Source organism: Rhopalosiphum padi, chromosome 3, assembly GCF_020882245.1.
Source record: "Rhopalosiphum padi isolate XX-2018 chromosome 3, ASM2088224v1, whole genome shotgun sequence".
Taxonomy (NCBI): Eukaryota; Metazoa; Arthropoda; class Insecta; order Hemiptera; family Aphididae; genus Rhopalosiphum; species Rhopalosiphum padi.
Window position 1 is genome coordinate 69624426 of NC_083599.1, and position 72089 is coordinate 69696514.

General features: G+C 28.1%; 7 protein-coding genes and 1 pseudogene across 7 annotated transcripts; 4 read left to right on the forward strand and 4 right to left on the reverse strand.

Annotated features, from left to right (window-relative positions):
• The first annotated feature begins 13307 nt into the window (after positions 1-13307).
• On the forward strand, positions 13308-15391 carry LOC132925535 (uncharacterized). The gene is made up of 2 exons (XM_060989926.1): positions 13308-14271; positions 14406-15391. Exons 1-2 carry the CDS (start codon positions 13308-13310, stop codon positions 15389-15391), a joined length of 1950 nt encoding a protein of 649 aa, XP_060845909.1.
• An 11121-nt stretch (positions 15392-26512) lies between these two features.
• On the forward strand, positions 26513-29332 carry LOC132927725 (uncharacterized). Its single transcript, XM_060992309.1, has 6 exons — positions 26513-27180; positions 27664-28037; positions 28117-28323; positions 28386-28766; positions 28856-28988; positions 29137-29332. The coding sequence occupies exons 1-6, from the start codon at positions 26995-26997 to the stop codon at positions 29308-29310; spliced, it is 1455 nt and encodes a 484-aa protein (XP_060848292.1). The 5' UTR covers positions 26513-26994; the 3' UTR covers positions 29311-29332.
• Positions 29290-35203, reverse strand: LOC132925536 (uncharacterized; annotated as a pseudogene).
• A 705-nt stretch (positions 35204-35908) lies between these two features.
• On the reverse strand, positions 35909-36778 carry LOC132928073 (52 kDa repressor of the inhibitor of the protein kinase-like). The gene is made up of 3 exons (XM_060992640.1): positions 36727-36778; positions 36339-36617; positions 35909-36255 (listed from the first exon to the last, which is right to left on the reverse strand). Exons 1-3 carry the CDS (start codon positions 36776-36778, stop codon positions 35909-35911), a joined length of 678 nt encoding a protein of 225 aa, XP_060848623.1.
• A 267-nt stretch (positions 36779-37045) lies between these two features.
• On the reverse strand, positions 37046-38150 carry LOC132925538 (zinc finger MYM-type protein 1-like). Its single transcript, XM_060989927.1, is given in 5 exon segments — positions 37046-37139; positions 37141-37301; positions 37369-37699; positions 37787-37985; positions 38073-38150. Coding segments are annotated over 4 exon segments (771 nt in total). The 5' UTR covers positions 37972-37985; positions 38073-38150.
• A 4434-nt stretch (positions 38151-42584) lies between these two features.
• LOC132925539 (piggyBac transposable element-derived protein 3-like) lies at positions 42585-44645 on the forward strand. Its single transcript, XM_060989928.1, has 2 exons — positions 42585-43062; positions 43240-44645. The coding sequence occupies exons 1-2, from the start codon at positions 42585-42587 to the stop codon at positions 44643-44645; spliced, it is 1884 nt and encodes a 627-aa protein (XP_060845911.1).
• Positions 44646-45402: 757 nt separating this feature from the next.
• Positions 45403-47933, reverse strand: LOC132925540 (uncharacterized). Its single transcript, XM_060989929.1, has 4 exons — positions 47395-47933; positions 46919-47082; positions 46201-46725; positions 45403-45887 (listed from the first exon to the last, which is right to left on the reverse strand). Exons 1-4 carry the CDS (start codon positions 47931-47933, stop codon positions 45403-45405), a joined length of 1713 nt encoding a protein of 570 aa, XP_060845912.1.
• A 3520-nt stretch (positions 47934-51453) lies between these two features.
• LOC132925541 (insulin-like growth factor I) lies at positions 51454-51993 on the forward strand. The gene is made up of 2 exons (XM_060989931.1): positions 51454-51625; positions 51869-51993. Exons 1-2 carry the CDS (start codon positions 51454-51456, stop codon positions 51991-51993), a joined length of 297 nt encoding a protein of 98 aa, XP_060845914.1.
• Positions 51994-72089: the final 20096 nt, after the last annotated feature.

Genomic DNA, 72089 nt, shown 5'->3' on the forward strand with positions numbered 1-72089 from the left:
TTATATATTTTATTTTACATTAACTTGAAAATATAAAAATATTAAATCAAGTACTTTAGATAAGATAAATTTTCAATCTGATATAATACCATGTAGATAATATTTTAATGATGGACATTGCCTACAATCCTGGTTTTTAAATATTAAAAATTGTTAAAAAAAATAACATAAATAGGAATAACACGCAATATGATTGTTTAGAAAGTCCTCTTATCGTGTAAAAATAGTTTTGCAAAAGTACTCTAATTTCCAATAAATATGTTAAATATGGATCTTAAATATAAGGTTCATATTGTTCTAAACAACATAATTTTTTCTCATATAAATATAAATAAAATATTGTTTATAACTTACAGCGTCGGGGTTAGATAAGTAATATTTTATTTAGATAAAGATAATATATATTTATCTAGATAAAAAAAAAAGATAACTTTTTTTAATACATTAAAGTTTAGCTTTTTGAGAATATACTTTAGATATCCAGCAAGACCGACCTGCCATTTAGAGGAGTTTACACTAAGTACTTCAATAATTATTAGTTAAGTTAAGTTTAAATGAACAAAGATTTTCAACATTAAGTATAAATATTAGACATTTCACGGTAAATTGTGATTTTTGTGAACTTATATAAACTTTCAGTTTTAGAATTATTTAAATTTAGTAGACATACGATTACTTTTTGATAAAATATTGTTTTTTATCATATATTTAATATACTATGTACATTGCAGAAATATATACTATACTATACATAAAAATAAATAAAAAAAACACTATTTTTGGGAACCGCTACTAAATAATCTTTCGACTGGGGCAGATGATGAAGTGTTGTTTTATATTTTAGGAGCACTTTTTTAACAATGGGTTACGCATCTAAAATATTTAAATCTTTTATTTTTGGTATCAAAATAAGGAAGCGCTTGCACATTTGTTAGATTTGTTTTTTATTATTATTTTTTAATGGACTTAAATTTGATACAACAAAATCTGAAACCTATTGTCACATTAACAATCTCAACTTCCGCACTAGTATCATCAATCTCATCATCAGTATCACTTTTTTTCAATATTTGATGATTCATCACTTGTACCATCAAACCAATTACTATTACTTATACTATCTTTTTACTTATTATTATGGGTACCAGAAACACTGAATGCTTTTCCAAAATTTGTAGCATTGTCAGTCACAGTATGTGAAATTTTAGAATTATTTAATTTAAATGTTTGTGTACTTGTATTAAAAACTTGAGTTATATTTATATATTTATGGCTCCTTTTTATTCGTCGACAACCAAGTATGTAAGAGTGTCTATTAAAAGTATATTCATCAAAAAAATGGCATGTCTTACATAAGTAACTCTTGTTGTGATAGGAATATTTATCAGCTGTTGTGCATATGTATGTTTGTTTTGCTATAAGGTCAGTTAACATTGTAGTCTATATGTTACGCCGAATTCATGAAATTGCCGATTTCATGAAATCGGCAGAAAAATTGCCAATTTCGTGAAATCAGCAACGTTGTCGCCGAATACGTGAAATCGGCAATTTGGCTACCAAATTCACGTAATCGGCAAATTTTGATTGCCGATTTCGTGAATTAGGCAGACTTTTTTCTGCCGATTGCATGAATTCGGTAACATATTATTATGACATAATTACAAATAGTGGATTATAAATAAACAATAATTGCACGCGTGCTGATCGGCATTACCACGCCGTAATCTTTATTACCTATGATGATAGATGCTATAATACGTACAAGCATTTTATCTTGGTCATTGAGGTCTTTTTATTGCACGTACATGTCCTAAATCATGGAAAAAATAAAAAACTTAGGGTGGGGCTGGAGACACATTTCCCCAGCCCCACCAATATCATTGAAATCATATTTTCAAATTTTTCTTGAACCATCATTTAGCAGCCAATTAGCAACGTTTGTTAGGTGGTAACTGGTATCAATATTTTTTGGTTAAAATAGGATATTATTTATGGAAATTAGTATTTTCTATTTATTTGGAATTTTTTAATCAATAAAGAATATTATTTTTTATGAATATAAACTAATAATATTACATTTAACATTCAATAACTTAACAAGATTTGTTAACTTAACTTTTTTTTAACTTTTAAACTATTTTTTATATACATATAATATAATATTTATTATTACAATTTGATTTTATTATATTTCTGGCGTTTTATACATTTATTTAAATTAAATTATGTTTTATAATTTTTTAAGAAGGGTCTTGCCGATTTCACGCAATCGGCAGTATTATGCTTTTTAAGTTGCCGATTTCACGTATTCGGTGACAACGTTGCTGATTTCATGAAATCGGCAATTTCATAAATTCGGCGTAACATATATACATTGTAGTATACCTTAAATTTAATTCATTACTCATAGCTAGGGCTCGGATTTTAAAACATAATAAATAACAAAAAAAGCACAAAATTGTTTTAAAAAAGCATGACCAAAAATTAACATGAATTAGTTATAATTTTATAAAATTGAAAAATTAATTTAAATTAAAAAAAGAATTTACTACCATGTATTTGGCAAGATTTTCAGAAATGAAACTAACTCTATTGTCTGAGAGGATGTCTTTATACAACAAATTTTGAACTGGTCGATATCAGTGTTATACGAGTACTGAGCGTAAGTTCTATAGACTATATGCAATAGCCGATCTGTAGATCGATAATCTATACATTTAAGGTCGTTTCACACTAATGGTACGGTCACGATCATTATTGCAGGTTTTCACATTTCTTATTAAGTAAATAAACAATTTTTTTTATTTTTATAGCATTTTACAGACATATAAAAATTCCACAGTTAGAATAACTGAAAAAAGCAATAAAAAATCAAAAAAAAGCTAAAATAAATTCGTTTATTTGGAATCAGATTGACGTGAAACGAATTTATGCATAATAATTAGATTTCTATCTTAAATATTTAAAAAGAATCATTTCCTTTAAAATCCGAACCCCGATGAGTCATATCTCTTGCGTTGGGATATAAAAAAGCATATGTTATTCCAGCTAGACCCATGATAAGTCTTCTAAAGGATGGTTTTGGGGCTTTTGGCAGGTTATAAGTGGTCTCATCTCTTGTACTATGTACTAATTTTTTTTCTTTACTCAATTTTAATTATACTTTTAGTAATTTTATTAATTAACTAATGAGTTGGTACTTGGTACATCACTAGTATTTAATATATTTCATGTTTTCTTCAGTTTTCACAATGACCATTATTTGATAAATTAATTTATAGGTATAGTAGCTATTAAAGAAGTATTATTTCTTTCAGCTTAAATCCACCATATATTTATTAACTCAACTGTTAATTATTAAATTTTATCAAGTAGGTATTTTGTTAATTGAAAAATATCAAATATAAACTTGAAAATAAAATAATTGTGTTTTAATTTATTTTCATATCACTAAAATTGATGTATAATAAAAAATTTTGTTTATTTAAAATTCATACAATCTTATTTCGATACACTTTTTGAACAATTTAGAAACGTTATTTGTAGATTTAAATTCTGTAAATTTACCAGGTAAATTTTACCATCCTGGTGGTTGCCCAAACCAAAATGAATAGTCAAATTCTGTTGTTGTTGTTGTTGCTGTTGTGGTTGTTGCTGTTGTGGTTGTTGTTATATTTTTTGTCGTTGATGATGATGGTGGTGGAGGTGTTGTAGTGGTCATATTTATTACAACTTCGATATTCTTCTTCCTACCACTATAAAATAAATTATATTATCATAATATTGATTTTTGGACAATAAAAATAAAAATATCTATATGTTTTTTTATACTATGTGTATTCTGATGATAAAATTTCATTTATAATCATACATTTAATACATTCCTAATCATAGTAATTGTTTAATATTACAATTACTAAGACAAACCAAAGAGTCCTTCTACTATGTAAAAGGTGTAACATGTACCTCTTCATTGAGTATTTCCTAGGGACTTTAGGAGTTTGCATATTTTTCAATAATCATTCAAAACATAATATATAGTTGTATAGGAATTTGTTTCATAATACTAGAAGTTTAAATCAATCATTGTTATTTTACATTTACTGCATATCCAGTTCTTTTTACCCTATAGTTGGATATTTTGGTAGAGGTACCAAACATTTGTATTTTAAGTGAATATTTCTTATATTTTATTCATACATTTTCTAGAAATTGAAAAAAATATATTAAAATATCTCTTTGTCACCACTCAGAATAGCTTTTGTGTAAAATAATTTATTTATCATGGGATTCAATTATTAAATGCTAAATTATCATTCAACCATAAACAGTGAACTTTTGGACGCCTACTGCACAACAAAACGGTACCTACTTACCGAACTTATAAGAAAAATAATGTATAATATGTGACTAATGTAATTACTTTTTATAAATTGTTTCTTTGAATCAGTGAGTAAATATTTTATACACAATTAAAATAGTAATTTAATTATTTAGATTTAAAAATTAACATAAACCTATTTTATAAAATTACTTCTCTTTTATCTTCATTAAAATAGGTAAAAAAGACTTTCTATTTGAAATTTGTTGTGATAAGGTATAGCGTAATGTGATTCTCAATAATGAAATAAATTATACCTATCATAAAAGACCAATCATGTAACATGTAGTTTTGTATTATTTTAAGATACAGTTATGTTAAATTATACTATTTTCAAAATTAGTTATTATAAATAGAAATTAGATATACTTTTCCCTTGTTCTTGGACAGTTGGCTTTTATAAAGTCTAAGTTGCATTGTTCCTCGCAGCATTTTTTTTGTAAAAATTGCATTTTTTGGCGTCTTCTTGCTTTAGAATTTATAACAGTATCTATAACGGCTAAAACAAATAACATATAAAACTATATTAAAATCATTAATGTATTATAAAAATATTGTTCTTATAGTAGCTTCCAGCTATAACATTTCCATTTACCTCTTGTGCGCCTTATCTGCATCTCAACGCACAAAATCTCTATGGATCTCTCAAGCAATTCTCCACAGTATTTTTGGTTGTTCGTCCACGCATTAACACTACCGCGAACCACGGTAGTATTCTTCGTTGTACTTAGCCCTATATTCCATGTCAATATCACAAAGAATGCGTTCAACAAATTCCTGAAATACACAGGTGCATGCGTAAATAATAAATGTTATGTATAATATGCATTGATAATAATTTAAGGGTCGCATACGAATGGAATAGAACATCTCTTTTAAAGTTTTTATGCTATGAAGCGAAGTATAATTTCCAAAATAATTGAATACACTATCGATCTACAGCATCGAGAAACAATAAACAAAAATAATTGAACAAAAAGAAACTGTTAATGAGTTAACAACAAAATCAGTATGATATGTTGTAAATTGAGTAGGATAACGAAAACAACAGTTAGATAATTCTATTAGTATATTAATTCCTATACTTGGGAAAAAATGCTTGACAAATTAAACTAATAAATAATTATAAAGTACTTACATCGTATTCTTAAACAGTATCAGTTCTAAGCCAATTATTTACAACCTTAAAAAAATGGATAAATAATTTTCAATAAGTTTTAAAAGTAGTAAATATATAGATATATAAGGAAAAGAGTGGTAATTAATAATTTTAATAATAATAATAGTTATTTATACTACATACAATGAAGTTTTGGGTAAATGGTATATCTATTATATATTTACCCATGTAAAATGTTCGATGTGTAATTTTGTTAATTAGTTGATTACAATTTCATTAAGTTTATAAAATAAATACAGTAATTTTTAAGGAACTTCATCCTCGTTATTTGTTGAATTGAAATCATCATTTACTTACTAATTTTTATTAACTGATCGTTTATTTTTCATATAACTAATGTATTATATTTTTAAATTAATTATTTGGCGTAATGATTTAGTACATGTTTTTCGAGATTTTTGAAATTTTTTTGTTTGAAATTCAAAATAGATTAACTAAAAATCAATTATTTCATGAAATATTTAAGTTAAATCTAACTAAAGAAACATAACCGTTATATTTTATTCCTGGCATAATTTACGTAAATCGTAGTATTTTGTAAACTTGAAAAGACTTTATTAGTTAATGTATTAAACTTACAACATGCTATTCTATAGAACCTATAACGAATTATCGAATAATTAAAAAATCTTACATATTCGAGTAAAAATTAAAGGGATGATTTAAATATTGATCGAATATCGCATAATACTATAATTAGAATTAATTAATTAAATCAAATTTATCTTATTGATCAAATAGATGTATTTAATCCCACTCACTCTAAAATTATCTAGTTTTTTCTAAATTTATTAAAAATATTATTTTTCCTACCTTATAAATAAATATAATTATACTATTAAATGTTTTAGTTAGGTTATCTCAGATTAATTTTATAATAAAATGTAATTAACATCTCTACCAACTTAAATAATCATCTAAGTTATTTTCTTACAATTTAATATCTGTATTATTAAATAATGTATGTAATACAGTTATTCATAAATCTTGATTCTTGAAAAAATAAAAGAATAGTAATACATTAAAATGTAAAACAACTATATACTTAAATTTATTACTAACCTTTTCGTAAGTGTCTTATTTTAAGTCAAAAAAATTCAGCGACGATATTGACCAAGAACATTCACAATCACTGAACAATCGACAACTGTGTTCGTGTAATCCAGTTGTGTGAGCTGTTTTCATATGTGTGATATTCGTAAAGTAGAGGGGACAATATGGCGATCCCGATTCAGGGTGGACCCATCAGTAACAATAACGCGCAGGTAGCGTTTGTCCTCAACCAAACATGTATAACACACAAATATAGACCTGGAGGGGAGTGTAACGAAATATGAGTGGCAAAAATATTTTAAAGTATGTATGTGTGAGTTCATGGCTGGACTGGGATATAAAAGTAAGGGATGAATTATTTTTTGAGGCATCAATTTATGATTTTATGGGCAATTTAAAAAAAATTTAATTTTTACAACCACTCAGCTTTTTTTTACCCGTCATTATTAAAATAATCATAACTATAAGTATTAAATAAATAATCAACACTTAACAGCGCCGAATAGTAAAAGAAATAATACGTAATCACGTTGGCATCAATCATAAGTACTACGGCTCCAAACGCTTAAGTTTGTTGAGTGTTGACTAATAACTAATAAGTAATATTGTATTTTGTGAAAGAGCACGCCACACGGGATAACAAAATATCCCGTATTGCCGTATTATTATAAATACCTAACTTATATCGATTGATATAACCACAACAAATTTGGGGACTGTTATTAGGTACCTACAAAAATAATTCTCGATCGTTGATAGTTATAGTCTATATTGCTATAAATACATTGGTTGCTTAAATTTCAAACAGCATAGTACTAAATTCTATTATATAATACCTACTGTTATTAAAATAATTTTAATTATAACATTTTCATGTAAAATTAAAGGTATCTATTCATTCTTGGTTTGTTCCTAAACAATGATAACATTGTAAAAAAAAATTTAATTTAATTTTTAGAATAACATTTAAAGCAAGGGTCACCGACTAATTTCAATGGGATCCATTTTTAAGTTTGTAAAGTTCAAACTTCCTAGTTCCGCAGGCCAATACACATTTTATTACTTTTTTCAAAAATGAATGATAAATACACATTTTATTTCTGAAAACGTAAAATGTAATGTAAAAAATTATGTATTTTTATATACCTAAATAATTAATTCCGTAAAAAATATGTCTGATGACTCCTGACTTGAACAAATTTGTATGATTTTATATTTTATTTATTTTTACTTAAACAGCATCAATTAATTTCGTCATCGTACAGTAAATTATAATTGTCAAATAAAAGGAGTATAACAATAAACAAGGAATTGAATAGTGTATTGGTGTGGTCAAATCGAACAAAAACGTACTATTTCCCATGTTAATAGGTGTTTGGTTTTTAAAAATGAAGGAAAACGCACTATGTTCTATACTTTTATATTATGAATAGGTGCCTATAGTAAACGAAATAAGGTAAATACAAAATGTATTTCAGTTGTTTGAAAATACATACAAGATACAACATTTTTTGTAAATTTTTAAAGATTATTTAATTATTTACTTTGAAAAATTAATTTACATTTTATATTTATTTATTTATTTATTTATTTCTAAATCGAAAAACATTATGGTTATACAACAACTAACGAGTATTGTGAATTGTGATTATTGATAGAAATTGCGCCGAAAGTGCCAATTGTCAGTGAATGCCGAATGGATAGTGATATCCATATATATATCACCTATCATATTGATAATTCTTCTCAAAAATCTTAAACATTTGTGTTTTGTACAATAAAAAGTAGGTATGTAAAAAGAAGAATTTATTGTTGAAAAAAAATATATAAATCCAGAACAAGATCTTTTGTGCGTCAAACAAAACAGAAAGTAGGTAATAAGTATCTATAATTTGATAATTTAGTTTTATAGTTAAAGGTATAATCGTTATCTAGGTATTATACCAGACTACCATGATTTTTGACAACATCACAATCCTGTTATTTAAGACTATTAAAATGGTTTTCGCGACTACCACCCAAGACTACCTTATCGCGACTACCACAATTAGCTGTACGATATCCACGCACTGCATTCTAGCGTAGCAATTCACAATTATTATATTAATATTATATTATTATATATTTATGCAGGGTGATTCAAAATTTATGTTACAGCCGTTTTAACACATCGATATTCAAAATAGAGAACAATTTATGATACAAAAGTTTTTTGATGTAGAAACATCTAAAATGATTATACGACACTAATATTATTACATTTTTTTTTATATATAATTCGTAAATGTAGCCATTTTATTGTTTTTAGTGACCAAACGCCACATATGTAGCGTGTGTTGTGTAATAAATTACAAATGATTACTGGGTATTTAAATCCTTTTTTTATATATATAATTCGAATATAGCCATCCCAATAATACCTACTGATTAAAAAAATATCAAAGAATTAAATATGGAGGTGCACTCACTCTGTCGTAATTTTACTGTACAAATATAAATTTTAAATAAAACTAAGGTAGTCTGTGATAATAGGAAAGTGTGCAAATTTTGGTAGTCATGATAACGGGATTGTGGTGTTTCACAAAACAACCGCGGTAGTCTTTTATAACGGAGGTAGTCTTGGGAGTTAGTCGCGAAAATAGCCGTAGTCTCGTTTAACAGGAAAGTACCGTTATCTATTTTCTATCTTCTTCTAATCTAATAAAACGTGAAAAATAGTTCGTTTACTACACAAAGAATGCGCAGTGGTCGCATAGAAAAATGCTCTATGTTGTAAGGTCTATGTGTATTGTGCGCCGTGCGGTAGATTATATTAATTATTATTATTATTTTTACTATCGTGATTTTTCGAATATTTTCCAATTTTCACAAGATTTTAACTGGACTTCTCCAGAGTTTTTTCAATCCGTTCTTTTCGTATTCACGTAATGTGCGTATTTTGAAAACCGCACATGTTAGTTTTATCGCCGTTTGCGTTTGTAGCGGTCGCGATCGCGATAACGAGTACGACTGCCGACGACGGTCCTCCGAACGTTTTTCTTTGCTTTTTATTTTCTCACATAGGATCGCAAACGCCGATCGATGTACGAGTTATTTATTCTATCTTATCGCCTAAATTTACACGTAGACTGTAGAGCACTTATGTTTGATTCGAAGCCCATTTATCCATTATATCGTATTTATATTGTTTTGTTGTTCTCGGTAGCTTTAACGGGTTCAGGGTTGTGCTGTATGATATATGTGTGAAGTGTTTCTCGACGATGTTTGTGTCCGCAAAGTACTGTATTCGTGTACTTGGGTATATGACAATAATATTTTATGTTTTTGTACACCAAATAATGTAAATATTATTAAAACATTAATACTGCTGTCAACATTGGGATACTTTTCTTTTTTCAACATTTAACATCGTGGAAGGAGATATATATTAGATTGTTTATTTCACTCATAGTATTATAATTTATAATATAGACAATAAGTTCAGACAAATAAATTAAATAATACAGTGGTCGCCGCTTATAATGATCACATCCGTCCGAGAGTATTTTGATCACTATAACCGGAAAACACTATAAGCGGCGACTCAAAAAATAACGAAAATTTTTTTAAATACATATTTTATTTTGTTTTACATTAAAAATACTGTGCAAAATATCAAAATACAGTAGTATATATTAATTAAATTTAAATTTAAATTTAAAAATTAATACATATAATAAAATAATATACATACATACGAAATTTAAAACTTAGGTTCTTTTAAAAAAGTCGGTAATTTGCCCCTGTTTTTTTGGTATGGAAACCATCATAATGTGCTCTAAGTTGTTCAACGTATCAAAGTAATTTGTGCCTATGTCATGCTCTTCAATAGCTCTTCTCAGTGTATTAATTGCATTGAATACTTCACTCCTGGTTACTGGTACTCGGTCCTCTGCATATTCAACTTCGTCTTCATCATGCACTTCAACATCATTTCCCTGTTCCTTATGTGAAACTATTTCAGCAGCTATTAAGATTAGGACGGCCGTTCGTAATCGTTTTCCCCCCTTTGTGTACATAAAAATAGGTAATTTTATTATAAATTTTATTTCTGACATGATTTTTTCTGATCACTATAACCGAAAACCTGATCACAGTACGCGGCGAAAAATGCACTGAAGACGGCTGTTTGTTCCGTTCCTGACATTTTTGATCACTAAAAGCGGCTGATTCTTATAACCAGTGAACACAATAAGCGGCGACCACTGTATTTAAATTTTCCTGGGGTAAGACTTATATTAAGTAAATTAATTAGGCTTGTGGAGTGTAATAGTTATCCCAACACTCAACTAATAAAAATCAATATATAAACGTTATATTGTATTTTTGTTAATAATATGCAGTATTAAACAATAGTATACATTAGCTTACCACGTGTTTGTAAATCTTTTCTCAAGAGTAAATAAATTATTTAATAATTAATAATCATCATTTCATCAATAAGTTTTAATTTATGGTCTGAATTGTTTATAATATATTATATTTAATATTTGAGTATAATTGTAAGGTTTTAAATTTGAATAATTATATTATTATATTATTGAAAAAATAGGTACTTACCTAATGAAATCCAATATATGTATTAATATTTAAATTATACAGATCATGTTTGAGAATTAATATTTAAATCTTTGAATGAATTTGGTACATTCAAATAGTATATAAATATAATATATTAGTCACATTATGAAATATGTATGTAATAATGCACATAAATCGGTAATTGTTAACATATGCATTAAAAAGACAATTAATAAGAATATCCGAGTTTCATTACACACAATTATACGAATCGCATAAGTGAAACAGTTCTGGACGCAAAATTCATCACGGCTCAGAAACGGTTTAAGTGCTCGAGATTCGTCACTGTAAATGCATTAATACTAAACTATCAAATATCATAATACTATAATATGTACAATATGTTAAATAATCTAACAGGTCTTTGTATAGGAACCTTATACTATTCGAAGTTCGAGTTAACACAAATTTTGATTTTACTTGCTACACGCACATCATCTGCGATCTAACATAGTCGGATTGCCTACCTGGGAGGTTTAGTTTCGTTTAAATTGATTTTCCCCGATGATACCTGATTACTTAATTTAAGCTTTAACATGTAATTAAACTAACTTTTTCCCCTACAAAACAGCACCAGACTTTCGACGTTAGGAGGTATTTACAATCCGCAGCACAGGTGTCGACTTGCATCGGTTAAGGACTGATAGCTAGACACTCAATTACTATTTTTAATATTTATTTATTTTTTATTTATTCAAAAAAGAACCGGGTATGCGACATAATATATAATAGAAATACAATTTCATCCGTGCATCACCAACATCGTCCGCGATCCGACGCAGTCGGATTGCCTACCTGATAGGTTTAGAATTTAGATGCGTGTAAATTGAACTTTCCCCATGATTATGGATTACCAGGGCCGGCGAGAGGGTGGGGCAGTAGGGGCCAGAGCCGCGGGGCCCGGACTTCCGGAGGGGCCCGTTGTCAGAGGCGTATTTAGGCACAGCCGCACAGGCCCTGTAGGCCCGGGCCTAGAGCGGCGAAATTAGGAGAAGGACAAATTTTACAAATTTTTTAACTTTAGAAAAATTACTTTTATACAAATCATATATTTAATACTTATGTTATATAATTTAGAATTACAAGTTGAAGCGTAAACACTATCGTCCGTTCACTCAAAATTAAACAACTATCTTTAATAATATATTCATAATATACACGTTACACCTACTAAATTGTACACAATACGCAACACAGAACGCACATAGATAACAAAACAAACGCGCATTCAATGCGGGTTCGATCGGTATAATCGCGTAATTGGTGTGCTATTAATAATATGGTTATATAATATAGTCGTAAATTCCCAAATACGTCTCTAAAGAGCGTTATTATATTTTTCAATGGTATTTTACTATTTTATGTATAACGACCGACTGCTTATTTAATAATAGAAGCACAATATATCAGATAATAATAATATGTTCGATCAAATGTCCAGTATTAGTTCTAGTTGTAATGATGCATAATTTACATCGCGTTCCGAAATTACCGTTTTTACTATCTTTTATAATTTTGATATTACGGAATACGAATCGTGTGTAATTTTGTGTTTTGTTAGTACATATTTGAGTACTTGTTATATAATTTTATTATAATGAGTTATAAACACAAATCTGGTGCACAAAAAAGAAAAGAAAAGGATGAGAGAGACAACGAAGCAAAAAAAGGACAGCTATCACTCGGGCAATATTTTAAACCTTCCACAGCTTCGACTGAGTTATCTATACGGTCTATTGTGAAATCAAGTCAAGTATCAAATGAATTGGAAGGTAAGGGCAACAATGTAATTATTATTGATAGTAATAGCACTAATTTAAGTATGGTTATTCATACAAATGAGGATAATATAATAACTGAAACTGATAATGTTACTATTGTTACTGAAAAATCGCTTTCTTCGCCACGGCTACAGCCATTATATAAATATTTTGATATTGGTGATCCCAATTTTGACATAGATCGTGACTTGAAGTATATCCCCATATTCCAAATCCGGAAAGCTTTCCTGTGGATTCTGAAGGTTTTAGTGTGCCAATATCGATTTTTAAAAAGAAACTAACTAATAATGAAATGATTACGAGAGATTGGCTAGTTTGGAGTAAAGTAAAGCAAGCATTTTACTGTTTACCTTGTAAACTATTTAGCACGTTGCCTGAGTCACAGCGTTCCGCGTTGGCACTTCCTGAAGGGTTTTCTACAGCGAAACGTTGGAAAAAGCTGTATGATAAGGTCCCTGAACACGAAAATAGTTCAGTACATAAAAAAAGCTACGTTCAATGGAAATCAGAGATCTTTAAAATAAAAAAAGACAAATCCTTGTCAGGTATTTTATTAAAATCGATCAACAGTGATAAAGAAAAGTGGCGTGAGCTCTTAAAGCGTTTAATTAAGGTCACTTTGTTTCTGGCCGAAAGAGGGCTGGCTTTTCGAGGGGATTCTGAAAAAATCGGTGAATCATCTAATGGGAATTTCTTGGGCATCTTAGAACTACTCACTAACTATGATCCAGTTTTGAATGAACATTTAAATAAAATTCGCCACTTTCAAGAAAAGGGAGATAGAATGCAAGTGCATTACCTGTCCCATGACATTCAAAATGAATTCATAAGCTTATGTGCTGCTGAAGTAACTAAAAAAATTCTTGAAGAGAGAGAAAAAGCAAGGTACTACTCTGTAATTGTTGATGCAACACCTGATTCTGCTCATGTAGAACAGACTGTTATATTAATAAGATATGTTAATTTAACTGAACAGGTAGAAAATCAACAATACCAAGTGGAAGAACGTCTACTATGCTTAGTAGATTGTGCCAATAAAAGTGGAAAAGCTATAGCAGACCTCATTATGAGTAAATTAAAAATATTTAAAATTCCATTAGAAGACTGTAAGGGCCAAGGGTATGATAATGGTAGTAATATGAAAGGTGTATATAAAGGAGCTCAAGTTATTATACTCAGAGCTAATAACGAGGCTATATACTCAGCTTGTACTTGTCACTCTTTAAATCTATGTGGGGAACAAGCAGCAGAGAGCTGTACAGCAGCTATTACTTTTTTTGGAGCCATCCAAAAATTATATAATATCTTTAGTTCAAGCCCCCAAAGATGGGAAATCTTAAAAAAAAAATACCGTCCTCTCTTCATTCAATGTCATGAACACGATGGTCAGCAAGAGTTGATAGTGTAAAACCAGTCGCTGCACATCTTCCAGCTATATTAGAAGCCCTTGAAGATTTGAAGGTACTAAACTTGACATCAGAATGTCCTCGAGACATACAGGGATTAGAAAAGTACTTCAAAACTTTTAACTGTCTTCTCCTAGCTTCTATTTGGTTCAAGATCCTAAAGTCAATAGACATTGTAAACCGTGTATTACAATGTAAAAGTGGTACTTTGGATGTTGCCTCGAAAAATTTGAGTTCATTGATCGAAGACTTGCACAAAATACGAAATGAAGGTTATGATAATATACTTAATGAAACTCTAATAGTGGCTAAAAATATAGGTTGGCCTCAATATTTCGAAGAAGAATTAAAAAGAACTCGGAAACGAAAAAGACATATAGATGAAGATGACGAAAACGAAAATGCAGATGATCATCAAAGAACTAAATTCAAGAATGACGTTTTCAATATTATCCTAGATAGTGTTATTGGAGATATGACAGTTAGGTTGGAATCAGTGCATTCTCTTTGTGAAAGATTTTCTGTGCTATGGTTGAATAAAGAAATGACCATAGACCAGATTCAAGAAAAAACTACTAGGCTGGTAAAACAGTATCCAAAGGATTTAGGAGATGAGCTTACAGATGAACTTCAAAGTTTAAAACTTATATATTCAGCCAACTTTGGTGAAAAGACACTCTCACCTTGGGATCTTCTGAATGCTATAAAAACTTCAAATCTGGAAAATTTATTTCCTAACCTTACTGTGGCTCTCAGGATATTTATCACAATTCCTGCTACAGTAGCAAGTGCAGAACGCTCTTTCTCTGTATTAAAAAGAGTAAAAAATGTTTTACGTTCGACCATGTGTCAAAACAGGCTATCAAGCTTAGGAGTCTTGGCAGTGGAAAAAGAACTAGCTAAAAACACCAACTTGGATGCTGTTATCGATGATTTTGCTATGAAAAAGGCCAGAAAAGGAACACTTTAATTAAACCTAATAATTATTCATTATAACTACTGTTAAATAGTTGTTTAATTTTTTACATTATTTTCTTCAATTTTAATAAAAGATTTTATATACCATATATTATGTTTGTTTTATTTACAATTCATCCAACTTAAATATTAAGTATCGCTATTGCATAAAAATGCCATACAGCTTTATAAATCTCAGTAAAATAAGTATATATAAGTGAAGGGGCCCGGAAATAATCAGCCCTGGGGCCCACAAAAGCTCTCGCCGGCCCTGTGGATTACTAACACTCAAACATTGCAATCGACTTTTTCATCAACATTTTCTTCTACAAAACAGCTTTCGACGTCAGGAGTGCCGGTATCGATTTGCACCGGTTGAGGGCTGAGCTAGATCCCTAATTTATATTTTTTTTTATTCATTCAAAAAAAAACCGGACATGCGATGACACAAACTTTTACACCGAATGATAACTGATTAGTTATAAAAAAACTGTAAACTCACGGAAATCGACTTTATCACATTTTTAGTGACCAATTTTTTATACACCCGATCACCACTCCCTATCAATTTTCCGGTGAAACGATTTTCATTCAACCATCTCGAAGGCGGCTTCTATTCACCGGAATCGAGTTTCACCGGCCCCTAGTACATAATATAAATAATGATTCACATAAGTAATATTAATAACATTAAAATATGTAGATTGAAAAAAATTATAGTTGATCTAATGTATTATTAAATATGTTTCTATCAATGATATAATGCAACTTAACAATAATTAATTAATAAATTAATGTAAATTTAATAATACAATAAATTATAAAATTAATTATTCATACTGGTACACACTACATATTTTATTTCGATTTTTCCATATTGTAGAATGATTATTACATCAAATTTAGTCGCAATATTACTGTTTTTTCATTATTCTCCAAACGAAAAATGATGTGCTCTTTCTTCGATAAAAAAAATTATATCTCTTATTCATTTTAACGTTTAAATGAAACACGTTCAACGGCACTAACATAGGTAACTAAAATATCAAAACCTATATTTGTAAATTTGTGGTAATATCTCATAATATGTACTATGTGTATTATATTTCCATCTTGTTGATAGCTTAGATGCTATTTTAAAAACACATGAAAGCACCTAATATATTACATATTAACTGTGTGAAGGTACTGTTGCCGCCGCAACAGAAATATACGGTGATCATATCGTATAATAATAAAGTCAATACCAAGGCCGTGCCGCCGCTGCCGCGGCTTTCGCGAATTGTGATATAAACGGTCGGCGGCGTCGTTACGCAAGTTGCCATCGCCTTAGTCCAGTTATTATGCAAATATATTATTCGCCCCCCAGCCAGTCTATCTCCGTGCGTCGTGTGTAACGTCGTCCGTACAGGTGTCACGCGTACATGTGTGTGTGTATATGATCGCGCCGTCGCCGTACGAAAACTCATATCACACACAAATTAATATTATATACATCGATTTTTGTTAATCGTATCTTATATCATAATACTTTCGTTTGTTGGTTTTTTTTATAAGGTGGCAAGTGCCACAAGCAGTGGAAAAGAAAAAATGTTAAGATAAGATATGATTAGGGCCAAACCATCAGGCATTAGTTATGTTGAATTTTGAAATATTACCGGGTGTCGTGCTATTCACAACACCGGTGTTCTGTTCAGAAACCGAATCGACCGCGAAATACAGATACGCCACAATAGCTATTGCGACGATTATATAACGATCGACGGCGATTTTAAGTTTGGTCATCAATAGACCAAAAAGCGCTGTTATCACATAAAAAGTGACAGACATGCTGGGAAAAATGACTATCAAAACAGCAGAAGCAACAGACAGAGAAATCCCGTACTGTCTAGATGCCAAAAATGAGACTACGACAGAAACTACAATGCCGAAAAATTTCGGCACGTTAGACTCAAGCCACTCACCCAGGTGCTTTGTGGCCGCACCGGTTTTTAAATTTGCCACGGCCCTAGCAATAATAGAATCGTCTGCGTGGTAATGATGCACATACAACGCAAAGAATATGACCGCAAGTATGATCGATAGCTGCTGTTCGATTATAAGGGCATGAACTTGTTTGGCAATACGTGCCAGTGCGTCCTGCTTCCGTTTTTTACCCGTGGTGGTCGTGTCGCGAGGCCTTTGTTTGATGGCTCCGTACGTCTTCGACGTACATTTTGTCGTGCAATGGGTGTGGCAGAGCTAAACCGTTTCGGATGGCTTTTGAGTTCCTCCGTCACCTGCTTCATTATTTCAACGATGTTGTCCGTCTTTTTGTTAGGAGTGCGAGAAAACACTCGAGTATTGTAATTCGGTCTGTTGATATTAGATGACATTTCTTTTCCCCGCTAATTTTATTAGTATAAAATATGATTAAAATTTATCTGAATAATGTTAATTTATTAATTAAGTATTAAATTCGGTTTGATTTATAGTGCTATTATAGTATTATTTTACATATTTTATATTATTATTTCGTATGATAATACGTATTATTTTAGTATATATATAAGGTCCCACCCATAGCCTATCATTGTCGTAGTATTATAAGGCGGTACAATAAATTTACATCCTATTTGTCGTCATTCAATCTCGCTATTCCTCACCATCTATTTGTTCGTATCACTCGTTATCATCGGCGTAGCAGGAAACCGTGACTGGTATTAATTAGAGAGCCTAGATAATAAGAGAGTGGCCAACTAAGGGTGCGTTCGTCTTAGACGCTTTTTACGTTATAAGCGCTTATCAGTGCATCAGTGTCGTTCGGCTTGGCACATTGAAACGCTCAGACTATAACCGTGACGTCATGAATACTGTAGCTACGTCATTGTTTCGCGCTCACAAACGATTTCATAAAATAGGTAGTGCGGCCAAAACGTCAGCGCTTTGGGGTGTTGACGAACGGACTAAAGCGTTTGTTAGTGATAACGATTACGGAATAATGATAGTAACATTGAAAATGTTTTCATAAATTACTAGCTTCAAGCTTGAACGGTTAACTAATTAGAATAGCTAGATGTTAATTAGTAATAAGTTTTAACTTAAGCACTGAAGTCATTATTTATATAATTCGAAGATGAAAGTGACAATTATAGATGGTGATGATGAGTCACATTACATTGTGGATGTGACGCCTGAAGAAGCAAAGCGTTTAGAGACAGGTACCTATGTAGTTATTGAGTGGATTTTGATTCATTTATTAATTAGTCACCTGCAATTGTACCTCTGATAGATAAGACATAAAAATATTAGATACAGTTTGAAATAAGAAAGGGGTTGAAAATGAAATGTAAAAGTGCATTAACTTGTTAAAAAGTTAAATTGTTAATTTTGTTTTAACTTTTAATCTTATTCTTTATTAGTTTATTAATAATTTAGCTTAATTCTCAAAATTAAAATCATGTTTTTACATAAGTATTTATAACTATTAACTAGGTATAGTTAAAACTTATTAGTTAAATTAATATTAAATGAGATGGAATTGGGATATTGGGTTGGATACTTGAATACATTTTTGATGAAATACTAAGTTCTTATTTAAAAAAAAAAAGTTGTATTATCACTAAATTATGTGTCAGTGGCTTGCAGAAATGTCACTAATGGGACCTAGGCCACACTTGAAAATTGTAGGCAGGATATTTTGATAATTATTACTTGAAATAAACTTGAGTTGTTGAGTACCTATAATATTCATAATATATGTGTAATGTTTATGGCGTACGTGCATGTACTGTGTTCCACTCAAACCCACATGTTGAAAAAGGTCTGCACACCACTGCTATGTGTGACCCTGGTTGTAATTATTAATAAATATATAGTTTTTTTGACTAGGTTAGTTTAATATTTTTTTTTTCATATTAACTTCTAACTTTTAAGCTGGCTACACATGTATATATATATTACTTGACCAATATTAACATTACTAGTTTCTATTTAATTTTCAACTACCTGACCTATTTGGTGTCTGTTAACGACTAAAACAGGGAGCTCTTCAATATCCTCAAAAAATACTTTAGAAAAATTGAAGTACAAATTTATCTAGTTCAATAAAACTCATAGTATAATTTGTTGTAATATAAAAGGAATGCTATATATTATAGCTATTTGTCTTTTTAGATTCAGCATTTGGGCAAAAAATTTTAAATAAGGCTAAATATAGCAGATTTATGGACCAAGTTATATCTGATGAAACGTTTGAACCAAATGAAAGTGTGTCAGTTGATCAAAATGAAACTTCAATGGTAAACAATATAAATACTGAGACTGAAAATAATATTTTTAAGTGGCCTCATGAGGCAATATTGCTTCTTGTAGAAGAATATAGAAAAAGAACTGAGGATTTCTATTCGGGGCGTATATCTCAACAAAAAAATTGGCAAAATATAGCTGAAGCATTGATGAAAAAAAACCATCATGTTACTGGTCCACAATGTCAGTCAAAATTTGGTTGTTTAAAAAGAACTTACAAATCTATGAAGGACCACAATGGTAAGTCTGGGAATGGAACTCGAACATGGGCTTATTTCGATTTATTGGATAGTTTGATTGGTTCCAAGCCTTATATATCACCAGTTGCCACTGCATCATCCTCTGGAAAAAGAGTTAATTCTGAACCAGAATACTCTTCCGTTCTTACTGTTAATTCCAATACTTATGACCAACCAAGGAAAAAATTAAATCAAACGCCTTCTGTGGATAAGGTTATATTTGCTATTGAAGAAAACAGAAAAATATCAGAGGAAAGTAGAGAAAAGAGACATGTAGAAAATATAGAACAAAAATAGAGGCTCTTGGTCTTCTAGCAAGAATAGTTGCCGTTTTGGAAAAAAAAATGATATATTATTCATTATCTATTTTGATTACTTTTTTACCTTTTATAATTTAAATTGTTATTGTTTTTGAGATTAAAAATTATGTATTATTCATTGTTAACAAAATGACTTGTTAAATATATGTTATTTTATTTTTAAAAAACAAGATGTGTTGTTCATTCTGTATTTTACTTTTTTTTACCTTATAATTTGAATTGTTATTGTTTTTGAGATTAAAGACTAATTATGTATTATTCATTGTTAACAAAAAGACTTGTTAAAAGTATGTTATTTTAATGTTGATTAATAAAATTAAGTAAAAACATTAAGACAGACTGTTATGTTTTAATTTGTTCTTTTTATATGATACTAGCTGACCCACTCTCTAACCTAACTGCGCTGTTGTTCTTCATATCAAATAAAATGAATTTGTAAAAATTTGGCTTATTCATTTGGTTTTGATATCAAAGATACTATCCTATGATACAGTTGTCCTCTTATTTTAAAAGTTGGCATATTATTATTATTCACAATCTCTGTGGCACCAACAAATATCATTTTAAAAGCACTATTATACTCACAAATAAAATTTAAGAAATATTTTAATTCACTTGTGTTATGGTTTAACAATGATTACTCAGATTTACCAGTAGTATCACTACTAATATCACTAATAGTCTACATTTGTGTATTTGGAAATTTACGGTATTGGATAAATTCAAAGACAAGTGGCAAGTTCTAAAAATAAACCCAGCTACCTATTTAAAATAAAGGTATATGAAAATGAAAATATAATGAATATCAGGTACAACAAAACTGTCCAGGGTGATCTAGTTTATATTTTAAAATGCTCACCCTTTTTTTCATTAAAATATTCAGTAAATAACTTTTTAGTTAGAATAAGTAGCTTAAGACTTATTAAATTTTATGTAGGTACTAAAGATAATAGTGAATTATGTAAATTTACACAGTGCTATGAAATTGTAAAATATGCTTGATAAGTATCAATAACTATATCATGTAAAGATGTAACATGAATACTATGTAATATATTATAACAAAATAAAAAACCGAAATGAAATTAACTGTGTTGTGCATTAGTACCTATTATATTGTGTAATTGTGTAATTTATATTATTATTAAACGTATAGTATCTATACCCAACAAAATTAATCTCATCTTTATTAGGTACTTTAAATTTAAAACTTATTAACTTTAAATATCATGTAGGTATGGTACCTAGCTGAATATTATTAACTAAAAAACCTATTTAATAGTTAACCTAACCTTATTAGTTATTATCTAGACTATGGAGAATTCATTATTTACTTCACAAAGGTATGAATTATCTATTGGAGTCAAATTATCCCTCTTGACTCTAACAGCCCATAACGCACAACGCTCTTTATTTCTAGGGAAAATATTCATTTTAAATCCATTTTCACTCCGGTTATGATAACCATAAGCACAACAACCCGGCATGATGACGCGATTCAATGATAATACGTATACTTTAAGAAAATTAATAAATCAATAAACTAATAATATTTCACAGCAGTTTCCTATACAATATACGTCTATACTTCTATAGGTAGTAGGTACTCGATTTGAACATTTTGGACGAAAAATGGTGCCCTTGATCAGTGATAACAGCCAACCAATAGAAAACGTTCAGCTGGTTGACCACTCTCTTATTATCTAGGCTCTCTAGTATTAATCATTCGATTTCGAACCTGCTGCCCAAACAGGTACTTTATCTAATATCTATGTAGGTAATTACACCGATAATATTAGACGATCATTAGTGCAAATAATAATATACAGTCGTTATATACGATTAAAATGTGTGTTGTGGCCCGATTTTTAAGTCGTATTAGCCGATATTGTCGTTTCGTCCAATGCCGTTATAACCAGTTATTTTGTACCTATATAAAAAATAAACGGAGTTTTGCTGGGTCCTTGAAATTATTAATGAACGTCGTTAATAAAACGTTTAAAAAAGTTTATAAAAAAATTCTATAACAATAATAACTAAACTTCATATATATTTAGTTATTCAACAGTCTTATTTTTTTAAAGCGATGAGTAATTCAACTAGTAATACATTAAACGTTGTCTTAAAAATCAAAATGTATGTCCCTGGTATAATGATATAGTATGTGTTTAATTTTTATACATGCTCACCTGCCTTAATACCTTATATATAATAATATTATATTTACAATTTCAGTAAAATATTTAGTAAACCCTTGAAAAAAAATGTGAATTCTGATCGTCACTACATAGGATACTTACTATTGTTAGCGAGCGGCGACGACCAACCTCGATATAGGTATATATTTTTATTTCCAAATACTATTATATCTAAACCACCTGTCGGGTTACCAATTCGTAAAAAGCATCACCTGCCATGAAGATGATTACGATATTTTTATTTCCAAATACTATTATATCGAAACCACCTGCCGGGTTACCAATTCGTAAAAAGCATCACCTGCCATAAAGATGATTACGATATTTTGGAATCCAATTTATTTTACTTATCGTTGGCAGGGTAAGAATAAAAGAATTCAAATCGAGTAAAATGACAAGAGTTTCAAACATTTTTGCAGTGAACGTGCATTGTTAACTATACTAGTCTCTGAAGTGCAGCTGTCTTACTACGTCGTAGGTATTATACAGATGTGTTTTATATTTTATATAAAATATAAGTAAACTGTCAGCAGTAATAATATTAAGGTGCGTCGTGATATATACCTACCCAGTATCCTTTTAAGACGTTTCTATATAGAATGCTCGTGTAGTAATACCAACCGTAGATAATAATGGCATTGTCCTCATCGTTGGTTTTTTTTAAATTCATTAAAGGACCATCCAACTAAAAAAAATCAATAATTATTTAATTACCACAATAAATAGAATAGAGTCTAACTATTAAAGAATTATACAACTAAAATTTGTTTTTGACTATTCGTTCACTAGTTAGGTACAGTGATTTTTGACATTACGCGCGACGTCATGGATTCATTCGCTGCGGCGGCGGCCATATACAATACACGGCAATGTTTATCCATTTTTGATTTAAATTAAAATAACTACTTAAGTGCTAATGAATTTGTTTTTTTTCGAATGAATTAATCAAATGTATTTAAGAGTACCTCATAGTCTTTCCATTCGTACTATTCGTATAATTGTATCACATTTTTGTTTAATCTTTTAGAAAAAAATAACACTTAATAAATTATACTACGAATTCACTGTGTGTAATATTGTTTTAACGATCGTGACATTGTGTACCTATAGATCAGGGGTCTTCAGCCTTTTTATGCAGCGGGCCACGTATTATTTTTTTAATAATATTGTGGACCGCATTCGTAGTAAAAACATGTATTTTAAACAAAAATGCAGTTTTATTATTACAATGTTTATGATTACATTTTAAATTACAAATTATTATTATTATTATTAAAACATATATGGATAAATATTTTTTTTTATTACAAATTTTTTATTTTATTTTAAGTGTGATAACTGTCATGTTTTTCACTGAATAATTTGTCTATATTTGGTTGGATATGAGACGATGCAATTCTGAGTGAATTTTCCAAGTGAATGTCAGTTAACCGAGCTCTAGTTTTCGATTTGACAATTTTCATTCATGAAAAAATATGTTCACAAGTGTAAGTACTGCCAAAAAGAGACATCATTCTTAATGCGTTGTTTCGAAGATTAGGATATGTCTCTCCTGTGAATAAAAAATAAATTTAGAAATTCGTCCTTTTAGTGTACTCTTAATATCAGTTCCTAGTTATTCTATACGCCTTGCTACAGTTACACCTGATAAACTCAATTTGGAAAAAAGTTGTTTTTGACATTTTTGTACTGGACATACAATTTCAGAGGTCGCCTCCACGCACTCTTTCATAAATTCATCATCAGTGAATGGCTTCGATTTAGCGGCAATATTTTGTGCTATTATATAACTAGCTTTAACACTGGCTTCTAAGTCTTTATAACATTTTTTAAACTTGAAGATTGACCTTGTATATTTTTCATTAACAATGCAAGTTTGTCAATTCGATGTTGTCCTTGTATCATATCATATTTTGCTGCATGTTTGGTACCATAATGTCGTTATAAATTGTACCTACTCTTTCGTCACTGCAATCGATTTTTGACAAATAAAACATATTGCCTTTTCTTTAACTTGAATAAAAAAAATAGTTATTGGACCATTTTTCTTGAAAAACGCGACTTTCATCCGAGATTTTACGTTTTTTACTCACCGACATATTATACAAATATTACGAAGAAAATGTATGAAATTGAAGCTTTAATACATAAACGAGTATTATGATCGTTCCAAAATCGATTACGAACTAACAGGCAACAGCCAACATTTATCTCTAGGTAGGTAATTTAATTTATCTTATAGCATATTTCCGATAACGATGACTTAGCCGTTATAATTTTATTAAAATAGAAACTATACATGCCAAATTTCAAATTTGATTTGATCGCGGGCCGCATAATTTTCGTAATATTATAATTAGAAAAATTAATTTATTATTCATAACTAAAAAAATAACAATAATTTTTATATTTTAGGGAGGTGACATGCACCCCCTTGCACTTCCTAATGGACGCCCTTGCTCGTAACTAATATGAGAAGTGGACGAGGGCTTGCATAATATTATTGTCTATTTTAACTTAAAATCAAATCACTGCGTGGCGTATAATTTATAATATATAATTGTTATTACCTATTTCGTTAATATTTAACCAAAATGAGATATAATTATACGAATAGAAAGATTATGAGGAGGTACTCTTAAATATATTTGTTTATTTTAATTATTATTATTATTATTTTATATTATATTTAGTTCCAATATAATACATATGTATACAATTCTAAAATTCTTCACTCATTACAAACCCCATGTTGATTCAGTGCGGGTTCACTGAGTACGCGTAAATTTTGTAAATTTAAACAAGCTTCGTCCACTGCATTGAATCGTGATAGGATCGGGAAATACGCCGCCCGGTCACTGCAAATACTTCGACTACACAGTACACACCGACCGACCTGTGTATTTATGTGTATATATTATATATATAAATATAGCACACAACAGGTGGTGATCCGACACGGTTGTCGAATAAATTCCGTAAGTGCTAGTGTGTTGGTGGTGTGTGTATGAGTGCGTGTACACTTAAATTATATAGTAATGTCGTATACGCCGATCACTCGAACGTACAAAATAAATGAACAACCAAAAATATCATAAAATACTTTATTAAACACGTCCAATGGTAATCGAGTCATACGATCACCACCACTGACCCCTATTTGGTCATCTCATCCTTATATTTGTATTAATTATATTATATTGTATATTTTATGTTTAGTCTAATCATCTTACTGATTATGCATACAATTATATTAATTGTAATATTAACCTTGTTATCTTACCCTATTTACAATATGCGTATTGTAAATTGTCTATTTGAACCTCCTGAAAAACAAAGTTTAGAACTATATTGCTAGATCTAAACTGCTAGATTGACCCAATAAACTTTTTCTTCTTTCATTGATATTAAATATTCTTATTGTGCCCTATAATTATGTTCTTGTTTATTATTATAATGATAATATGTGAGCATAATACAGTTACACTATATTATAATACATTTTGTATAAATAAAAATAAATATTATCTATAATAATATATTTTTTATTTTTCAGTGGAGCAATGAATATGAATTTATTAATTGATTTATCATTATTTTCATCACACACATTAATAATTACAGACAAAAGTGTTATACGAAACTGCATTGATGATTACTTATGAAAAAAACCTACCTACCTAGGTATCTATTTTATAGATATTAATATCTCGTATTACAATAGACATTTTTTAAATTTAGGTATAAATTTATTACATTATACTAATTATTAGTAATTACAATTATGCAAGGCTGGGCATTAACGAGTTAAAAATTAAAATTAAGTTAAAACGTTAAGTTAATATTAACTAAGTTAAATAACTCGTTACTTTTTTTTTGAAACTAAATTTTAACTTAATACGTTAATTTTTTTACATACTTAACGTGTTAACTTCAAGTTAATTATACACAGATTTCTTAAAATTAAGTTAAATTTTAAATTTGATACAACCCATTCATTTATAACTTTGTTGACTTCAGAAATATTAGATGTAATAGAAAATAAATGGGAAATCCGAAATTGTTTAATTAACAAATAATAATATAATTGTATACACGATACGGGTCGCGACATTCGTGTACTCAATTAGTTTTTTTGTAAACCAAGGCATAAATCAACCTAATGACATTAACTCATACGCCACACATCCCGAGAAATACGTTATTACAATATTACTTATTACCTGAAATTATTAAAATAACTCATGGTGAAAAAATAATTTCACAAAATATTTGTTAACGCTCCGATTCAAAGTATTTATACTCCAGGGTTTATAGTATATTTAAACTCCACGGTGATGTTATTACTTATTTTGATGACTGCTATACCTCTCATTCATATTTCATACTGCTCATTCCCCATTAGCCATTGTTTCATTACTAAAGTGTGAGTGCAGTAGGTACTGCAGTTCGGTTAAGTGTTAACACAGTTATTTATTATTATTTGTTGTAATTCAGTAATTTCACTGCGCAACCGTGGTATTTTTACTGTTTTTTCTTTTCATTATCATCATTTAAATTTAATATTAATTAATGATGACCGAGTCAAGAGACCTAGGGTCAAAATGGCCACATTTAAATAAATATTTTGAACAGTTACCTGCGGATATTTTGAATCAAAGTGGAAATTATGTGTTCAAGTGCATTCTTTGTCTTCCAAAAACTAAATTATTGTCAACTTCGAAAACATCCAATTCAAATCTTAAAACTCACATTAAGGTAAGTTTAAATAGTTTAATGTTTAAAGTGGTATCGTAATATTAGTTAATAGGTAGGTATAATTATTATTTTTTTAGTTATTCATTTATTCTTAACTTTTTGTAACTATACTTAATTATTTAATAATCTAAATTTATATATACATTATACATACATACAACATACCACACATACGTTTAAAAGTAAATAGTATCTACAATTTGTATAGTAATATAAAATAGATGTATATTTCATTATTTTAATTTTCAGCTAACACCTAATAAAAATTAAATCAACAAATTTAATAATATTAGTAGAACATTATAATTTTTAAAAACGTTGATATTAATATGTTATTACATACGAGTTGATAATTTGGTATAGGTTACATATTTATTATTTACCTTATAATTTAATATTTATTCAATTAAATATATGTATTATCCATGAGGTAAATATAATACATTTGCTATTAATTTTATGTTGAATTCATTTGTTTTTTAGCATGTACATCCAAATGAATTAAATGAATTTAATGAAAATAGTAAAAGGAGGTTAAATAACAATATTTCTGTGCAACCATATAAACAATTAAAGTTATCTGAAGTTGGCCAAATTTCTAAAAAACTTACCCAAAAAGAATTTGACCGTGAAAATTTAAGGCTTATTATAAACACTGTATCACCGTTTTCTATGATTGAACATCCTGCGTTCATCAACTACTGTAAATTAACTTCTAATAAAGTACCAATGTGTAGAAGAAATTTAATGAGAGATATAAATTGTTTATATGATGGTATGATTCAAGAATTAAAAACTGAACTGTCCAAAATAGATTGTGTTTGCATTACTGCTGATTGTTGGAGCATTTTTCACAGGTAATACCTATTACCTAAAATACATTAGTAAATTACACCAGTTAAAATAGAAATTGTATTTAATTTTATTTTATTTCAGGTCTTTTATGGGATTCACTGTTCATTGGCTTAATCCTACTACACTAGAGCGTAACTCAAAAGCACTTGCTTGCAGGCGGATGTTGGGAAGACATACGTATGATGCAATTGCAGAACTTATTGATAAAGTACTCACTGAATTTGACTTACAAAGTAAAACCACACTGCTTGTAACAGACAATGCAGCAAATTTTGTAAAGGCATTCAAGTAAGTAGTATCCATTCTAGATGTATATGTTTTGATTTAAATAAACGTTTAAATAATTTTAGAATATATAACACTAATGAAAGTGATAGAAGTGGGTTGAGTGCTTGTAGTACTGGAAGGAATACAGTTATTGAAGAAACCGAAAATGATGAAGTACTGAGAACTATAAACATAACTGATATTCTCGATAATGGTGATGATTTTGATGAATCATCAGAAATAAAATTACCAAAACACCAAAGATGTGGTGCAGCACATACATTAAATTTAATAGCTACAATAGATATCCAAGAAGCTGAAAAAGATGGTACTTATAAAGTTAACAGTCGACGTGCATTTAGTAAATGTCAAGCAATTTTCAATAAACAAAATCAGTCCTCACAGTGTGCTGATAAAATCAAAGAAATTCTTGGACGATATCTCATAACACCAAATGCCACAAGGCAAATTAAACTATTATTCATAAATTAATAATTTAAAAAATATAGCTGTGTTTTATATTGAAACAATTTATTTTAAATTAAATTTTTAGATGGAATTCATTTTACGATGCAATTAAATGTATTGTGGGCAATATAACAAAAATGGATAAAGTATTCGAAGTAGTTCAACTACCACCTTTTGCAGTTCAAAGAGACGTGTCATTTTTAATTGAGTATTGCAAGGTATTATAATTTATAATTTATTTACTATTAGTTCAATGATTGATTATTATCAAGATTCTAGATACCTATACCAAAATCATTAATTGTAGATATGTTTTTGAATTTTTATCTATAAATATTAATATTAGTGCTGTTCATTATTTTTTAGGTAATGAAACCTATTTCAATAGCATTAGATGTGTTACAAGGGGAAAAGCATGTGTGTATTGGATATCTTTTACCAACTATAACAGCTGTAACAAAAGAATTGAATGAATTAAACAATTTAAATTACTGTAGACCATTAGTTATTGCTCTCAAAAATGGATTAAAAAAAAGGTAAAATAAATGTATTAAATATTATTATATATTATGGCTAAATTATAGTGAATTTTAGTTTTAAGTTTAATAGAATATTTTACATTTGAGGATGGATGAGGTATCTTAATACTTGTTATTCACTTTTATATATTTTTTTCACTATTTATCTAGTTCTAGTTGATTTTGAATTAGTAATTTAGTATTATTTTGAATATTATGTATTGAGTTTAAAAAAAAATAAGATATTAATGTACATATAATTTAATATAATGCAATTTTTTTGTTTTAATTATAAGCTGTTTAGCATTACCACATTAGTATCATCAGCAAAATATTAATGTTACATTAAATTAAAATTTGATTTCAGATTCAATAGTTACATGCAGTCTAAATCTCTTAAAGTTTCTTCAGCATTAGTCCCAAAATTTAAATTGGCTTGGGTAAGCCCAGAAGATAGAATTGAAACTAAAAATGATATTATTGATTTTGTGAGTTCTGAATTTATTGAAGAACCCAATATTACTTCTTCTCAAACTTTATCTCAATCTTCGACTGAGCCTTCAGCCCATAACACTGATATTAGTGATGAAGAAGATAATTTTTTTACTTTTTCCTATAATGAAGTTGTTGTTAATAATTCTGATATATGTAATTTGATTTCTGACTACATTTCTAACTCTAGTATAAAGTGTCCAATTGATTTACCAATTCAACTGAAAAAGCTCTACATTAAGTATAACACTGCAATACCATCATCGGCACCTGTAGAACGGCTGTTTAGTGCCGGGGGTCAACTTTTTGATAAAAGAAGAGGTTCAATTTGTGACAACAATTTTGAAATGACATTGTTGTTAAAATATAATAAGTATTTATAATATTAAAAAGTAAAAAGTAATGTTCTGGTTAATGCAAGAGTTAAAATTTTTAACTAATCCTCAGTAAATATTGCTAAGCATACCACATGGTTGTCCACGTGAGCCCAGAAATCTAAACTTGACCCAAATTCCAAATTTGTCATTCATTTCACCTATTTTTCTTATAGATTCAAAAATAATTAAATTTTTAATTAAGTTAATATTAACTTAGTTAATTTTTTTTATTCATTAATTATTAACTTAACGAAGTTATAAAAAATACTGTAGTTAACTTTTAACTTAACTTAACTTATTTTTTCTTATATTAACTTAACTTAACGAGTTAAAAAAAATCGTTAACTTGCCCAGCCTTGCAATTATGTAATTACCTATATTGATTCCAAATCTTTTATCAAACTCTGTACGCCTATAAACTTTTTTTTTTCAGTTATTTAAAAAAAAATAATCGTGTATAAACCACCAAATTTGTTCAGCTTCTTGGGGATAATGCAAATTTAATGCATGAAATGATTTGAAACATATATGTCCAATACTTTAATGGAGGTTTCAACTGTTTTAAGTTTATAATAAATATAATTTATTACTGTATAGTAGCCAATTGTATCATTTGAATTTGATTCTTGATTCCCCACAATGGCAACATATGGTTGAACCGTTAGATCACAATTAAATGCACTGTCGATTTTGCGTTCATAAGTGGTCTTGAGATCATTCACATTCTATGTGTAATAAACAATAAATTATAGATTAAAGTTAGGTACCTACCTTAAATGTTATATTAGGTAGGTAAAGCTATATAATATGCTATAATCATTTAGAATATACAAATCAAGTTTTTATAATTTCATATAAATAATATATACCTAGGTACTACTAAAAATGATGAACACTGAACACATGACTATACACAATAGGTACACTACACATATTTCTATACTACCTATATAGGTAGTGTTATTGTTATATCTGTGTGATACTATGACTGTATGTCAGCATGTGATATTTTGCCATATGACCTTGTTGGTATTATAAAAATATATTAATGATAAACCAAAAAATAATAGACCAAATCTAAATGTATATAGTATACATAGCTATTATGTATAGCCATATGGGTACCTAATCTTTTCTGTGGTCAAACTACAAAATGTTATTTTGGTTTGGTGTGCTAAAAATTATGAAATAATCTGCCCTTAAACCATTAAGACCAAAATTTAAAGTAAAACAATAAATTATTTTAAACTTACAGTAATGTTTACTATAACAGCACTAGCTTGTTCCAGTTTTGATGGTTTTCTCATTGAATATTTTGAAACATTCCCATCAGTTGTTGTCTTTTTGGGGACTTAACTATTTACTGGCTTGAACAGGTAAGGTAATAATCGAATTACAGCTAAGTCATCATCTCCTAAAATAATTATTATTATGAATTATAGAGTTATAGTAGATAACATGATTCTATAATTACTAGTATTATGCAAATATAATAACAACATGCCTAATAAATAATCAAGTGTTAAGATTTTTGTAACTAAGTTCTGTTTATTCAAATTCAAATTAATTTCTCTTTTTTTTAAATATATTTTCAACATTTCTTTAAAAATGTCAAATTTTTGGATAAAGCATATTGATTTGTTAGGAAATAAATGATCAAAATCCATATTAATCTAAAATAGGACTAAATATTTCTCTTTAATAAGCACATTTGTATATACAATACCTAATCATTTTTAAAATAGAATAATTAAAAATAATATCTTTCAAGCATTAAACATTTTGAATTTATGTGAATTTGTTAAAATTAAATATACCATAATATTAAATAAATTAGTACTTGTAGGTGTTATAAATAAATATATGTTATAAAAGGTGCATACAAAGTTATATAGGTAATAAAAGGAAAACTGTTTATAATTTGTATAATTTAACTTACAAATATGTTACCTGTTGGTTTTTTTAATGCAGGATATTTAAGACTATCATTATTATTAATATTATGTTTACTTAAACGATAATGAACAGTTTCTTACCATAGCTGATATAATGTTAATTCCGGCTCAATATTGTGCTTTAACCAAGAAAGTGAATCTAAAATATCTGTTTGATATAAGAGAAAAAGAACTTTTATTAAAATTAATTAAAGCGAACTGCACACTATGTGAGTTGCCAATAGACACATCATACTAATCAATACATAAATACATAGGGACAGAGTGAAATTTACAGTACTTTATTGTTAACAATATAATATAGTAGTATATAATAGCCTGGGTTTATGATAATCTATAAATTAAACAACTATTTAAATAAAATGCATATATAATAAGTTAGTTAATTAAATTAGTTAAAAAATAGGTAGGCTACCTAATTAGTTGTTATTTAAATTAAACAAAAAAGTTATTTGATGAAGGGTACATTTTAATTTATAATTAGTATAAAAAAAAAGTAATTATATTATTATACATTTATAACCTTCATTTGAGAAAACTTAATTTTGTTTATCATAAGGTTTATTAATATTTTGTGTACTGAGTTTTTTTATTTCTTTTTTGATATTGCAATACTTATCATAAAGTTTCCCTCTATTAGGGCTAACTTTATTCCCAACTTTGTAATAAGGAATGAAATAAACATGTTGAGTTTCTGAAGGGAATAATTCTTCTATGCCTACAATATGGATATTTCAGTGTTAATACTTACTAATAGTTATTTTTAAAAAACTTCATAAATAAAAAAAAAATGGTAATATTATTATGCACTTAATGTTTAAGTAAAATAGCATGTTATAAATTTAATGTTATGTCAACAAATTTTTTAACATATCAATTATGATACTTTATTCTAAAAACTGATACATTAATAAATAGATACATTTTTAAATATTAATAAAATAAATATTATTGATTTGTCAGAATAATGATGTTGCAAATATTTAGTTGATATTATATTAAAAATTAAAACAAAAATTAAGGTCTCATTTACTTAAACAATAATTAAAAAGTTAAAATATGTAGTGGGTATTATTTATAATAACATAATTAATAATCTTTATTTAAAATATTTCCGTCTAATACAAATTAAATATATATAAATAATAGGTATCACACTCTAAAACAATTTAAAGATAAAATATGAACCTTTGGAAATTTTTGAAAACCGTAGCGTGTCAATTTTATTTGTCCCTTCAGATTTGAATACTTCATGTTTAATTATTTTTCCACAGTCTATTTCTCATTTTAGAATTTAAATATCCATTTGAAACATAATGTTGAAGTATAAAGAGATCATCTTGGTATTGTTCCAATATTGTTTTAATGAAATTATCTATAACTTAAATTTTGTATTAATTAGTATAAAAAATATTTTAACATTTCCTACTATTACTAGAATTTCCACCAATGGGTTGCTCACTATCTGCAGAACTTTCAGTATCTGACATATCAAAAATGTTTTTAAAAGTTTTGATTGGTTTTGATATATCTATTAAAATTAGGTACAAAATATATATAGGTAGGTACTAGATATATTAGATTACACATATATTTATTGTTATATTATTTTATTATTTTTGTATAAATAATAATAAAATAGTTCAATATTTAATTATTTAAATAAATGATTGGTTGGAATTGATATGATTACTATAATAAGTACCCAATTTGTTTGTAGTATTGTCTATTACAATTGTCTTCAAAGGATCTGGTGTGTATATTAAATCTTTAATGAATAATTTATACTTAATTATAATAATAAATATAAATATTCAACTTGACATTTTGATATACCAAATATGGATGGGCCTCCCTCTGGCTTAGTCACCACTAGAATTGCTATAGCCCTCAAAAAAGAAACTAAAGATTTTTCTAGGGGTTTTGTGATAATTTAAAAGCATCATAAAAGTATCCAGTACTTATAGACCTGAGCTACCCAAATTTCAAACACTATTTGCGCCTATGCCTATTCCAACTTAGGAAAATTACATTTCATCACTTTTTTACTAGTTGCCTTTTTCTTTTATAACAATATCCATGTTCAAAAATGATTTAATTGTTAAATGCGTTTTGTTTTCAAATTGGATAGTCTTACAAGTAAATAAAAAATTAAGAGCGAAGAATACTTATTTATGAATTATATTGAGTTTATAAAAATATGCATTGCATATAATATAGGAATATTTACTTCTTTTGATTTTTTAAATTTATTATCGAAGCTCTTTGACCCATTTTTGGAATTAAATTAACTAGCATTGATTCCGTCAACAACAACAAATTATTTTCATTAATTTCTTCTACTGAAAATTAATATTGTTTAATAATAGCTACAACTACATGAAATATTTATTTTAATAGGACGTATCCGCGTGTAATACCAAATCTACACGCACCGGATTGTAATTTGTAACTACAGATTGTTAATGGTTAATTTTAGAGAAAACTGACATATTACTAAACTTTTAAAGGAAAATATAAACTCTGCTTGAGCTAAGAGTTTTTTTTTCATATTATTAATTTATAATGTTTCTTAAGTACCTGAATTAATTTAATTTTAAAATACTTATAAATTGTTTCAAATAAACATACAAAATAAAACTTTTTGCTTGTGTACAGTTTATATTCACATCAACAAATTCGATAAATATAAATTTGCTAATAATAACTGAATAAACTGTAGTAAGAGTCCGATGTGTAGATTTACTGTTACGTGTGTTTAAGACAGATAAAACAGAAAAACGTCCTCAATACTAATTAGTAAGTTAATAAAACTCGTTTGAAAAAAGTGTATTAAAATATTTTATTCACATTAAAGTTAAATTGGTTTTATTCTTATGACTATTTATAGAAAATAATATTAATATTCTATATTACATTACTAAATCATTACTCATATGGTATTAAAATAAACCAAAAATAATGCTGAGTATCACTATTTGTGTTTTAATTTAAAAGTCAAAATACCTTCAAACTTATTGACTAAATGTTTAAGCCCCACGTCATTTACCCAATTTTTGGTGAATTCATTCATATCTAAATAGTAAATATATGAAATGAAACTTTCGCAAAACAAATTACTTGTCACATATTGTATGCTAATATATATATATATATATATATATTTGTATATACATTGTGTATATTATACATGTGTATAATGTCTGTACATTATAATGGTCATTGGTTAATATATTACCTGAGTAGTGTAGTAGTGTTATGCAATATTTATATATTGGTTAAGAATATTAAAAGTTTTTACCTACCGACATACCTACCTACCAACCTACGTAATCATAATAAATGTGAAATTAGAATTAGAATTAGAAATATAATTCGAATTAGAATTTAGAATACTGCGGATGGTTGCATTATTACAGATAAGCATTATATGACATAAAAAAAGGAATAAACAAATCAATGGACTTAAGTAATTAAATAATAGAGAATATATTGAAAATATTTCCTATGTAATAAATTAAAATATTATATTTTTTAGGTATCGATGTTTAATAATAAAGGGCAAAGGTACTTGTTATATCTTATATAATAGGCATAGGCGCAATTAGAGTAAAAAAATTGGGGGGGCTTCAGCCCCTCACATAAATTTTTCAATCTGCCTCTCAGAAGCTTTTTTTCCACCCTTTACCCTCTATAGAAAATAATGTGCTTATTGGAAGGCAAGTAAAATTTAAAAAATAAAACAATAATTCACTTTTAAGTATAGGTAACAGATTTAATATAGTTTTTTTACATTTTATATTCTAATTTTTCTATTTTTATTAGCAAATGTATTTAAAATAATTTTGGTGTCAACAATAATATCTCTCTCAATATTAAGTATTGCCAATTTCGAAAACCATTCCTGTGACATAGTAGACCTGAGATAATTATTAATTCTTCTCATTGCAGAAAATGACCGTTCGCAAGTAGCCGAACTGACCGGAAGAGTGATAGCCAATTGAATCATTTTAAAAAGATTTGGAAACGTATCTTTAGATATTTTTTCTTTGATGGTTAAATAGCTAGGAACTCCTTTTATCATATTTTTCAATACAGTCATCTCACATTTCAAATCATGAGGGATGACTTCAAACAAATTCTGTAAAGTAAAATACAAATATACAATTTTTAAATGAAATAAGTACTTGAAAAACATAAATCATATATATAAAAAAAAAAACCCTTATATTGATTTATAAGTAATGATGATCCCTCAAAGTCTAATTTTAACAAGTTATCTATAAAAGTCGCAATTTGAATGCTCTCTTCAGAAAATCTTTCTTTCATTTGACATATTATTGTATCTATTACTGGATAAAAAGCATGTATCTTCCAATATTCTTTTGGTTCTAATGTAGTGGTACTTGTATTATCACTTTGATGATTATTTTCAGCTGAAGTTGATGACATAACCACATAATTTTTTAGATTAGTGGATTCCCTTCTCTGCCTTTTAGAGCCATCTAAGTTCAATATTAAAAAAAAAATATTATCATATTGAATTTTAAATATTTAATTAATTAACAGTATAATATAATGTACTATCAGTGGATAAAAATTTACACTAAGTACCTTGAAAGGGAACATTAATTTCAATTCCATTTTCTTTTGAAAATACAACCATTTTTTTCCCACAGTTCACTGTAGTGAATAGAAGAACGATAACTTTTTAATGTATCAATTACTCCTTTTATCAAATTTGCAGAATTTCCAAGTGTTGCTGATTTTGACTGAAGTTGAATACTTAATATATTAACAACTTTTAGAATATCATGAAGAATGAATAAATAAGCTACAAATTTAAAATTTGATATTGTAGAAACAATACCTAAAATAAAAAGCACAATAAAATCAGTTGCATCATATGAAACCAATGGTTATTTAATATTTTTCATAATATACTAATTGCTTGGGCAACACATTTACTTTGTTGATCATCAATTTCATCATTTAAAACTTTAGCTATGGCATTAAAATTTTTTATCACAGCTTTTAAAGCGGCAAATCCAACGAATGTCACTTAACTGAGAAAGTGTTGTCTTTTTCATATTCAATTTAAATTGTAAATCAGTAAGTTTCCCGTTTTTTGTTGGATGAGAGAAATGAACATAGAGTGCCTCCAAAGCGTTAAATAAGTTTCTAGCATCCTTAAAAAAATATATATAAATACAAATCAGAATAATAGGTATAATAAATATTAATTATGAATTTTACCTTTAAGTGCTTGCACATATCAATAACTACTAAATTAATCTTATGTGCCATACAATGTACATATACTGCACATTTAGCTGGAGGGTGAACTATTTTCAATTTTGCTTGAACACCTCCTATGTGACCTGACATGACATTTGCTCCATCATATGCCTGTCCTATGATGGGAATTTTATCTAATTTAGATGCATTTAAAAATTCAACCAATTTTAAAACCAAAGCATCTGCAGTTTGCTTTTCTGATACGTCAACAAATCCTAAAAATCGTTCATAGATGTCCATTCCGTGGGGATATCTTACACAAATACTTAATTGCTCTTGTTTGTGAGACCTAGTAAGTGTAGAAAACTTATTAAATATATAAAAACATATTATTAAAATATCAATTTTTACTTCCAAGATTGTATTTATTATTTACCTAGCCTCATCACACGAGATACTGAACATTCCACAATCTATAATTTTTTGTATAATGGTAGATTTAACATTTGCAGCACACGTCTCTATCAGTTCATTTTGTATACTCCAACTTGTATGGTTCAATAAGGTATTTTTATATACATTGCAAAAGTCTGGATTATGTTTTGATAAAAATTCACACATTTCTTTAAAATTACCTAGAACAAAAAAAAAAACAAACAAATTTTAACAATGAAATTCAATTAAATAATTTTAAGGTACATTTTAAATAATATAATAAGTACCCTTATTAACTGATGTCTCATCTTCACGGTGTCCTCTAAACGCTATTCCTTGTCTGCCAAGATATAAAACAATATCAATTAAACATTTAATGTACGTTCTATTTATTTGTATTTCTTTTTGAAGAGCAGTAGACATCTTTGCAATAACATCACCATTTTTCACCGAGTTTTTATAAGCTGACCATCTTAAATTAGCAGTCATGTGGTGGTCAGAAATTTCATGCAATTTTAATTTTGTTTTTCCTGTTTTTGCATGTCTATTTCCACTCAACTATAATAGTAGAAATAGGTACATATTATTATATAATACATTTTAAAGATAATATTAAACAATTATGATCTATTAATGTAAATAAGTGTATTTAAAGTGGTTAAGCTTGTCTTTTTCCAATTATTAAAACCTGTTGTTACGAAAACATTTTTTACATGACCAGAACTTGTTGAAAACATTCTGCAAGGAAAGCAAAAAACAGCATCTTTCTCTATGCTATATTCAAGCCAGTTATACTCCTTGAAATATTTGGAACAAAAAGATCTATTTTGTGATCCAAATGCTGTTTTAGGATAAACCTATATGCAATAAATTTATTATTTTACTTTTGTTATTAAATATTGAAGAAGGAAAAATATTATTTTAAATTCTGATTGGAGCTAAAAAGCTAGTACTCTTAAAATTATAAAATTATTATAACTTAACTTTAAAATAGGTTGCACAGGGCCAGAATCTAAATTACCTAGATTGACAATATCCAACTTATTTCCTTCTTTAGGACTTAATAATGTCGATTGACTTGTCTTATATTCAACTAAACAATTATTCACATCAGGAGACATAGAAACATCATTATCAGAAGTTGAAATAGTTGTTTCTGAATGACTAGAGTTATTTTTTCCTTCATTGTTAATTATACAATCTGTTTTTTTTTTTTTTAAATTAAATATCGAAAACATTTTTAGTTTACTAGCTTTTTTAAAATTATTTTTAAAAAGAAGAAAAAGAAAATTAGGTAATTATGATAAGTAATAACTTTTTGTTCACAAAATAGCAAATGCCGAAATATAATCACAAAGCATGATGCACGAATGAACGGAATGAACGAATAATGAGAGTACGTTTGTAATGTTTGTATTAGGAATGCAATCGTAATTGAATGGTCAATGCAGTATTGCAGTCTAAGAAATAAATATAACAATAACAAATATGGTGGTGTATTGACGCATTGTAATGCTTGTCTGCTAAGGACGGTTTGGTCGTTTGGTATGCTCGAATGCTAAATAGCGTCAATACAGTTTTTGTACTTTCTGTAAATGAGCTATTTATAAACCTACATAATAATATGACGTGACTGTATAACAGCTATACCTTATCTTAATAAATTGTCATTTGTCAATTGTGGCCACTCGCAAAACGACCGAGAATGGAAGCTATAAATAAAGTCGGGGATAATACTTTGTTTATTGATAATGATATACTGCGGTGCGCTATAATAAGTACGGTCTAGACTATAGAAATAATAGACTTATTATTTAAGACCATGATTACAATATTGTTACTAAAAAAAAAAATAACAAAAATTTATTTTATTCATTTTTTCAGTACTAATCACATAATGTTTTTATTTATCAATATAATAATTTAAAGTTCTGTATGGTTTTGGGGGGGCTTTGAATGTTTTTGAGGGGGCTTAGCCCCTCCAGCCCCCCCTAATTGCGCCTATGATAATAGGTATATTCATTGCCTTCTATGCATTGTGTCATATCTATTTAAATTTTGTAAATAGAAGCGTATTTAGACATTAGAATAAACTATATTGAAAGTGACTAGGCCACAGAACATTTTGGATCGTGAAGAATGTAGGACAATATTTTGATGTTGATAAATCGGTAAATAGGTAGTTGATATAAAAATTAAATAGGACTGGGATTGACGTAAAATATCTGTCTTGTTTGGTCGCGCGACAAATCTTACGCGTATGGTTAGTTGTTTGCCGCGACTCGCGTGGACTTTGATTAGGTTACCAAAATATAATAATAAATTATTATGACAATAAATCAATAGTAAATTCTCAATATATATAATAATACGACACTGTCGAAAAGTATTACAAATATAATATTATAACAACACGGGGCCCCAAAATAATAATAACATATAAATTATAACATAAATAATGAATTTACCTTTAAGGCAAAAAGGGTATAATACAATAAAAAAATAGACCTGATATCCTGCAGTAGTGGTGTCGATCCAACTTCCCTGGTCCGAGTTGGCAATCTTCCTTGGTATGATGAAATGCTCGGATTAATTTGACGACGTAGCAATAATATAATATTATAATAAATATATATATAGAAAATACGGTCGCAGCGGTTACCGTATATATAATGCAACAACCGAAGATGGTACTTGGCCGATAAATGTATAAAAAAAAAACGCGATCACATGTTGAATGTCCGAATATGACAAATAACTCACGATTATATCGGTTCGCACAAGACGCAGCAATAATAAATAAAAGTTAATATTGATGACTAAGAACGCGAACTTAGCGGGTGTGAAAAAACACGTGACTTTCAGGTGTCACCTGACATAAGAACATGGGCACACGGGAACGGTGCGTAACGCCTACCGTGGCCACACACAGGTCGACCGGTTTGACGGAAGTCAGAAAAAGGTGTGAAGATGGCGCAAGTTCACGCGTCGACCGAGACGGCGGCGACAAGTTCGCGGCGATCACAGCTTGACCACTCGGGAGGGAAATAGACAAGTGTATGACCGGACTGTCACTCGTGTTGTAATGGCCTTTGACCCGGCTGAAACGCGCCAAGAGAATCGGTGTTCAAACAGTCTTTGTTATTGTAAAATAAGTTATTCTTTAAAATTGTATAATTGGTAGCAATAAACTTTACCCAATGCCTAATATATATCATCACTTAAATTAAAACTAATTTGAATTTGAATAATGAAAATGAAACAAAAACTTTTTAAAATATCACACTATTTTGTAGAATATTGTCGTCGAACTCTCGAAGTTATGATGGATGTTGACTGTTTCTCTGTTTACTGTTGACTGAATACTGAATAGTGATTACCACAGATAGACCGCCGCGAAGTCGTAGCCACTGGTCCGTTTGCTAATAATTGCAATAGTTACAATTTTAAGTACCTACTTACCAATATCGCGTTCACGTGTCTGCCAAACTGCTGTACGTTATATACTTTACAATCGTAGTACTTTTATTTTATACCGCGTAAGCGTATACTCAGTTAGTATCGAATATCAAGGTACGTATTAAATGTTTTCGTAGCATTCACTCGAGTAAAATCCAGATATATATAAGCTTAATCGTAAGGTTTTTAAAGAAGATAATCGGCGATATACGAGATAATGATTAATTTAATGAGTAAGTATTATCAGTGCCGTGCCTAGCATAATCAGCGCCCGGTGCGAAGAATTATTTCTAGCGCCCCCACCCCCTCTACCAAATATTTTTATACTTGTAAAAACATTAGGGAAGGGCCGGAGATAGAATCGTCAGATTTACCTTATTTTTCACATTAAACATTTTTGTCGACATGTACATTGTACAAACACATCTAAGAAACAAAACAAACTTTTCAATCTTATATAAAAAAATTATAATTATTAGCACTTTACTAGTATAATAACCTTATTTGTAACTAATGGCCTTTGTTGTCGATGTTATTTTTGTGATCAATAAAAAAAAAAAACACATCTAAAGATGATACGTTATCAGGGAGAGAGCCTTTTTTGAATATATTTTGTGAATAATATTGACAAATGCAATAGTATTAATAATTATTATACATTTTATTTGAACTCAGAAATTCACCAAATCTGTATATATAATATAATAGTTATAACTTAAAAGTATGAAATAGTATAAACATGTTATTAAAATAGGTGATAATGTTTGAAGTAAACAGTATTTAAGTTAATATGTTAATCAAAATAAAAAATCGCATCACTGAGTTAATTATTTTTATTTAGGTCACAAGTATTAAAAATGTATATTATCTTAACCTCTTCGTGCATGTAGGTATCATATGATACCGCAACTAATTTAAACCGCTTATAAAGCAGCTGTTAAATATTTTTGATCCATTTGTGCATAAAGATATCATATGATACACTTGATAACAACCGTCTCATAATATTCGTTCCTATGTTCATACTATATGAGAATTTTTAGTCACATGTGTGATAACCTCCTGTATTGATAATACGCAAAATATACCGACAAAACTGTTGTTATATCTCATCGTTAAAATATTTTAGCTACATCAAAAAATATTTTTTAGGTTTGTTTTTGTATAAGGTACACGTAAAAGTACATGTAAGAGTCAATTTTGATCGTTAACATCTATTATTGTTAGGTAATATACTCGGTATCATTTGATACAACTGTGCATAATTGGTACCTACAACTATACTAACAAAAACTATTACCTAGGTAATATTACATTTGTTTTTATTTTAGTAATAATAAATGGAGAAGTTGAAAGACGATGAAATTGAGTTATTCTTGGACTTTGAAATACCAAGTGACTCAGAAGTCAGCTTTTGTGATAGTGAAGACGATGATAGTGATGCTGAGAATAATAAAAACATAAATGATGACCAGGAAGATAATATTGAAAAATTAAATTTATTGCCTCAATATATTAACTTCTTAGGGGATATGGACAATGATATAAGGTTTGAAAATAATAATCCATCTAATGAGCCTGATGGCTTTGTAATAATCGACGAAAATGATGTACATGATTTTGATAGTTTTTTTAATAACATAATACTCCAAACACAAACAGATAGTAATGTTAGCAAACAAACTATACCAAAATCTGATGTTGCTACTCAAAACAATTTAGTCTCACCCACACAAACATCTAACCAAATTCTAAATCCTATAGCCACTCAGTCACTAACAAATAAAAAAATAAAAACTCCATCAACCGATTCTAAAAGTAAAACTAAGTTTAAAAAATCTACTTTACTAAAAATTAACAATAATAAACATAATTGTTTACCTGTCAAGAAAAAAAATACAAAACAGACAAAATGGTTTCCTGGTAGGGATAATAATCATACAAACTCCATACCTACTTTTACTGGCAATAAATTAATTAATATAAATGTAAAAGAAACTACTCCTTATTCTGTTTTTATACAATTATTCACTGAATCTCTTTTTGAAAAAATAAGAACTGAAACAATAAAATATGCTGTTCAAAATGGAAAAGAAAATTTCAACTTATCTATAAAAGAATTGAAAGTGTTTTTTGCAATCAACATAGCAATGACATATATAAAATACCCAAATGTAAGAATGTATTGGTCTTCTCAAGAGGGGTTGAGAATGAACCTTATTGCTGATGCTATGACTTGTAACCGGTTTGCCGAAATTAAAAGGTTTATTCATTTTGTAGACAATTATGAAAAACCTCAAGTAGTAACTGATAAATTTTGGAAAATTAGACCTGTTTTAGACATTTTACACAATTCTTTTCATTCAGCTATATCAACTAGTCAAAATATAGCCATTGATGAAATGATGGTTCCTTTTAAGGGTAGGAGTTCATTAAAACAATACTTAAAATCAAAGCCTAAAAAATGGGGATTTAAAATTTGGGTTCAAGCCGGAACCAATGGATATGTACATTGTTTTGAGCTATATCAAGGTGCCTCGAAAGACAAAAAATCACTTTTTGGTCCAATAGGTGATACAGTTTTGAAATTGTGTCATTCAATACATGGTGAAAACCATAAACTTTTTATGGATAACTTGTTTACTACTGTTCCACTATTAAGAAAATTAAAGTCTCTAAACATACCTGTCCTTGGTACTTTAAGATTGAATAGAGTAACTGGAATTGAAAATTACCTAGTCAAAGATAAATTGTTAGAAAGAGGTAACTGTTCAATAGCCACATCTGATGACAATCTGACTGTTGTACGATGGAAAGATACTAAACTAGTACATACTATATCGACATATGCTGGGGCTAGTCCTGAAGATATAACTTCACGTTATGATAGGAAGGAAAAGAAAAAAATTGAAGTCACTCGTCCATTTGCTATACAGGAGTACAATAAATTCATGGGGGGTGTGGACCTCATGGATAGAATGATTGCTCATTACCCTCATGGATTCAAGAACAAAAAATGGTACTTGAGGATTTTTTTTCATTTTTTGAATATTAGTATAATTAACTCATGGATAATATACAAAGAAAATTGTCAAAATATACCACTTCTTCAGTTTAAAGCATCAATTGTTTGGACCATGCTCCAAATAGGAAAATGTGATACACCAAAAAGAGGCAGGCCTTCCTTACAATCTGATCCACCAAAAAAAAAAAAAAAAAATGTTTCCATTGTAGTTTCAGAAATAAGATATGATGGTAAGGAACATTATCCTGGTAAAACGACAAAAGCTCAAGCTTCTAAGTGTCATAATTTATATTGCAAATCAAGAACTAGATATATTTGTAAAAAATGTGATACTCCAGTTTGTCCAGAGTGCATGGAAGACTTCCATAGAAAATAAAGAATGACCTATAATATTTTTTTTTTTACTTTGTTTTGATATTTGTTGGGTAACATTTAGTATTGTTATGTTTATTTTGTGCAATTTAGTTATTGTTTACTATTTTTATTATTATATTATCTTCATAAGAAATATTACAAGTTATTATTTTAATTTTATACAGAGTATGAAAGAAGTTTTTCATTTATTTTTATTTTGTTAGTAACATATTTTTTATTTTATGCATATATTAATTGTATTACTATTATTCTTAATCTATTTATAATCACAAGCTGTGAAAGATTTAATTTTTATTTTATACAGGGTATGTTCAAAAGCTGTGAAAATATTGTTTTTATTTCATACAAATTGTTATTATTTTATGTTTGGATTACATTAAATATACAAACATCTTTATAGTTATTCAAGTTGTAGATATCCTAGATATTCTAGGGGGAATGTCCCCCTCCTACCCAATATATTTAACTTAAGTATATAGTTAATGTGTACTTAATAATTTTAATTTGTCAAAATTTAAAATGTATTAATTATAAAAATGCATTTAAAAAAAAAGTTGTTCCAAATATGCACAGAGGTATCATATGATAACGGGGTTGTAATCTATCTTCACGACATAAGGGTTGGTCCTAGATTTTTTTAACTATTTTTCTCATTATTTATGGCCCAAATTCTATATAGGAGATTTTTTTTTTGAAAATCTAAAAAGTCGTGCATGAAGAGGTTAATTCTTAAAATATAATAAGTACTTGACTTGATTTTATAAACTTATTTTTCGAGATTTGATCGATGCGAAGTTTTCAATAACATCATCGAAATTGATAGTTTGTGTAATTTTATTTTCTATTGACAGTATAGCAAGATTCGATAATCTTTCTTGAGTCATGGTTGAACGGAGATATGTTTTAATTAGTTTAAGTTTACTGAATGATCTTTCCCCAGATGCAACAGTTACAGGAAAAGTAAGTAATAGTCTATAAGCGATAACTAAATTTGGATACACTGAGCTTAGTTCATATGTTTTTATGCCATTTAATATGTCTAAATAAGTTGCCATTTTTAAATTAGGTATAATTGCTTCACCTTGATACTTAAAACATTCAATTTCATTTAGTAATTCACTATTCAGGTCTGAACTATATTTTAAAACTAGATCAGCAGCGTGTTTTTTAAGATCTTCAATCGACAACGTATTAAGATGGAACCCAGAAAGAAATTCAAAATCATTAGTAATGTTCGACAATGCTTCAAAACGCCAAGATATTTGTGAAATTTAAGTGTCCATAACTTGGTTGTACTCCAATTTAAGTTCCTGTTGTATAGTAAATGTCGAATCAGATGCTTGTTCACCACTCATTTTCTTAATTTTTTTTGGCCTTTTAGATTTAAATATTGTTGAAATTTCAGCTTCATTACATACATTATTTGCTAAAAGATTAATAATTTCTGATCCCTCATTTCGCATTTCTTCCAAAGCATTTTTTAAGCCCATCACAATTTTGGATGCATTAGAAATAGAAATATTTGATTTTTGCAAGGTAATATTAACTCTATATACTTGATTTAAAATTGAGCCACATAACCAAAAGATAAACAAACTCAACATTAATCAAACCAAGTAGACTTTGAGCACCGGAGACTCCATCCCCAAATTCTGAATTTTCAGATATGTGTTGTAATGCTTGTATAACATATTTCAACTGAGTAAGTAATGAATGTACAGCATTATACTTCGATTCCCAACGTGTATCACTATGAGATTTTAATGTACATTTTAAAAACTGAGATACTATGTTCCAACGAGCAGTCGAACTAGAAAAAAAATTAAATATGCTTTGTACTGTTCCGAAAAAAGTTACCATTCTGACTGAAACTCGAGATGCATGGGCTCCAACCAAATTTAGACTATGCGCAGTACAAGGACAAAATTGTGCATGTTTATTTATTTCCTGTAATCGAGATTGGACACCTTTAATTTTTCCAGCCATGTTGGCACCATTGTCATAACCTTGACCACGACAATTTTTAAATTCTAATCCATCTTCGGAAAGTTTTTTTAAAATTTCTTCAGCTAACCCTTGGCCTGTTTTTTTTAGTTGTAGTTATAAAATCGATAAAACTTTCCTCAATTGTATATTTATCATTGGATTCAACTACATAACGAACAATTTGGGTCATTTGTTCTTTATGTGAAATGTCGGGCGTTGAATCAAAAATTATAGAATAATATTTAGCTTCTTTGATATTAGAAATTATTTTTTCTCTGACAGAATTACCAAGTAAGCAAATGAACTCATTTTGAACTTTGTTAGATAAATAAGTAGTTCTTCTATTGGAATTTGATAAATGTTGCGCAATAATAGGGTTGTAACTACTTATAAGTTCAATCAAGTTTAAAAAAATGCCACAATTAGACTTAGTAATATCATTACTGGAACCTCTAAGAGCCAAATTATTAACACAATCAAGGATAATTTTTAAAATTTGTTTCCACCTTTCTTTTTCATTTAAAATTTCTTTTTGTAATTCTTTATCAATTGTTCTCCCTTCTCTTAAACGTTTTTCAAAACTTTTCCATGTAAAGACATTAGATTTATGATCAAATGTATTTTCGTGGTCAGGAATTCTCGGACTAAGTTTTCTCCAATCATTAAATCCGGTTTTAGGGTCTGTAATAAATGCCCTACTCATTTTTTGTGAAGGAAATAGCATACAGTGAAAACAATAAATGGATTTAGTAACATCACTATACATTAACCAATTTCGTTCAATTTTATCTCCATTTGGGAGTGTTTTAAAAAACCAATCTGCTGAAAATTTTCTTTGCTCAAAATTTTCTGAATAGGAAAAATCTGAATTTTTACCTTGTTCTGGTCCGTGTTCTATTAGAAGTGTTCTAATTTTATCATTGATGTAAGGCCGAGAAGACGGATCATTGAAATGTAATGGTTTTTGCACAATATTTTCCGAATTATTATCCGAGGAAGTGGAGGGTATTGAATTTATGAAATCCGAAACGACCGAAACATTATCTTTATTTGTTGATGTCTGTTTAGACAAATCATTTCCTACATTAATGGAAAAGTCTACATGATCTTCCTGAGCCTGAGAGTCTTCAGGGTGTAGAGAGTTAATAAGTGGTAAATCATTGGATAATTCCGTTCTACTAGTATTACCTTCTAATGATTTCGACAAAAATAATTTCATTTGCTTAGACAACTTATCATTATCCTCCAATTTTCGTTTTCGAATTTTGTTATTCATGGCACCAGATTTTTTCGGGGGGCCCATTTTAGTCTAAAATAAATTAATTGTTCATTGTTTTTATAAATCTATCAAACTTAGTATCTAGGTGAGTAGGGGTGTATGTATAATAATTAACACATTTTAAATTTTGCTTTTAATAAAATATTTTTATTTAAAGCAATTCTTAAAAATGAATTACTCTTTTAAGATTAATACTGATAAATACTGCGGACGGCGGTCAGGTGACGCGTCAAAATTTACAAATTATAATAATTCAATTAATACCTACACGCAAAAAAAAAAATACCACAATACTTACTTAAGTTTTAATTTTGTAGTTATAACTAAAAACATTTGCTTTTTTTTGGTTCAATATGAAACTAAATTTAATTTCAATACTATTTTGAACTAAAACTAAATAAAACTTATAACTAAAACAGCATGTTATTAGATATCTGATTATTATTATTATTATCTGAATAAATATGTTATACAATTATAACTGTATATGAATATGAGTATCTATAAAATTTGTTGTTTTGAGTGATTTCATTGTAAAAATTATAACAGTTAAAAAGCAAAATTGGTTTTAGTCATACCTAAGTAAAATTATATCAAATAATTCAATATCATGGACACCTATTGAGTATCATACTAAACCGGTGTCATTTATTTACAAATTTTTATTTGTTCAATTAAACGAAAAGTAACTTACCTTTGAGGCTTTAATGAATAATTGATTCCTAATGAAAAATATGCACTATGACAGTATGACGTGAACACTCAACAGTCGTTGTTATATGTCGCAGTCTATGTTATTAAATTAATTTTATCAAGTAACAATAATAATAATATAGTTGTTATCGACGACGTGCGACGGCGATCAGCGACATCGTCATTTCGGGGAAAAAATAAATACTAACGCTAAAAATAAAAACACTATATTTGTCAACCGGTAGGAAATCAAGGCAATGCTAATTATGTCGAGATAGTGGTGTTCGACGAGAAAAAAAAATATGAATTAATATTGAGTATTTTAGTAATATTACTTAGATTATAAAAATGCATTTGGCGCCCCGGTGGTCAATGGCGCCCGGTGCACACGCACCTCTTGCACCCCCCTAGGCACGGCCCTGAGTATTATAGGTAATGACATTAACCTATTAGCTTAGATTAGTAATTTAATTTCGTCGACTTTTAAGATAATACTGTTATCGTTTTGATTGACATAGATACCTACCAATACGTAGGTACTATTTTTATTTATTTTAGGTAATATGGTACTCCGTAATCGTTTTTTATTTTATTGATTGTTGTTCGACATTTTTGCTATCGACATAATACTACAATTACGAATTATTTTACTGTTACGTATTCGTCAATTTATAATAATTAATATGACAACAAAACGCCCTGGTTCACCTCCTATGGTCGAAAATATTTTTAAAAAAATCGGAAATTTATACCTCTTTGATCTTTTTACAAAAATAGAAATTATAAACACATTTTGAATCCGGCGAGCGAGCGGTGGACATTGCTAATCATTATTGTCTTACACCAAATTTAAGGAATAAATTGTAAATACGTACGTAAATTTGGTTATAAGTTTTTGTTAATTTTTATTAGTATAATATGATTAATATGTAATTTAATATACTTTAATACAAACAAATTAAATCGTGCAATTATAATAAATATAATATATACATTGTTATTTATTGTGAGAAATCCATTATAAGTGTTTCAATTAACGTTGTTTTGATTAACGTCATGTTTGGACGTTAAACGAGGACTTACTGTAAGCATTTGTACTTTTTTAAGTGCATAAGTTAATGCATATTTAGTACCTACTTTTTAAGAGCAATAAGTTCCGATCCCTAGCTGATAACCGATAATATAATACGATTAATACCAATATGTCAATATACCATATTTTAAGCAGTTATATCTACAGTTAATAAATTTAATTTACAATTCTATATTATAGTAATTTGAAAAACCTTGGTTGATAACTACCTAATAAATTATTCATTAATTAATCATTATCAATATTTTCTGAGTGTAATCAATATATTATTTGTTATCATCTAAAACCGAACACGTTTAAAAGGAGAAATAATATTTTTCAATATTTCATTATCAGAACTCTACTGTATATATAATTATGTATTTACAATATAAGTTGAACAAAGAACAGTCAAAATGATACAGTTACACCCACAATTGAATGCAACAACCCTTCGCTAATACCAACACACACACACACACACACACACACACATATATATATATGTACATGTATATATGTAATATACCAGGTGTTCAAAATGTTTGGAGACTTGGTATGCATATTTTAATTCTTGCTTAGGTTTTAGAGCAATAACAGACAACACCACCACTGTAAATTTATAACGTAAATAATAACTTCAATAATTATATCATAATATTATCGTTTATCAGTTCCAATTCCAACTAGTCTAATACCGATCTCCAAACATATTGAACATCCTGTATATCTAACGTAGCCTGAGCTCATTTTGTTGTGTACAAAAGAAATTCCAAACCCACGATGGCGATATTATCTATATAAAATATTGTACCACCACTACCCCATTATTTAATGTGTCGGTCACAAATCCAGAGTGCACGGGAACATGAAAATAGATTTTCGATGACTAAAAAAAATAATTTAACAAAATCAAAAAAATAACTAAGGTAGTTCCTCCAAAGTTTTCTTTAATAGCAAAAAAATATAGATAGTATAATATCTTAAATATTGTTCACGGATGATTGAATTTAAAATGTTTACAAAATCGCAGATTATTTTATACACGTATAGTGAGAGGCTATGTAGATCGTGTTACTATACAGCAGAGCGACTTTATTGGTATAATTGTGGATTGGTAAACACTGTTTGTTCGATGTTTGTGGCGGGGGAGACAGTCGGTTGGATGCAATATACCTGTACACAATTTCCCATTTCTTCAGCCCCTCATTATGTTTTCGTAAACAGGTTACTGACTGTCTTTTTTTCACGTTTGATTATTTTATATTTGTGTGCACCACGAAATTGGAATATTTAAAAAAAACTTTATTTCTATTATTACAGGAAATTATTTTTATATTCAATAAGTATTCCTATTCCTGCATTATATTACAATATCTACTAATATTTACAAATAATAATCATTTTTAAAAATATATTCGTCGTTGTTAGATCAATTTCTTCTGTTTTACGAAAATACACCTAAAAGGTAATATATTTTTTTAAATAGATATTCAATGATATCTTTCTATTGAACTTATGAAGTTAATACATTTTGTATAATGAACGAGTTGATTTAAATTATTAAGTTTATTACCTAACCTAACCAATTATCCAAACTTATACTTTCGAATTGCTTCTCTTGTCATTGTGTCTCCTGCTCCCGTACTTACTGGTTTATCTCCTTTTCATTATTTACAAAAATTATTATGTTTAATATTAATGTATCGATTATTGAATGTCTCGGTTTATTTGTAATTCTATTTAACTTTATATAATTGTGTGTATTTCAGAATAATGATGAAGACTTTTATTTTAATATGCATAGTTGCTATACATTTAATAAACGCAAAATCATTAGGTGAACGACTCAAACATGATCCGTTCTGGGACGACTTAAACACCCATTGCGGATCAGAATTGGCAGATGAGTTGGAAGCGATATGTCAAGGAAAATACAATGAGTTACCGGGTTAGTCGAATGTGCCTTTGTAGAGTTAGTCTAAGCTTTGTTTGTAGATATTATATCCAACTAAATATAATTTGCGGACCGTGCTTAAATGTTTTAAACGTCTTATTATAATAAATTTATAATAGAAATGAAATTGTATTTTCCGAAATAATTATGTATGCAACTGTAAACAAGACTTAGTTTAAAAGTGTAAATCTCTATGATTTAAATTTTACATTTACCTTCATCTTTTTTCGTTTTTAGTCGGTGTGTCTCAATCAATAGTACATCGTCGAAAAATGGGCATACCACTTATAACAGAGGAGTGCTGTTATAATCCATGCACCCGGCGAATATTAAAGGAGTATTGTGCACCAAATCAACAATAAGTAAAAATCAATAGTAGATATTAATATTAAATAATTAACGTTAAGAAATTAAATTTTAAAATGTCAAAATTGTTTATATTTATGTCACAAGATTGTTAAAAAAATAACAATAACAATAAATAAAAATATTTGAAAAATAGTGAATTTCCTGAATTTTAAACTTCATTCTTTTCTCAGAAAAAAATAAGGGAAGAAAAAATTTAATTTGATAAAGAAAATTAGCTTTACTTTTTCTTATCGACTTAAATCCTACATTAATATTTTAAAACTATTTAGAACTTGTTAAGCTTAAGTATTTGGAACTTCATAATTTTGTCAGAGAATGCCAAAATAATTCAAGTATGAATCTGACAATAAATTCATCGTGTTTATTTATCCAATGATGGCACTAGTTCTAAGTTCTTACGTTATTCGCTAAAAGTTGGTTATAAGTAAATCTCACTTATTTTAATTTAGATTTTTAATTAGTTTATGAAATTAAGATAAATTGAAATAATGTTTACTTAATCAATTGTTCTCATGTAAACATCTTAAATAAAATAAACAATTTATAGACTTTTGGTAATAGTAACCAATATTGTCTAAAGAACTAAGCTTTTGTATTAATAAAAAATGTACAATTAAAATTATATATTTATTCCATGTATTAATCAATAAAAATTATGTTACCTACTAACTTAATTAATTATACATTTGTTCAATAAGTAAAAGTACAGTTAATATAAGCTGTGTATATAGGGCCTTGAAATTTTTATAAAACAGTAAACTTCACTATGAAATAATGAATTTCAAAATTATTTTATCTATATAAAAAAAAATTATTAAATAATAAAATCTTGACATTTATCGCTTGGTAAACTAGTTTTAAATAAGGATGTTGAAATAGGTATTTAAATATTCTGCTTCAAATCATGGTATCTAAGACTTCGATTTTGTTAAATTTGTAGCGTTTATGGATTGTGTTAATCAAATTATAACATTTATATATTTTTAAAGTCTTGAAGTGATATTATAAGGTTAATAAGTTAATTTGCATTTATAAATTTAAAACCTAACTTAATTGTTTACTTAAAAAAACTTTTGTATATAAATGCTTTATCATTAGTTATTGTTACTTTGATTCAACATTGATTTCTTTTAAAATATGTAATAAATATATATTGTTGAATTAAAATAATGAAATGACAGATATGGTTGTATTGCAAGTATAAATTTGGGTTTAAATTCAATAAAATTGATGTATCACTGAAATATCATTAATGAATTATTTACATATTACATTAATATGTTCATATATGTGTGTATAATAAAGTGCATAATTGCAATTAGATAAGCAAGTATAAACTAAATGGTCTAAATGTAATATGTAAGTTTGATGGTTTATTAATCTCAAGATTATAATTTTTATGAATAATATTAAGTAAATTGATTTATTGATTCATTATACAGTGAGTTTTTCTTAATGAGATCACATTGGTTCAGATAATTTTGATTCTATTCACTGGTTGATTCCATAAAACATTTTTCTTTATTGCTGAGTTTATATTTATATGTATGTTTAAAATTAAATTAAAATAAAATAAAGAAACAGTCTATTTTTGATTGTACTTAAGAATCTACTAATTTCATTTTCATATTAACCTTAAATTAAAATCCATATTCAATTCATATATTATATACATGATTTGTAATTATTTAAAATTAAATAAATAATAATGTACATAAATTGTACCTATAACTTTTGGAACAACTGAAAAGTATCGTTATCCAAATTTATCTTTACATTTAGTTATAGACCCCGTTACTTCGTTTATAAGTTGCCATGTCAATTTTGGATTAGAGGAGACACTTTTAAGTCTCTTTTCATAGAATTTTTCTTTTGATAGCCTTAAAATTTTTGTGTAATTATTTTTATATTTTTTATAGTGTAATGCCAATTTTAAGTTATTTGAATTTTGTTAACATTTTAATGAGAGAGCTTGCTTGTGACGTGTGGAACATAATAAGGCAGCTGACATCCACTCTTTTAAACGCTTGTTTTTGGAAGTTATTACTGTATAAGAAGTAAATTTATCAATTGTAGTATTAATAATTTTTTGAAATGCATTACAACACTCATTAACACTGGTTTATTGTATATTTCAGACCACTATACTTCATACAAAAACTTATTACATTTATCATGATCAATTACAGGAAAGATATTGTTTTTAGTTTTATAAACATTATTAATAGGTATAGAGCAACAGGTTGAAAAATGGTCATTGATATCAGTCTGCAGCACACCAGCATTAACTGAACTAATTAGGTGGTCATTACTTTTAATAAATATGTGATCAATACAAGAGTGGTTACAACCTATGGGTAGTCTAGTGTTAATGTTAATGAAGGAAGCAAAACCATTTTCTGATAATAAATCCAGATAATCGTTATTAATTGAATTATTACCTAATATATTAATGTTCATATCCCCAATGAGTGTTATATAACCACCTTTGTATTTATATCCATCTAGAACTTTTCTTAATATACTTATAAAGTTACTGATGTCAGTCGAGGGTGATCTATAAACGAATAAAATATAAATTGGTATACAGAGATTCATCAAGGTAAGTCTCACAAAATTAGTTTCAACAAAATCGTATTCATAAAATTCTACATTAAGGATATCTTTAACAAAAATAAAAATACCGTCATTTTGATTCCTATTTATGGATGAATAAAATAAATTATAACCATCAATATTGTAGTTACAGTGAATGGATGCATAAGCCCATGTTTCAGTCAGAACAATTATATCTAATTCTTTACTATCTGTCTCATTTTCTAAGAACAAAATTAATTCATCAAAATTTGAGTAAACACTTCTTATATTACAGCATAAAATATTTACATACTTGTTATATAGATTATTTTTCATATTAAAAAATTATAGGAAAAAACTAAAGTAATTAGTAAAAATCCATAAAATACTGTTATTGTCCATCAAATTTGACTTAAGAAAATTATTATCATAGTCCAATATCAATATAGGATGTTCATACTTTCACAAGTGGTAGATATGTGAATTAATATCTCAGCTTGCCTTGAGTGATCTACTGTATTGCAATCTAAAAAATTGTAGACAGTTAAATATTTATAATGGTTGGAGAATAAAATGTCACTAGTACACACTATAAGAAGGACAAAAATCTTTATAATATGACAACTAGTACGTGGAATGCACGGAATAATTCATAAATGGAAACAATTAAAACAAAAACTAACAGACACTTTCATTTATTTTACAAAGTACTTGAAAACAATTTACAGTTAAAACCTAAATACAAATACGAATATTAAACTGCAAAATGATATGAAATTTAATCATATGAAAGATGATAAGGAATAATAATTGTGATAAGCCATACAAGATAGTACAAATCTACCAGAATCTTTTGTAGAATTTAAATGTAGAATAAGTGTAACTAAAAAATACACTTGTACAATAGCTGAAAATTGCTCCTTTCCAATATGAAAAAAATATGAATTTGTATAATTCATCAATATTATTATATAAAAAAATGTATTTATAGTGTTTATGAAGTATCAGTTTAAATGATATACATGGAAGTTAAAAATGGTAAATAAGAATCATTTACTTAGTCTAATGGTAAGGGTATCGTTACATTAACAAGAGGATACAGTGTTTTATAAGCAGTTAACCTCTTCATGCACGACGGCATCATATGATACCACAATATAAATATGACTGTATATAATCGAGAAAACATAGCTGCAGTGTAATTGATGTTTTCATCCAAAGTATGGAACGTTACGAAACGTTCTAAACAGTCGCGGTATCACTAATGTTATCGTAGTACGAATAATAATCATATCAATCAACGGTTTTTTGGTGTTCAAAATTGTTTATTTTATTTTTTTTATTGCATCAAAAAAAGTATTAAATTAGGTAAGTATCATTATTATAAATTATTTTTATGATGTGAAATTACACGTAGAATTAATTTATGATAAGATCAAATCAAAAAAATGTAGTTATGTATTTTAAATTACCTAGAAACTGTACGATTCTAGGACATTTGACACCCAATAATAGGACAATTGACACCCGCTGATAGGACAATTGACACCGAATATAAAATTTATAAATACTGAATAATCAGCGTATAATATAATAATATAATTGAAAAGTTTATTCTAATAAAATGAAAAGATAAACGATTTTGTATTAATTTTAATAAAAATTTAATGTTTAATTACGTAGGATACATTTTTAAAAAAAATAATAATTTCACTATTTGTTTTGAATTGAGAAGTTTTACATATGTTTTTAAGCCGTTCTTCATTTGATTTAATTTTACAATTTATTTGAATACCTGTATTTAGTTTTAAAATCTCCATTGAGGTAATGGAGTTCATCATTTGTAAAGCTTCAATAAATATATATATATGTGAATGTTTAAATCTAATTAAATGTTGGAACTTATTGTTCCAACCTTCTGATACATTATTAGTCCTACTATAACCTAATTTTGTGGCATTGTGGACATTCCACATATATGGATCAAACATAGATGGTCTCCTTTTGAAGCACATAACTTGCGTATTGTTAATTAATTTGTACGGCCCATTAACATAAGTTACATCGAAGTATGTTAAAATATCATCCACATCATTATCATATGAAAAAATGTCATATAATAAGCTCATACCTATAAAAAATATACAGTAGAATCCGCTTAATTGGGACACGTCGGGCGGTGACCTATTTGTCCCCATTATCCGACTGTCCCGATTAACCGAATAACTAATAAACCGAAACTATTAAAGTGCATATACATATATGTACATACATAAAAAAATTCAGCTTTCTGCTCTAACATGGGGCCCGAAATACGAACACCACGTTCTGTAACAGCAGAAAACCATTCGTTCATAGCTTTGTCTACTTCGGGATCTTTGCCTTCTCGTTTTCTTTTTCTGTTTACAGGTGCACTTTTGTTGTCGTTTAATTTTTCATATTGTTCACGAATAGCTATTTCATTATTTTTCAATCGGTTTAGTACCGATTTAGACGTGCCTATTAATTTCTCTAACTCACGAAGACTAGTATGAGGTTGAGCCTTAATTTTATCCAGTATAGAAATTTTTTCAATCAATGTTAAATCTTTACGAGACATTGTTACGTACTAACACAACTGGGATTAATAAAAACGCACATACATTAATACTCATCGACGAAAGAACGTGAACTAAAGGTTTTCGATTTTGTACGTAGGCTAGTTGACTCTTATCGTGGTAATAGAAAAAAATGATTGACATAATTGACGTAAGATATACGTACATTACCTTTATGTACATTATATGTACATATACGTGCGTATATAAAATATAATAGAGCCGTAAAGATTAGATAATTACAGTTTCGATAAGAACGTAGATAATTTAGGCCAAAATATCTAGTTAAACGATTTTATTTTTGTCCCTTATAACCGATGGTTTGTCCCGGATAAACGAAGTTAAATTGCATTAAACTTATACATCCGTTCGGGACTATGACAATTTGTCCCCATTAAGCGGTTGTCCCCTTTATGCGGTGTCCCAAATAAGCGGATTCTACTGTATTTAAATTTAAAAAAAATATATGTATATATTATGTACGTGTATGAGTATGGTACCTTTTTTAATAATATTAAGTGGTAAAAAGGCCAATGCATTGATCATTCGTACTGAACAACGGAATTCTTTGTCTTTTGTATATTTTGATGCCAAACCAAGATTTTGGACTTTACGCCACACACTTTGACTAAGATGGTAATAGCACAAATGTATGGAAACGCTGTCTTCAAAAACTTCTTCAATCGCTTTTATCATAGCAAGTTCAAAATCAATAGAAAATGACTTCACTGATGAACACGTGTCTTTGAGAGTCATCAAAAGTTCTATAAAACTGTCTGTGTTTTTTTTGGTAATAACGCATAAACGACAGATAAAGGTTTCATTTTATAAATTACGTGTAGTACATAAAGTTGATAAAATCCTTTAGGGCATGAAGAAAATGTTCCGTCCATGAACACGTGATCACTTTGTGATAATATTTCTAGGCAGTCTTGAGAAGCAAATATAATTATACGACTATTAATTGATCGATTATCATAAAATAAAAACTTTTGCTGATTAGGTTCTGCTGTCATCGTCCACTTACCCTCTAATACGAATTCTTTGGAAGAAATTGTAGGATATGAATTGTTACGGATTCTCCTTAAATTTCTTTTTACATTATTTTCATTTGGCATTAAACAAGCAGCTACGTCTGTTAATTTGGTAACTTCTTTTGCGTACACTTTAGAAGGAATATCAAAATTGTTTATAATATTTTCTTTCATCGCATTTAAGGCACGACATACTTCAGCTTCAGCAGAATCAGGACTATGAGAATGTTTTTGAAATTTTAAAATTTTGCTTTTGGACGAATTTATCGTTACACTACCTTTACAATAATGTTTCTTTCGTTGAACACAAGTATATCTGAACCCATCACCAACTTCTTTTTGGAACACATAAATATAATCATTAATTATCACTTTAGTTATAATTATTTCAATTATATCGGAACATTCTGAGTCCATATTGAATGAATATTATGATAATAATTACTTTTAAGAAAACTGAGTACACACTACACTACAACAGACACTAACTAGTAACTAATAACTATTGCCTAATGCCTATAGGTACTTACCTACTCACGATTATCGTCATTGTAATCGTAATCGTAATCGCTCGGTGTCAATTGTCCATGTTCTAAAAATATCGGGTGCAAAAAGTCCGATATCGGCAAAACCGTCGGGTGTCAAATGTCTCGGGTGTCAATTGTCCGAATACCAAACTGTACGGTATCAAATGATACCACTGTGCATAATACGAAATTAAAATTAGTGAATAAGTATAATTGTTTTATAGTACATTATTTTAATAATATTCTAGTTTATTATATTTTCCTAGGGAAATATGAATCTCAGAGACAAAGACATAGCTTTTTTCTTAGATTTTGATATTCCCAGTGATTCAGATGTCAGTTTTTGTGCTTCTGACGACGATGAAGACGATTTATTCTCCGAAAAACCTGTTGAAAATCCATCATTAGATGATAATATAGATGATTTATTAGTGACATCTGAACTAATCGATCAATTTCATAAAGAGATTGAAGAAGAATTAAGACTTTATGATGAAAATGTTGCTTCTTCATCACAAAACGAACCTGGTGAAATCCTAATATCACCAACCAGTAAGTACATACAATTTTTATTGTATGAAATGGTGACAATTTATTGAGCTATTTATTTTTATTTTTTAAGTACCCCTCCAACTAGTCAAAAATTAAAAATCGATGGTGATTTGCCAAGTAAACTAAATGAAGCCATGTCTACTACCAGTAATGTTTTACCATCAGGTAAAAATATAATGTAAGATACATAAAATATATTATGGGTGGGAATAAACATAAAAATTGAATATTTATCTTCAAATAAGAACTTAGAATAGTTTACTATAAAGTTAATATTTATTATTTTATAGATACTCCTACAAGAAAACTACCAAACAAAAAAATAAAACTGGTAAGAAAGTCATTTCAAAAAAAAATGTAAAAGCGTTAAAAAAAATGTGCAAAAAAAAAATATCAACAAATGGTCACCAGGAAAAGATAACAATTTTGCTGAAAATTTACCATTATTTTTGGGTAACTCAGTAATAAATATTAATCAAACACATAATACACCATATTCATACTTTACCCAAATATTTACTGATGACATATTTGAACATATTAGAGTAGAAACTATTCGTTATGCTGTTCAAAATGGTAAAGATTCATTTACGTTGACAAAAACAGAATTAAAAACATATTTTGCTATAAATATTGCTATGACGTATTTACGATATCCAAATGTGAGGATGTATTGGTCTAGTTTACCAGGTATAAGAATGAATTTGATTGCTGATGCTATGAATGTAAATCGATTTGGAGAAATTAAACGATTTTTACATTTTGAAGATAATACTAAAAAACCAGATTCTGCTGTTTCAGGTTATGATAGATATTGGAAATTAAGACCAGTTATTACAATGTTGCATGATTCATTTCATGCTGCTGCATCTCCAGATGAACACATTGCAATAGACGAAATGATAATTCCTTTCAAAGGAAGAAGTGGATTAAAACAGTATATGAAAGCTAAACCAAAAAAATGGGGCTTCAAAGTTTGGGTACAAGCAAACAGAAATGGTTATGTAAATTGTTTTCACCTGTATCAAGGTCAGTGTAAAAGTGCAGTTAGGTCAAATTTTAGACCCATTGGAGATTCAGTCTTAAAACTATGTCATGACATGCAAGATAAAAATCATAAACTTTTTATGGACAACTTATTTACAAGTTTACCCCTTCTTCGTCAACTAAGAACTTTTAATATTTTTGTAATTGGAACATTAAGGGCTAATAGAACACCAGATGTGAAAAACTATTCAAGTTCTGTATTTTTTAAATTTTTTGATAGATTTTATGTTCTAAAATACTTAAAAAATGTTAATTAATGTTATAATAGTTATGTTTGAATGTTAAATATACAAGTTAATAATTCTTTTTGAAAAATAAAAATATTTTTTTTTTCCTTGAAATATTGCACCTAGGTATCATATGATACCGCATGATAAAAAAAAAATTAAAAAAAAATTTTATTTTTATTTTTCCCAACATCTAGAAGCAAAGAGCTAAATGATCCTGAATTTTAATATTTAATTTTTAAGAAAAAAAAATCTCGTGCATGAAGAGGTTAAAAGTATAAATTTGTAATATCAGTCATAATTATCAAATAAAAGCATGTTTTATAGTATTTATGAAGTATCAGCTTACATGATACATGTATATGGAAGTTCATAATGGTAAATAAGAATCATTTACTTAGTCTAATAGTCTAGATTACATAAAACTAATTTTTTGTTACACTACAATTAAGTTACAATCAATTACATTCAGTTAACATAAACGTACATTGAATACAACCATTTTAATTTTCTGTATCTTCTAGCCCATTTTCAATATAGAATCTTGATACTTTCACAAGTGGTAGACATGTGAATTAATTTCTCAGCTTACCTTGAGTGATCTGCTGTACTGCAATCTAAAATATTGTAGACAGTTAAATATTTATAATGGTTGGAGAATAAAATGTCACTAGTATACACCATAAGGAGGACAAAAATTTTTATATGACAACTAGTACGTGGAATGCATGGAATAATTCATAAATGGAAACAATTAAAACAAAATCAAACAGACACTTTCATTTATTTTACAAAGTACTTGAAAACAATTTACAGTTAAAACCTAAATACAAATACGAATATTAAACTGCAAAATGATATGAAATTTAATAATATGACAGATGATAAGGAATAATAATTGTGATAAGCCATACAAGATAGTACAAATCTACCAGAATCTTTTGTAGAATTTAAATGTAGAATAAGTGTAACTAAAAAATACACTTGTACAATAGCTGAAAATTGCTCCTTTCCAATATGAAAAAAATATGAATTTGTATAATTCGTCAATATTATTATATAAAAAAATGTATTTATAGTGTTTATGAAGTATCAGTTTAAATGATATATATGGAAGTTAAAAATGGTAAATAAGAATCATTTACTTAGTCTAATGGTAAGGATATCGTTACATTACCAAGAGGGTACAGTGTTTTATAAGCAGTTAAAAGTATAAATTTGTAATATCAGTCATAATTATCAAATAAAAGCATGTATTATAGTGTTTACGAAGTATCAGCTTACATGATATATGTATATGGAAGTTAATAATGTTAAAAAGAATCGTTTACATAATCTAATGGTAAGGGTATCATTACACTAACTAGAGCATACAGTGTTTTATAAGCGGTTAAAAGTATACATTTGTAATATCAGTCATAATTATCAAATAAAAGCATGTATTATAGTGTTTATGAAGTATCAACTACATAATACATGTATATGGAAGTTAATAATGGTAAATAAGAATCATTTACTTAGTCTAATGGTAAGGGTATCGTTACATTAACAAGAGAATACCGTGTTTTATAAGCAGTTAAAAGTATAAATTTGTAATATCAGTCATAATTATCAAATAAAAGCATGTTTTATAGTGTTTATGAAGTATCATCTTACATGATACATGTATATGGAAGTTAAAAATGGTAAATAAGAATCATTTACTTAGTCTAATGGTAAGGGTATCGTTACATTAACAAGAGAATACCGTGTTTTATAAGCAGTTAAAAGTATAAATTTGTAATATCAGTCATAATTATCAAATAAAAGCATGTATTATAGTGTTTATGATGTATCAACTACATAATACATGTATATGGAAGTTAATAATGGTAAATAAGAATCATTTATTTAGTCTAATAGTCTAGATTACATGACACTAATTTTTTGTTACACTACAATTAAGTTACAATCAATTACATTCAGTTAACATGAACGTACATTGCATAAAACCATTTTAATTTTCTGTATCTTCTAGCCCATTTTCAATATAGAATCATGATACTTTCACAAGTGGTAGACATGTGAATTAATATCTCAGCTTGCCTTGAGTGATCTGCTGTACTGCAATCTAAAATATTGTATACTGTTAAATATGTATAATGGTTGGATAATTATTTGTTAATACAGTTTTTTATAAGCAGTTAAAAAATATTATTTGTATTACGAGTCATAATTATCATATAAAAGCATGTTTTATAGTGTTTATAAGGTATCAGCTTGCATGATATAATTGGAAGTTAAAAATGGTAAATAAGTGGTAGACATGTGAATTAATTTCTCAGCTTGCCTTGAGTGATCTGCTGTACTGCAATGTAAAAAATTGTAGACCGTTAAATATGTGTAATGGTTGGATAATAACTTATTAATACAGTTTCTTATAAGCAGTAAAAAACATTATTTGTATTATGAGTCATAATTATCATATAAAAACATGTTTTATAGTGTTTATGAAGTATCAGCTTAGATGATACATGTATATGGAAGTAAATAACGGTAAATAAGAATCATTTGCTTAGTCTAATAGTCTAGATTACATGACACTAATTTTTCGTTACACTACAATTAAGTTACAATCAATTACATTAAGTTAACATAAACGTACATTGCATAAAACCATTTTAATTTTCTGTATCTTCTAGCCCATTTTCAATATAGAATGTTGATACTTTCACAAGTGGTAGACATGTGAATTAATGTCTCAGCTTGCCTTGAGTGATCTGCTGTATTGCAATTAAAAAAATTGTAGACAGTTAAATATTTATAATGGTTGGAGAATAAAATTTCACTAGTACACACCATAAGGAGGACAAAAAATTTTATATGACAACTAGTACGTGGAATGCATGGAAAAATTCATAAATGGAAACAATTAAAACAAAATCTAACAGACACTTTCATTTATTTTACAAAGTACTTGAAAACAATTTACAGTTAAAACCTAAATACAAATACGAATATTAAACTGCAAAATGATATGAACTTTAATCATATGACAGATGATAAGGAATAATAATTGTGATAAGCCATACAAGATAGTACAAATCTACCAGAATCTTTTGTAGAATTTAAATGTAGAATAAGTGTAACTAAAAAATACACTTGTACAATAGCTGAAAATTGCTCCTTTCCAATATGAAAAAAATATGAATTTGTATAATTCGTCAATATTATTATATAAAAAAATGTATTTATAGTGTTTATGAAGTATCAGTTTAAATGATATATATGGAAGTTAAAAATGGTAAATAAGAATCATTTACTTAGTCTAATGGTAAGGATATCGTTACATTACCAAGAGGGTACAGTGTTTTATAAGCAGTTAAAAGTATAAATTTGTAATATCAGTCATAATTATCAAATAAAAGCATGTATGTATATGGAAGTTAATAATGTTAAAAAGAATCGTTTACATAATCTAATGGTAAGGGTATCATTACACTAACTAGAGCATACAGTGTTTTATAAGCGGTTAAAAGTATACATTTGTAATATCAGTCATAATTATCAAATAAAAGCATGTATTATAGTGTTTATGAAGTATCAACTACATAATACATGTATATGGAAGTTAATAATGGTAAATAAGAATCATTTACTTAGTCTAATAGTCTAGATTACATGAGACTAATTTTTTGTTACACTACAATTAAGTTACAATCAATTACATTCAGTTAACATAAACATACATTGCATAAAACCATTTTAATTTTCTGTAACTTCTAGCCCATTTTCAATATAGAATCTTTATACTTTCACAAGTGGTAGACATGTGAATTAATTTCTCAGCTTGCCTTGAGTGATCTGCTGTACTGCAATGTAAAAAATTGTAGACCGTTAAATATGTGTAATGGTTGGATAATAACTTATTAATACAGATTCTTATAAGCAGTAAAAAACATTATTTGTATTATGAGTCATAATTATCATATAAAAACATGTTTTATAGTGTTTATGAAGTATCAGCTTAGATGATACATGTATATGGAAGTAAATAACGGTAAATAAGAATCATTTGCTTAGTCTAATAGTCTAGATTACATGACACTAATTTTTCGTTACACTACAATTAAGTTACAATCAATTACATTAAGTTAACATAAACGTACATTGCATAAAACCATTTTAATTTTCTGTATCTTCTAGCCCATTTTCAATATAGAATGTTGATACTTTCACAAGTGGTAGACATGTGAATTAATGTCTCAGCTTGCCTTGAGTGATCTGCTGTATTGCAATTAAAAAAATTGTAGACAGTTAAATATTTATAATGGTTGGAGAATAAAATTTCACTAGTACACACCATAAGGAGGACAAAAATTTTTATATGACAACTAGTGCGTGGAATGCATGGAATAATTCATATATGGAAACAATTAAAACAAAATCTAACAGACACTTTCATTTATTTTACAAAGTACTTGAAAACAATTTACAGTTAAAACTTAAAACCTAAATACAAATACGAATATTAAACTGCAAAATGATATGAAATTTAATCATATGACAGATGATAAGGAATAATAATTGTGATAAGCCATACAAGGTAGTACAAATCTACCAGAATGTTTTGTAAAATTGAAATGTAGAATAATTGTAACTAACACATACACTTGTAAAATAGCTGAAAATTGCTCCTTCACAATATGAAAAAAATATGAATTTGTATAATTCGTCAATATTATTATATAAAAAAATGTATTTATAGTGTTAATGAAGTATCAGTTTAAATGATATATATGGAAGTTAAAAATGGTAAATAAGAATCATTTACTTAGTCTAATGGTAAGGATATCGTTACATTAACAAGAGGATACAGTGTTTTATAAGCAGTTTAAAGTATAAATTTGTAATATCAGTCATAATTATCAAATAAAAGCATGTTGTAAGCGCCCAACACAATGGGCTGTCGAAGGACCACTCGGAGAATGCCCGAGAACAATAAGAGCCAAAAACGGTAAACCCTAAATCACAACGCCGACTTAGTGGCGGGTAGGCAACCAAATATGTTAGCGCCTTATTAATTCAAGTAGGCAATTTTGCGCACGACAATGACAACTGAGGAACGGGAAGAGATCTATATATATAATATTACCAATAAGCTTATTAAATTTGAGTCCATGCATTTCAACGCTTTTTGAAAAACCTTCCACTATACCATCGGCCTCCATTGCAGTGGACGCTTGTTTCCAATTAAGAAAACAATTATGTTTTGGAATTTCTTGGCTTAGAGATTTCGATCTTTGGCACACTGCACAGTACCGATTTTTAATGCCGACAAATAAAACTTTACCAGTTTTGTACCCAATTATTGTAGCCTAAAATTGAATTTTGTATAATATATTATTCCTACATATCATTGCACAAATTATGGTTATTATCTTACCGCTCCTGATAATGCATCGTACTTAGTTTTGTAGCTGCGTTTAGACCACTGGCCATCCGCAACTACAGTGCACATTGGTGTACCATCAACGTCAGTATTTCCGCATTCTAAAGCTAATTGTCTCTCTTCGTTCCCAGCTTTAATTATTTCATCCCATGCTGTATCCTGAACAGCATTTCCAACTTTTACTTGATATTTTGAAAAAGAAGTAGCTGTGAGGCAAGGTATTTCGAGGGAAGCCGAAAGTTCATTTAATTGAGTAAATCCAATCCCTATTTTTTTTAAAAATTTTAGTAAAATTATTCAAATACTATGTACTACGTTCCAAATACTAAACAATAAATATTTGCAGTTAAGCTTTGATGTTTTGTAGAAAACGGATTCAAAAGGACTAAATTGTCCCCAGCGGATCAAAATGTCCCCGAATCAATAAGTCCCGTAACCAAAAATATTGATAAAATTATAAACTTTTTAAAATATACATCTAATAGTATAAAATGAAAAAAATACGCCCTAAAATCAAAAATAATTTGAAATATAAAATAAAATATAAAAAAAAAAAAATACAAAATAAAATTTCAAAAATAGCTTTGTGAAAGCATGAAACACATTTGTTTCATACTTTGCTTTTTTGTGATTGGCAAAACAAAAATACAAATACTAAAAGTTCTTTACCTTTGTAATAATATTTAAATAATTTAAAAATGTCACTCTACAGATTATTATTTATTGCTTTTCTTTACATACCAATAGATAAACTTCCACTAACTATCGCTTTATTTATTGGTAAGTAATTATTTTCTGGTACATCTTTTTCCGTAGTAATTGAACTACTTTTACAACACATTTTACATTTAAATATAAAAACCGATTTATATCCTCTTCTACATTCCGACTGAAATTTCATATCTATAAAAGTACAGCCAAATGCTGAATCGTGAACGGTGTTTTTAATTTGATCGAATAAGTGAGATATGTCTACTATTCTTCTGCCTTCAAGAGTGCTATAAAATAATTAATATAATTCTACGTAATTAATTAATTATACGTTGTTACGTTAATAATAAATAAAAAGAAAATATAAATTTAGTAAATAATATTATTTTTTTTTTATTTATTATAAATAGTGATGATAGTGTACCTAACATAAATTTAATATACTTAGAAATCACTGTATCAGCATCAGATGACAAATCTACAGATAATTGATGATTTTCGACACCAGACACATGAAAGGGTATACCGTTTACTAAACTACTTCCTATTTCTGTATCCAATGAAGACGTTTTAGGGCAATGTGTCGTAGAATCGAATTTTGGCGTACTAGTTAGCATCGGTTCTCTATAGATAAAATAATAAAACGTTATGGTTTTTTATTTTTTTAAATAAAAATATATGTAGTTAATCTATTTTAACTTGCATAAACGATAACGATGGTAAAGATCCTATTTCATCAGTTCCTAATAAGTGAATCGATGATGTGCTAGGTTCCGCTTCCCTGTTTAAAGTATACCTACGTATTTCAACTGTACTAAAATATGATAATTAAATAATTATACTTACCATGTCACTGTTTTTTTCTTAAAATTATTAAGTCTACCTAAATTTTTTTTTTATATACTTGTACATCTCGACGGTGCTAGACGCTTCTTTTTGTCATTCCGACGGTCATCCATTTTTATTAAATGCACAAAAATCAAATAAGTAATAATTTTCGGATATAGCTAATAAACGCTGATGACCGATTGAAACTAAATAGTAAATTGATTACTGAAGTCTGGATTAAGTGTTCCCCCCGGCGCAGCGCCCGCAGTCTAACAAAACTATTTTGATTCAAAATATTATAATTTATATATTATATTAGTAGTAGACGATTCTTAGAATTTGTCGTATATAAGACAGATATAACTGATGGTGATACCATAGATCTCTATGTGTATACTGTATAATTTTTATAACCCATACAACGAAAATTTAATTGTATTATTGTAGATGTAGTATGTATTATGTATACGTATTTTCATAATTCAACGCAAACCACCGGGCGTATAGACATAGAGTTACCACAGATACTCAGACACAGGAGTCCAAAACCAAATTATAATAATAAATAATTAGGTATATTATATTATTATTATTGCTCGACCCAATACGGGATCGTAGAGACGAGTAGACGACGTTATCGCTAATTTATATTCCGGCAGGCGGCAGTGCTATTTTTATTAGTACACACTACACAGAACGGACTGGTCTAGAGTGACTTGATAATAAGAGTGTTGTCATAGAGCGTGTCGTTCCTGATTGGTTATTAAGATTATCCGCCATTAGTAGGCTAATATTTTTTTGATAACAAATGATATTATATGAGTATTGGTTATACTGTATATAATTTTATAATGCATATTAAACTATTTAAACTGTAAATTGTGTTTTAAGTTTCAAATAGGTATTCAATTTATTTTTCTAAGTAACTACACTCTTACACCTATGTAAGTATACCTATAATTATTTTTATTCATTGTTTAAATACAATATGTTATACCTAGTAGTCTGATGAGATACTTACTATATAGTTAATAGTTATAGTAATAATATAACTATAATATAGTACGTTTGAAAGTGCCTATAATGTTTATCACTTGTTTATTTATTATTATAATTTATAGTATTGTAAAAATGCCTGGGTGTGCTGCTATTGGGTGCTCGAACTCATATAAAAAAGGGTTTCTTATGAAATATTTTCCAAATGAACCGGCTAGAAGGAAATTGTGGCTATCAAAAATGAAGAGAGATAATTGGGTTCCAAATAATTACTCATGCCTTTGTGAAGTATGTGGTGGATAAAATATTAATCTCTATTGTATTTACTTTTTATTGGATTCAGTTTAAAATTGTATTACTTGATATTAGATATCTTATTGATAAATTTGTTTTTATATTTATATATATTTTATCATAAACTTTTAAGAACCTAAAAATCTAATAGTTACCCACTTATAATTCATTTTAGACTCATTTTGAGCCAGATATGTGGGAGAAAACACGAGAAGATGGTAGTCGCCGTCTTAAACACAATGCTGTTCCTACCTTATTTTGTTTTACAAAAGAGGTTAAGAAACGAAAACCACCGAAAAATAGGCAAATGACAAAACCTTTAGATCCCAAAATGGAAGTAAATAGCGTTGATGCTTCAGAGCCATCAGATAATAATTTAAATCATGTACAAGCTTTGTCTGATGGTATTATTCATAATAATTTGTCTAACAATGATCATCTATACAAATCTATGGTTTTTAAAATTAATCACTATAAAAAACAGTTAAGATTTTTATCTGATAAATTAAAAAAAAATGAAACTAATAAAAGTGCCAAGCTTTTGAATTCTATATTTAACAATGACCAAACAGAAGCTTTGTCCAGAAAATCTACTAGATTCATGAAGTGGTCTAATCCTACTATTTGTAAAGCTTTAAAAATAAAATTTAGTTGTGGTAACAACGGTTATGAAGAAGTTTTGAAACAGAAAATTCCATTGCCTTCTCAAAGAACTTTAAGAAGAAGATTACAGATGTTAAAATTTGATAGCGGTATACTAAATGAAGTTTTTAAATTTTTAGAAATTAAAGTTCAAACATTTCAAGATACACATGAAAAAGAATGTGTTCTTATAATGGATGTAATGGCAATAACACCCTCAAATGTATTTGATGTGTCTTTAAATAAAAATGTAGGCAATATTACTTGGCCTAATCATGAAGGAACTGCAACAAATGTGTTAGTTTTCATGTTAGGGGGCATATCTACCAGATGGAAACAAACTGTTGCATATTATTTTACGGGACCCTCAGTTAATGGAACAGTTTATAGTAATATCATAACAGACTTGATTATACAATGTGAATCAATTGGATTAAAAGTAATGGCTATCACATCAGATATGGGTTCTAGTAATCAACGACTATGGAAACATTGGAATATTACTGCTAAAAAATGTTGCAAGGTGTCTAATTCAATACCTCATCCTTTAGATGATAATAGGAAATTATTTGTTATTGCTGATGTGCCACACTTATTCAAAAATATTAAAAACATGTTAATGACAAATAAAGTATTATTTATTTCTAATGAACTTCAAGAAAAATATGAGCTTCCAACAAACATAGTATGTTCTGATCATATTCAAGATGTAATTAATTATCAAGATCGACTTCATTTCCATTTAGCTCCTAAGTTATCTCAAAATGATTTGGTTCCCAGTCACTTTCAAAAAATGAAAGTGGGAAAATCGACCAATGTAATCAGCCATGATGTTTGTTCAGCTTTGCGATTTCTTGCTGATGAACTAAACAAACCTGAATATCTCACTACTGCATGGTTTATTGAAACCATTGAACATTGGTTCTCGTTGATGACATCAAGACATATTGTAATGGCTTTAAGTAAATTAAAGCCAGATATATATGAAAAATCAATCACTTTTTTGAATAATTTTATTGAAATTATGACACACTTAGAAGTAGGACATAAAAGATCTTGGAAACCCTCTCAAAGTGGTTCTATATTATCAACTACAACAATATTGGATCTTCAAAATATTTATTTAAATGAAAAAGGATTTCACTTTCTACTTACATCTAGATTTACTCAAGATTGCTTAGAAAATCTTTTCAGTGTTTTAAGAGCTAAAAATATTATTCCTAATGCCTTGCAATTCAAAAATGATTTAAAGTTAATATCTGTATCTCAGTATCTTAAAGATGTGTCTAGAGGTAGCTATGATGAAGATGATCGACACATTTTATCAGGATTTATAGATGTTTTAGATAATTCAAGCCCAAATACAACTTTAACAGAAGTTCAGCTACCTCTAGAAATAGATGAACCTGACATGAATTTGTGCAATGGTGAGTTAAATTCATTGTATAATGTTTGTGGTTATATTATACATAGCATAAAACAAAAGTCAAAACTTTGTAGCTTTTGCTTATCAAGTGTAGGTTCTAATAAAAGTATAAACGCTGCATTTTCCAAACTCACCAAATTAAAAAGATTTAAAAAAGGATGTCTATTTTTTTGTAATGAAATCACATTTAATCTGTTTTTGAGGTATGAAGGTATTTTTAGAAAATACTATTTTATTATTAAAGATCAAAATTGTGATATCAAGCAATTTTTAATTAGTAAAATGAAAGAAATTGTTAATGTTCACATTCTAAACTGTCATAAGCTACTTGATTTCATAATAAATAGATATGTTTTATTTAGTTTAAAGATTGCTGGAAAAATCAAAATTAAATTAGCTAACAAATATGGAAGTAAATCTGTTGTTAATCATTTGTGATTAAGTCAAGCTTTAATTAATTATTTTTGCTTCATTTCTACTTTAATATTCTGCTTTAATTTTTAATTTTTTTATGTATAAAATTTAAATTTATACAGCTTTTTAATGAAATTGAGTATGCAGCCTTACTTTTTAATTTTATATTTTATATTCTCATTTAAAATATGATATTCTATACTGCTTATAATAATTTATATATTTTCATTTTGTTAAATAATTATGCATTCTTAATAATAATAATCATGCTTACAAAAAATATATCTACTTTTCAGGCTTTCATTTTGCAATTGTATTTAAATGCTTTAACATCATTATGCATGGTTATAAGCACAATTTACAAATGAGTTTAAAGATTATTATACTCTGCTTTTCTATTTTACACCATTTTCTCAGTTGTGATATTTAACTATAAGTAATCTATATGCTAAGATATCTACAACATATATTGTTTGAAGTGGTATTTAAACAATTGTTTTTATTTGTTTTTAGCGGATCAACTCCAAAGTGAAATAGATTAATAAATTATATCCATTGATATAATTTGTGAAAATACAGTTTCCATTCAAATATCCAACTGTAGCATGCCATGTATGAGCATATTAAATAGTACCCATATAACATTTGGTTATCAGAATCTACGTTTGGGTACTTGTATGTATTATATTTAATATATGAGATATCAGAGCTCGTAGCACAACTGTAACTAGGTACTGAAACTGTTGTTAATTCACACATTCAATTGTATGCAGTAATAATAACTAA

Coding starts and splice junctions, on each gene's coding strand:
- LOC132925535 (XM_060989926.1), top strand. CDS start 13,308: ATGATTACGAGAGATTGGCTAGTTTGGAGTAAAGTAAAGCAAGCATTT. Junction 14,272..14,405: donor GGAACAAGCAGCAGAGAGCT/GTACAGCAGCTA, acceptor CACGATGGTCAG/CAAGAGTTGATAGTGTAAAA.
- LOC132927725 (XM_060992309.1), top strand. CDS start 26,995: ATGATGACCGAGTCAAGAGACCTAGGGTCAAAATGGCCACATTTAAAT. Junction 27,181..27,663: donor ATCTTAAAACTCACATTAAG/GTAAGTTTAAAT, acceptor TTTGTTTTTTAG/CATGTACATCCAAATGAATT. Junction 28,989..29,136: donor TTTTAATTGAGTATTGCAAG/GTATTATAATTT, acceptor ATTATTTTTTAG/GTAATGAAACCTATTTCAAT.
- LOC132928073 (XM_060992640.1), bottom strand. CDS start 36,778: ATGGTTGTATTTTCAAAAGAAAATGGAATTGAAATTAATGTTCCCTTT. Junction 36,618..36,726: donor AATTAATGTTCCCTTTCAAG/GTACTTAGTGTA, acceptor TATTGAACTTAG/ATGGCTCTAAAAGGCAGAGA. Junction 36,256..36,338: donor ATTACTTATAAATCAATATA/AGGGTTTTTTTT, acceptor ATTTTACTTTAC/AGAATTTGTTTGAAGTCATC.
- LOC132925539 (XM_060989928.1), top strand. CDS start 42,585: ATGGAGAAGTTGAAAGACGATGAAATTGAGTTATTCTTGGACTTTGAA. Junction 43,063..43,239: donor TCCATCAACCGATTCTAAAA/GTAAAACTAAGT, acceptor TAAATGTAAAAG/AAACTACTCCTTATTCTGTT.
- LOC132925540 (XM_060989929.1), bottom strand. CDS start 47,933: ATGGGCCCCCCGAAAAAATCTGGTGCCATGAATAACAAAATTCGAAAA. Junction 47,083..47,394: donor ATTGAACGAAATTGGTTAAT/GTATAGTGATGT, acceptor TTTGGCTCTTAG/AGGTTCCAGTAATGATATTA. Junction 46,726..46,918: donor TGAGTTCATTTGCTTACTTG/GTAATTCTGTCA, acceptor TAAAAAAAACAG/GCCAAGGGTTAGCTGAAGAA.
- LOC132925541 (XM_060989931.1), top strand. CDS start 51,454: ATGAAGACTTTTATTTTAATATGCATAGTTGCTATACATTTAATAAAC. Junction 51,626..51,868: donor AAAATACAATGAGTTACCGG/GTTAGTCGAATG, acceptor TTTCGTTTTTAG/TCGGTGTGTCTCAATCAATA.